At 38.1% G+C, this 72,089-nt stretch overlaps 3 protein-coding genes across 3 annotated transcripts; 1 reads left to right on the top strand and 2 right to left on the bottom strand.

The window, feature by feature from the left end:
* Positions 1 to 36,849: 36,849 nt before the first annotated feature.
* On the top strand, positions 36,850 to 39,571 carry LOC145012088 (glycosyltransferase (DUF604)). Its single transcript, XM_078970866.1, has 4 exons — positions 36,850 to 37,787; positions 38,291 to 38,821; positions 38,963 to 39,138; positions 39,247 to 39,571. Exons 1-3 carry the CDS (start codon positions 37,041 to 37,043, stop codon positions 39,071 to 39,073), a joined length of 1,389 nt encoding a protein of 462 aa, XP_078826992.1. The 5' UTR covers positions 36,850 to 37,040; the 3' UTR covers positions 39,074 to 39,138; positions 39,247 to 39,571.
* A 3,597-nt stretch (positions 39,572 to 43,168) lies between these two features.
* Positions 43,169 to 46,893, bottom strand: LOC145012674 (uncharacterized). Its single transcript, XM_078971475.1, has 10 exons — positions 46,463 to 46,893; positions 46,214 to 46,341; positions 45,490 to 45,537; positions 45,346 to 45,405; positions 44,932 to 45,015; positions 44,558 to 44,662; positions 44,184 to 44,297; positions 43,991 to 44,091; positions 43,738 to 43,849; positions 43,169 to 43,490 (listed from the first exon to the last, which is right to left on the bottom strand). The coding sequence occupies exons 1-10, from the start codon at positions 46,854 to 46,856 to the stop codon at positions 43,362 to 43,364; spliced, it is 1,275 nt and encodes a 424-aa protein (XP_078827601.1). The 5' UTR covers positions 46,857 to 46,893; the 3' UTR covers positions 43,169 to 43,361.
* Positions 46,894 to 47,675: 782 nt separating this feature from the next.
* LOC145012860 (peroxisome biogenesis protein 22-like) lies at positions 47,676 to 50,097 on the bottom strand. The gene is made up of 8 exons (XM_078971658.1): positions 49,768 to 50,097; positions 49,113 to 49,349; positions 48,972 to 49,019; positions 48,725 to 48,781; positions 48,489 to 48,590; positions 48,244 to 48,309; positions 48,038 to 48,139; positions 47,676 to 47,909 (listed from the first exon to the last, which is right to left on the bottom strand). The coding sequence occupies exons 1-8, from the start codon at positions 49,858 to 49,860 to the stop codon at positions 47,808 to 47,810; spliced, it is 807 nt and encodes a 268-aa protein (XP_078827784.1). The 5' UTR covers positions 49,861 to 50,097; the 3' UTR covers positions 47,676 to 47,807.
* Positions 50,098 to 72,089: the final 21,992 nt, after the last annotated feature.

The raw sequence follows: 72,089 nt of genomic DNA, 5'->3' as shown, positions 1-72,089 counted from the left end.
GAGTTTGTAGGTCGGGTGGTGCATACTACAAGTGCGGGAGGGAGCGGAATTACGCAAGGGATTGCCGTCAGACAGCCCCAATCCAGGATATGCGGATTTGTTATCAATGTCATCAGGTTGGTCACATGAGGGCCAACTATCCACAGTTTACTACTGGACCGGTGCAGGCTCCAGCACCAGCCACTTTGAGGATTACGGGTGGAGGTCAGGGTGGAGCAGAGCCCCTAAGGGCTCATGGGCGTGTTTTTCATCTTACAGCAGAGGAGGTCACGGCAGAGCCAGATACAACTTCGGGTATGTTTCCTTCTTGATATCTTGTTATCTTATGGTTGTTATGGAGTATTTTATATTTGCTAGTCTCGTTTGCATGATTCAAGGTATGGTATTCGTTCATCTTTTCGTCGGGTTTATCGTATGATCGAGGGTTTTGGTATTGGGAGTCTTAGTTGGTTATCATCCTTGGGGATTGATGGTGGGGAGTTAGGCTTTTTGGGTCTGAATGTCGTGTTTAGCATTTGCAATTTGAGGGAATACTCAGCTGGGGGTCGAACTCCCTTAGGGTACGAGATGTGCGCGGTCAGAACGTGTTCTATGGAAGTTGCTTGTTTCAGGATCAGTTCATGGGTAAGAGGAGTATGTTGAGTAGAAATGATTGATTATGCCGGTTCAGTCACCGGTGGTTGGTAGTCAGTGCTCTAAGTGGGGAGAATTGGAAAATTTTCAGGAGGATCGATAGCATGAGGGGTCAATTAGTTGTTTGGGTTTCAGCAGTGTTTCAGTCAGCCAAGAGCATGGGCTGGTATGAGTAGATCAGACGAGTGGGGCGGGATACAGACCAAGGTTAGGCCTAGGGTTAGGTTGGGGTTTGAGTATATAGAATGGAGTTCGAGTTTGGAACCCTGTGAGGGCTAGAACAGTATGTACGGGAGAGGTTCCCTGAATAAACGGTTCAGGGTAACATTAGACAGGCTTGATCGGTCCGGAAAGACTGAAGGCCGGAAGGCGTACCAGTCAGACCGAAGGCTCGGGGAACGATCCAGACAGGCTGAAGGCCCAGGAGGGCGGTCCAGATATGTTGAAGGTTCCGAGAGAGATCCAGATAGGCTGAAGGCCTGGTAACGTGGTCCAGTCATGATGAAGACTCTCTATGTGTTCGTGGATCGGTACAAGGAGAATAAGGAAAAAGCATCACCAGGTGATGATAAGTGATATGGTCTAGCCCCAAGCATTGATCATGTTAGTGGAAAGCGATGCATGGACCCGAGAGTCCTTGCGAGTAGACTCAGAGTATTATGGAAGTTCGAGAATAGCAGTTGCTCTACATGGATAATGTGGAGTGAAGTGTAGCTCAACGACACGTGCAGGTGCGGTAAGGGTTGTTGAGTGGATTTCCTGGAAACGAAAGGCATGTAGCTCCGGAAGGAGCGTGGGTACTCCAAAAGAGGAGGAAGTGGAGTAAGTGGATTATCGACAGTGCTTCATCTATTGGTAGTAAGTACTGGGATTATACCAGTGGTATGGAAACACATCCAGGTTGGGTGTCTGTTGAGGTTGCGGAAGGATTTCTGGTAGTGTAGAACCAGAAGAGTTCGGAGGGGATGCAAGGAGGGAGCCTTGGATCTTCCAGTATGGTTGTGATAAGGAAGTTGTATGTAGCGGTAATTCATCCTGGGGATGGTTGAAAGTATTGTCAGTGTGTCAGGTTTTCCAGCCTGAGGATGTTAGAGCAGATTCAGCATGCGTATGTGACTGCAAGGGGGAGCTCATGAGAGTTGCTCAGGAGCTGAAGGATGTGCCATCCTGTCAGTTCGGAAGGAAATGAGTTGGTATCGGAAAGGAAAGCGAGATGAGTCCCAGAAGTGAATTTGATAAAGGATATGCCAGTCGAGGAGAGGGGTAGCAGCTGTTGGACTAATGTCTAAGTCCATAACTATAATTGGCAAGACTTGACCCGATCTGGCATGGTCCATTTGGGTTGCATGGCACCATGCACTTGGATAGATTATAATGAGAGAAATAACACTTAAGGTTGATTAATATATTATAAGTTCTAATATATTAATAAGATTATTTAATTAGTATTGATCAAGAATTAATATATAATTAATTAAGTGATCAAAAGAAGACTAATTAAATATATGGGTTGATTGTGTAAATCATCCATACTTGTACAGTGGGCTAATGCTCCATGGATAATCAAGTTGGGATAAAACCCATAGGATGGTCCATGGATGCTCCATGGTGTATTTGAACCCATGCATCCAAGGAAATGGAAGGCCATGACAATTAGGGTTTACCCTAATTGTAACAACTATATAAGATCATATTCTTTGGGAAAAATCGGCCACTATGAATAATAAGAAAGGGCTAGCCGATATTAGGAGTGTTCAAGTTTCTCTCAAGTTATTCCAAGTGTATTTGGTGTTGTGTGAACCATTTGAGGTGTCACACTTGAGGCACTAGGCACTCAAGCTTCGTGAAGACATTTTACATCAAAGAGGTATGTATTCTATCTTGTTATTTTCATTATTTTGTATGCTAGATTAGGATAATACCTTGGATGTTCATAATTGCATGTATAATAGAGAAAGCATAGATCCAAGGTATTTAGGGTTGCATGTACACTTAGGAGTGTTAAAATGCTCAAAACCCAACAGTGGTATCAGAGCCTAGGCTTGTTTTCTTGTTATATTTGCAAAAGTAGCTGAAAAATCGAGTTTTGATGCTCTATGCACAGCAGACTCGCTGAGTCCAAGGCAAAATGCATCCAACTCGCCGAGTTGGTTCGTGCACTCAACGAGTTGGACCCCCTGACAGCATACATTCGTTTGTTTTGGCTGGAATTGGACTAGGAACATTACCCTAAGATGTTTTTGGACTTATAAACTTGTTTTTGATGTGGTAATGTTCATGCTAATCCAATTTCTAACATAATTGTCGTAATTTCAAGATTTGTATTAGTTTGTATGTTCATACTAATTTCTTGAAGATTGATGATTTGAATTTTCTTATTCTTAGATTAATAGAAAAGTTGTGTGAAATAGTTGATTCAATCCATTTTAATCTAAGAGTTGATTCCAAAGTGTGTTTTTGTAACTTGTCCTCAAGTTATATGAAAAGTTACATTTAAAAATCATAAAACTCATAAAAGTTGGCAAAGGTTACAAAATGAAGAGTCTAGTTCTAATTAAATGGTTTTATGACTTCATAACTTGTCCTCAAGTTATGAAGGTTCAAGAGTCTCTTCATTAAATAATAAATAAATAAAAAGTGTAACCTTGTTTAGTTCCATAAGTTACAATAAAAAAAAAAGGTATTTTTTTTAATTAGTATAAAGTCTTCCATAACTTGTTCTCAAGTTATGGAACTTGAAGAGTTTTTAATTAAAACTACTTTAAACTCATAAGTTATGGAATTAATTAGTTTTGAATAGTTTCAAAACTTACCCTCAAGTTTTGGAATTTGAAAAAGTTTTCTCTTATAAATACTTTAATTCCAAGTTAAGCCCTTAGAATTTTAAAGAGTTAAAATTTTAACCCTTATACTTTATAATATTATAAGTTAATAATATTTATATATATGTATAAGAGTAAAGTCAGTCTTACCGTTAGTAGGCCTCATTCACGAAGTTGGTATATAAGAGGGGTATAAGGTGATTGCGTATAAAATGGCAGTTTAATGGGTGTCCACTCTCACCCAACGTTTCCTTGACTGGTGGAGGGTCGTTAGCCGAACGGGTAGGACAAGGACTAGAATTATCCCTTCATTAAAAGTATTAATGATAAATACTAAGTAACTAAACCATTTATAAATACCTAATCTTAGTTACTTATGAAAATGTGAATAGGGTGCTAATCCATGAAATTACACTTTGCACTTGGTTTAAGTTGGTCAGTGGAGCGTGTGTGGTTAACCGGCACACTAAGTCGTATTTAACAAGGTAGGCAAAGGGTAACTTAATGTTTATCATAGTATCGATGGAGCGTGTGTAGTTAACCGGCACATCGATTAAGGGGTAAATACTTAGGGAACCAAGTATATTTGCATGGTTATTCACACCTTGCTTTGTGATCCTCGGCATCCCAGTCACAAAACCTGAAGGGCACACTCGAGATTGAAACATGCCATTGAACAGTTCAATGAATCTCAAAAGATCTAGGAGTTTCAAATCCATTTAAAACCTAATAATACATTTTGTTTATCTTGGTGGAAATTGGTGAATCGTCATTTACCTACCTTCAAATATTTTATAGCTTGGATTACAGCATCCCTCTTCTAAGTTATAAAATAGCTTGGATTACAGCATCCCTCTTCTAAGTTATAAAATAGTTTGTTGGGTTCTAGCCTTAATATTTCATATTGGGTGTCATATTAAGGACTTTAGATCAACTATCTTGAATATCTCCCAAAAGATGTCTGGTTTATACATTTATGATCTTCCCAGATCTCTTGAAACAAGCTTTCCTAAATGAAGATGATGTCCCATGGAAAACATACTTCTTTCACCTCCTCCAGTTATTCTCCCTAAGCCACAAGTTCTTGAAAAGTTTAAGGTCACTCTGTAACGACGAATATTTTAAAACCAATTTTTCATTTTTACAAACATCAAAAACACCGAGTAATAATTTAGGTTCCAATGTAAACAATATTGTCACGACCGGTTACATAACAAAGATCACAAAAATAGTTTTCCCCGAGTGTGTGTACGATCACGTCGGCGCCTTCCCACGGTCCTCGCTAGTACCTGAAACACATAACACAACAACTGTAAGCATAAATGCTTAGTGAGTTCCCCAAAATACAACCTACGCACATACACCTTCCAAGCCCTGATCTTCTGGTCCATGTGTCTCAGGGGACTTCTGTCCCGACTGGGTAAACCTTCCGGTCCTACCCACATCAACCTTACGGTCCGGCCCATAATATAATGCCTTCCGGCCCATATCAATCTTATCATACATGGCACATATAACGAATAATTTATCACACATAACGCATACATCTCATAGCATATCCGACCTTCCAGTCACACAGTCAAACCCTTCCGGGTACAGTATAGTGAGAAAACTCACCTCGTGGGAAGTCTAAGATCTCGTGTCCTCGCTATCACCGAATCCAACGACGGCTCAACCTCGCCTAAGCATAAAAATATCATTTAATACACGAAGACTTCCACTACTAAAACTTTACCCCTTATCATCCTTCCTGAAAGGGTAAAAGACCATTTTTACCCTTCCCTGACCTAAAGTCCTTATGTTGACCAAAACCCTAAAAGTCAACAAAAGTCAACCATGAGAGTACGCGGGGCGTACATCGCTAACTCCCCCCAGATCGGGGTCTCTACCCAGTTCGCAGTGCGTACTGGAAGTTACGCCCTGCGTAACCACCAGAATCAGCCACCCTCCATTTCTGGTCTTAATCAGTTAAGTCATTATTCCAACTTCCAGATCCGACTCCTTTAGCATGTCTAAACCCATAAAGTCGAGACCTTTAAGCCTTGGCATGACTGTAAAGGCTCCAACACCACCTAACAACCTTTTATTCAAACTCAAGGTTCTAGATCTCATGCATGGTGCAATACCCACATCCAAGATGCCATTTTTATGAGTCTACAACTCCAATAGATCAGAAACATGAAGCATCTAAGCTTATGGAGGCCATTTGCACAAAAGTCTCCACCTTTGGGACTTAAACCCTAGAAGATGACATCTAAAGCATACAACAAGAACCAAGTGTCAAGATCCGAACTTTTTACCTGAAATTGAAGCTTTAACCCTTGCAAAGCTCAGATCTGCACTTGAGCACCAATTCTAGCCTCTCCAACAAGCTCTTCTTCTCCTTTGCAACCTTAAAATGGCACTACCAAGCTTAGAATGCACACACAAAGGCTTAAGGATGATGGCACACACTATTTAGGGTTTCACTCTGAGGGGTGGTGGTTGAGAAGTCCAGCCACACATTCCTTTTATAGCCTCAACAAAGGAAATTAGGGTTTGGGTCTGAATGAGTTACGCTGGGCGTAACCTTGGGTACGCCCCGCGTACCTGAGGGGGAACGCGTCCAAATGAGGCGCGCGAGTACGCCCAGCGTACTCGCCTACCATGAAAACCCTAAATCATTAACTTAATCAAAATGAAATGTCCAACAGAAGAATACCTGGATTTCGGGCTGTTACACACTCAAGCCCTATTGGCAAGTAAAGTTCTATGTGTGGTCACATCTTGGAGATGTAGTCACATATTGACAAGCCAGGAGAGTTGGGTGTCAAATTCTTGAGAAAGTTGGTGGCTCAATCACTTTCTAAGTCACATAGTGAGTTCCTTTAGGATACCTATGAAATAGACTATGACAAGACCCTTAATGATCTTATCTATTCGCTAAGATCAACTTCCTAAAACTTTATGGACATTGACAATGATAACATTGGATATCCAGTAAAGCTCTCTCTTCCCAATGGAAAGGGTCCGGCCATAGTCAACTCGGTTGACCAAATGGTAAAGAGAGAGGCTAAGTCTGAGATAGTCCCATTATCAAGGGTCCATTGCCAAAGGAAGGGGCATTGGTTGCGAAGCTGCCAAATTTACCTGAAAGATCATAAAGCTGGTAAAGTCAATAAGTTTGACTCGACTTCAGGTAAAATCCACTATCTAACTCTGTTAAGTTTCTATTCTGAGATTCTTGATACATGATGTGACTGGGTTACATGTTGATGTTTTAATAATCAAAGAAAAGTGAAGAAACTTAAAGAAAGAATATGTTGAATCTGATCGCGTAGATGGATTTCTATCACATAGTTTGAAGATCGGATTCTTAAGCTACTTCTTAGGAGTTATGATATATTGCTTAGGAACAGATAACAACATAGTTTTCTTGCTCTTTTGCATTGTAAGGGTAGTTTTTCCGCAAAGTTTTAAAATAAAAGAAAAAAAATTAATTTTATTTATTTTAAAATATCCTTATAATGGCATTTGTGGAAAAGAAGTGTTGTTTATATGATTCCATTGATAGCAATATTGGAAATATGAATTTGATTCTTTCATTTGTGGTAGTGTCTGAATTTACCAAATAAGGAAAGATACTCATCACCCAAGTTTGAGTTGGATAGAAACTTGGAATCATGCAAGTTGTATAGCATGATGAATGAGAACTTTCAATCATTTGAAAATTAAGACTAACTACTTGTTCACATGGATGTGTGAGTCAAGTGAAGGACTAAAGGGTCAAGTACACATTCTTGTGAACTGGTCAGAGTCCACCACAAAAGATTGATAAGACTATTCATCATAATTTGCTATAGCTCAGTAAATATGGTTATACTTACAAGCTTAAGTGTAATTCTGAGACATTAGAAAAGGTTTCAATGTATGGCAGAACGAATAAGAAGAATCAATTTAGGCAGAAAGATAAACGTTTCTCAAATCTGAAAAGATGGGAGAGTACTTTAGTATCATGTTTTAAGACCATCTTAATGATTTTGAGACCTTATCACAATTCATTCTCTAAGTGCATTCTGATAGTTAAGAAGAGGAGTTATGAATTGTTGAAGTGGTTAAATCAAGAAGATGATTCATACTTCATTCCAAAAACAATTCTTAGAGTTATACTCTAAGATTGTAACTTGAGTGACATGTCTTAAAGAAGGTTTAAAACACTTATCAAATGTAAGAGTAAAAGTTTTCTCCTCTTGTACATTTGAAATTGGTAAGTTGTGATGTTTTGGATAAAACAAAGACCAACTAAGGCCAATTGTGTGAAGTGTTTGTCTTGATTAGAATCCATACTATCTCTTGAATATCTGACAAGAAAATCTTATATGTCAAGAGGACAGTGGGAGTCTTAAAGGTCTTGGAAGTCTCAAGAACTAATCAAGAATAAAACCTGAAGTTCTTCACTAGCACACGAATTGAGGTTTATAACCTATCGTGTTGACATATTCTGTGCCCATTCCAATTAAAGTTGGCTTTGCATATGAGTTCTTAGAGTTCTCAATTGGTTCCACAACAACTTGGAAGCAATGATAGGCCCTTGAGCTACCAGGTGGCAAGAGATTAAGATTGAGTTCAGTCCATATGAGTTTGGATTTGTCATTATCCTTGTCTTGTGAATATGGTTTTGACAATTCACATGGATAAGAACACATACACCATTAAATCTAAGGGTCATAAGGTTTCTCTCCGATTCATGAAAATGATGGTGAGGAAACACTTCCACCAAGTAGATTTGAAGTAGATAGCAATTGTGAGATTTGCATTCTCAAAGTCGTTAGTGGAGCTGTGTGGTTAACCGACACACTAACATGGACCTGTGAGAAGTGGCAAATGGCTAAACAATTGAGACTATGATTACGGCATCCTTTTTCATAGTTCTGAAATTGTTTAGACAAACCTGTGAGCTATCTAAGATAAGGTGTATGATATTGATAAAGTTTTATCAAAGCAATCTAGTATCAGAAATCTGAACTTTGGTAAGAAAGTCAATAAAGTATTGTTTTTTTCTAGAAGTTCAGTTGATTTCTGAGTACATGTCAAAGCTAGTGGGAGCATAAGTGTTATGCTAATAATCATCATGTTAGTAGGAGCATGATAATTGTGATAAAGGTTGCAAGTTAGCAATGTTAATTATAGAAAACAAAAGCTTTCAATTGGGAAAAAGTTGTTTTGCTATAATTAAGGGAGAGTAAATTATACTTCATCTCAAATCTAAAAGCTTAGATTGAGGTTTTAATCGTATTTAGTCAAGTATATATATGAATGTTATGTTGGAAGGGCTCAACATAAGAAAATTCTAATATATGGGTCCATTATTTGCGTTCTAAAATTCGATTATAATTACGGCATCCCTTTTCATAATCTGAATTATGAGAACTTGGCAAATTGAAATGGAAATATTATAGCAAAAGATTGGTTTAGTCTTTATGTGAGACATCATGAATCGTGTCCCATATGCTTCGGATATAAGATCAATTACATGTGTTGTATTCATCCTGTCTAAAATTTTCCAGATGCCTGGGGCATTAAGAAGGGAAAAGGTCTAGAACTAGATATGACTAAAATAATTAAGAAATTGTCGAGGACAATCTAAGGTTTACCAAATATTGGTTGCTCAGGGACAGTTGGAAGTATAGTGTTAATTGTTGGAAGGACAATATTGACATATTCTGAAAAGAGGCAACTCTTGTTCAGAAGTGATAGTCAAAAAGGGAATGTGGAAATGATCCCATTGGTGGAAGTTGTTCAATAAGTCTGTATAAGATTAGGAAACTTAATACAAGAAGGATGTTTCCAAGGAGTTGATCTCCTTTGGAATGCTCTGTAATGTTTGTTGTCAAGTCTTTGTGACTTTGTGCATAATCATTACAAGAGAATCATTGCATATAAGTTTAGAATCTAACAGATTTCGGTAAAATGGCATGAATTTGGAATTCCTGCATTTGCCATAAGAATTCAGGAGTGTGAAATTAGAATCATTGAAAGTTTGGTCAATTGGTTTATTTCACAAAGTAAGGATCATAGACAAACATAGAGTGCATACTTGGTGTATGGCAAAGCTGTTGTTTAGAAAAAACATAGTGTACATGCTTGGAGCATGGGACAACTAGTGTTTTTAATTCAAGTATAAAGTTGATAAAACCGAAACAATGAATAATGAGTAATCATTATGGTGATAAATAAAAGGTGTTTTGTTTATATTCATAAGTTCTGAGACCATATTAGATTCATTTATTCTTGTGTTTCACTTTGCATGTTTTGACTTCCATAATAACTAGGTTATTCTTCCGGAATGACTAAATTATTCAAATCATCCACAGTCAGTCATATGTTGGAAGTAGATATGAATCAAGACTGTCATGGGTTGGCTTGTAGAGGTCCAAGTTGGTGGACAAAGTTGTGCTACAACACTCATGAGTGCTCATAAGTTCTGAGTATTGGATTCAACCTGCTCTCATTTGAATCACTTCATGGATTTTATCACGAGTGATCATGAGACGATAATATCTTATATTCTTCAAACCTAGAAATGTGAGTTGTTACCATGAGTTGATAGTACATTGATTACACGAAAACACATTGGTAACTCGATGTTATAAAACATGCCTTTGTGTATGATTCAACAAGTAGTGGAACAAGCCATATGAGTCGAAGTTTATCCATTCCTTTTACCTTCGAGATAAAAGCGATATCTGTGGGTCCCTCGATGACATAATGACGATACATGTGAGTGATTGGCTAAGCCAGGAATGATTTGATTTGTTCAATCAGTCAGTCATCATGAATCAGAAATCGGGAAACAACAAATGGACAGAGAGAATGATTTACAATCCATGTCTCAGTCCATATGATATCTAGAATGGAGTAATGTATGATCACTTATCTAATGGACAAGTCATTGACAAAGGTCAGAGATCATCGGCAAAGCTTTTGAGAGCTACGATTATCGGTCGGTTCTTGAAGTCATTCGCAATAATAGTTTTAGACTTATCCAAGTGGGAGACTATTGGATTAATGTCTAAGTCCATAACTATAATTGGTAAGACTTGACCCGACCCAGCATGGTCCATTTGGGTTGCATGGCATCATGCACTTGGATAGACTATAATGAGAGAAATAACACTTAAGGTTGATTAATATATTATAAGTTCTAATATATTAATAGGATTATTTAATTAGTATTGATCAAGAATTAATATAGAATTAATTAAGTGATCAAAAGAAGACTAATTAAATATATGGGTTGATTGTGTAAATCATCCATACTTGTATAGTGGGCTAATGCTCCATGGATAATCAAGTTGATCTAAAACCCATAGGATGGTCCATGGATGCTCCATGGTGTATTTGAACCCATGGATCCAAGGAAATGGAAGGCCATGACAATTAGGGTTTACCCTAATTGTAACAACTATATAAGATCATATTCTTTCGGAAAAAACGGCCACTATGAATAATAAGAAAGGGCTAGCCGATTTTAGGAGTGTTCAAGTTTCTCTCAAGTTATTCCAAGTGTATTTGGTGTTGTATGAACCATTTGAGGTGTCACACTTGAGGCACTAGGCACTCAAGCTTCATGAAGACATTTTACATCAAATAGGTGTGTATTCTATCTTGTTATATTCATTATTTTGTATGCTAGATTAGGATAATACCTTGGATGTTCATAATTGCATGTATAATAGAGAAAACATAGATCCAAGGTATTTAGGGTTGCATGTACACTTAGGAGTGTTAGAATGCTCAAAACCCAACAGCAGCTTGGTACTGGGTCAGGGCTCGGTGGTTCAGGGTGATATCTAGCTTGGTAAGGGTCAAGTGATTGTTGTGAATTGGAGGGATGAAAGTTTCATCGGGTGATCATTGATTATAAAGGGTTGTTATCAAAGAAAGAAGTCGGTGGCCGACTTGAATCAGTTGTCGCAGCTCTGGGAGGGAGGATTTGGACTTTATAGAGGTCCGATATTAGTGTTCGGAGGAACCTGGGTCGGTTGAGACCAGGAACTGTATTGAGGGAGTGTCATCTGGGATGTGTTGTTGCAGGCTTCGAGGACGAAGCCTAATTTAAGTGGGGGAGAATTGTAACACCCCATGTTCAGAAGTGCAAGTTCAAAGTGCTTGGTGTAATTAAGGAGGATCGACTCGGCGAGTCGAGTCGCTATCCGGGTCACGTATAAAGTGACCAACTCGACGACTCACATGGGTGGACTCGGCGAGTTGGTTCTGGGATGAGAACAACCCTAATCAGGGGGTTGTGCCCTATATAAAGAACATACCATCCCTTCTTCAGCCTCCTTACCACCCTTGAGAGCCTACAAACCCTAGAAATCGAGTGGAACTCCATTGATAGAGAAATTGGAGCTTTGGAAAGGAAATCTTGAAGATGGAACTTGAAGACCAAGGGATTATAGCAAGGGAGTGGTACAGATCTGAGGTCTATTTAAGTGGGAGCTTTCATTTGAGGTAATAATCTATTGCTTAAGCTCCTTTGCATTTAGATCCTTTGTTGCTTGAGTTTTGTGGCATTTCTAGAGTTATTTCGGGTTGGAGGTTGGATCTGAGGTTGCTACCTTAGATCTAGACTTGAGATGGTCCACAAGATCATAAAGTCCATGTCTTTGAGTTGTTGGTGAAGCCCTTTGTCCTAAAAGCCTAGCCCTAGAGCATTTTGGGCTCATAGCACCTTGAGTTCACGTAAAGTTTGCCACTTTACGTGAGGAATAGCTTGTAGAAGTGTAGATCTATGGATTGGAGCCCCTGTATGGCTTGGAAAGCCTCTGTATGGAATGAGAAATGAAGAGACTCGGCGAGTTCCATGGGTGAACTCGGCAAGTTGGATGAAGGTTGGTGTAACAGCCCGGATCCCCAGGTATCTTCATTTCTTTTATATTTTGACATTCTGTGAGGGGACTCGGCGAGTCGGTGGTTGAACTCGCCGAGTCGGGTCGCGGTTTTTAGCGGGGGTTCGCGTCCGGACTCGGCGAGTCCAAGGGATGGACTCGACGAGTCTGCACTGTTTAATGAAACCCTAATTTCCCGGTCCTAAGCTCTATTTAAAGGACCTTATGGCCCTCATATGCGGCCACCTTGAACCCTAAGAGCCTCCATACGTCTGTAAGCCCTTGTGTGTGTGTTTGAAGGCCTTTTGTTCTTCATTTTGTGTGTTAGTGCAAGGAAAGGAGGGAGAGGAGCAAGCTTGAAGTGTTGGGGAGCTTAGATCTGTTGCTATTTCATCAAGGGGGTCTTCTTGAGGTAACTTTCTGATCCAATCTTCGTGTTTTGTGTTAATGGGCCAAATCTAGGGTTTCTTCTTGCATTTCTTGGCTTGAATAAGAAGTATGAGAGGTCCCATGGGGATATGGGACCTAGATCTGGACTTTAGCAGGTCCAGGAGACCCCTTATGACAAGCTTTATGCCCATCCTTTTGAGTTAGAAGTTAAACTTGCCATATTTAAGGTTGTTTCTTCAAAATAAGCCTTGTATGCATTGCATGGCAACCAAGACTGAGACTTTACGTGACAAATAAGCTTGGGAAGGCCAGATCTATGTATTTATGGAACGGATCTGACCGCAAAAGCCAGTTTTAGCTGGTGCATGGCATGGACTCGCCGAGTCTGAAGAACAGACTCGACGAGTCACTTGAAGATTGTCCTTCAGACCATCTTGTGTGTAGACTGGACCGAGTTGTGGGCGACTCAGTGAGTCGCAGAGAGTTGGAAAGGTTTTGACAGGTGGACCGAGTCAGGATGGGACTCGCCGAGTTGGCCTTTGACTCGGCGAGTTGAGTCGTGGTGGCCCTGTGATTCAGGCCCAGGTGGAACTCGTCGAGTCGGGGGAGTACTCGACGAGTCAAAGGGAAAATTCTTGAGAGTTGGTAAAAACGCGTAGACTCGCCGAGTCACTATTGTGCACTCGCCGAGTCTAGTCCAAATTGACTAAAGACTGTTGACCAGGTCAACCTGTGTTGACTTGATTTGGATGGTCCACCTTAGTGGTGCAAGTAATATTTATAGATTTATAATATCATAGGAGGATTGCAGCTCGAGGGTTCGAGCCCGAGTGATTCCAGGATTTACGATTAGCAACTTAGCGAGGCATACAAGGTGAGTCTTCTCACTATACTGTACCCAGAAGGGTTTTGACTATGTGACCGGAAGGTCGAATATGATATGGAATATGTGCTTTATGTGTGTTAAGTTATTTGCTATATGTGTCATATATGATATGTTTGATATGGGCCGGAAGGCGTGGTCATATGGACTGTAAAGGTTGATGTGGGTAGGACCGGAAGGTTTACCCAGACGGGACGGAAGTCCCCTGAGACACATGGACCGGAAGGTCAAGGCCTGGAAAGGCGTATGTGCGTATGTTGTATTTTGGGAACTCACTAAGCTTTATGCTTACAGTGGTTGCTTTATGTGTTTCAGGTACGAGTGAGGACCGTGGGAAGGCGCCAGCGTGACCGTACACACACTCGGGGAAATTGTTTTATCTTTTGTTATGTAATCGTTTGAGACTACGACGTTATTTTGGGAATCTAAACTAATTACTCATGTCTTGATGGTTGTAAAAATGAAAATTTTTGGTTGGAAATTTTATGACGTTACAGTTGGCTTGGACTCGATGAGTTGGAAGAACAACTCGGCGAGTCCGTTGAATATTGCCTTGGACTCGGCGAGTCTGTTCTTGGACTCGGCGAGTCTGGTTGTGGAGTCCTGATCTTTTCTGGTTGAGCTGTGAATCAGTGAGTCGAAGGATGACTCGGTGAGTTGAGCATGAAGGGACTCAGAGTTTGTTGGACTCGGCGAGTCTTGGGGCGACTCGGCGAGTTGAGTCGTGGATTGGGAGTTTTTGAGTATAGGGACTTGGCGAGTCAACGGGGTGACTCGGCGAGTAGAGTCACACAGGGAGGTAGACTTTGACTGAGGACTTTGACTTTGACCAAGAGTTGACCAGTTGACTTCCAAGGGTATTTGGTAATTATTGGTATTTATTGAGTTCAGTCTTTTGGTACTGATCAGTGGTGGAGTTCGTGTCGGAAGTTGGAGCAGCGTGATCTTATTTCTGCAGATCGGCTTTGCGAGGTGAGTTATCCTCACTATATCAATAGGGTCTAAGGCACCAAGGTCGGCCCTTTATCGGATGGAAATTCGGGTAGTTGTTGTGTTATGGCTTTGATATATGTTTGCATCCTGGTAGTAGGAAGGTATATGTTAGAGACCTGGTTAAGGTCGGAATCTTGGTATATAGGATGAAGCTATGTTAGTGACCAGTTAGGTCGGTATCCTGGTTAGGATGTTGCTATGTCTTGTGATCTACTATATCGGTTGATTAGTTGTGAATTGCTATATGATTATATGTTTATGTGCACATGGTTGTTTGACTGGGGGTTGGGTTGAGGCGGTCCTACTTTGTGTTGTAGGCCAACATACCCGGGGCGGATCGGATATCCCGAAGGCCCAGTGAGCGGTCCGGATAGGTTGTAGGCCCCATGAGGGCGGACCAGAAGTGTCGAGGCTCGGAGAGTGGACCAGGTCTACTGAAGGCCCGGTGCGGGCGAACCAGTCATATTGTAGACTCAGAGAGTGGACCAGGTGGGTTTTAGGTACTTCAGGAGAACGTGGCAAGGCAAAGGTGTGATCGTACCGCTCCTCGTGTTTTATGTATTTATGATGTGGTTCTGGGAAATACTCTGATAATAAATGAATTGAAAACCTTTTGTAATGAATTAATGAAATTGGGTTGTTTTTGAAAAGTTTAAATTGGTTGAAAATTTTTGGATGTTACACAAGTCTTGACTCCGTCTTCACAAAACCTGGTCATCGTACCTGTCTATTGGTGACCTGAGAATACAAGTTATTTTGAAAGTGAGTATCAGCATAAAGCTGGTGAATTCATAAGTATTTAATGTCATTATTTTTAAATAAAACTTGTAATAAAAGACTTGTAATTCTTTTGAGGAAAAGTTTATATAAGTATGAAAACCCTAGAAAATCCCATATTTCCTATTCCTACTAGTATAAAAAGTAGTCTTCTACCAAGACCCAAATGAATGTAAGTAAATAGTCTTCTAACGAGACTCGCTGAAAGTAAGTAAGTAGTCTTCTCACAAGACCTGCTGTAAGTAAGTAGTCTTCTCACGAGACCCGCTGTAAGTAAGTAAGTAGTCTTCTCACGAGACCCGCTGAAAGTAAGTAATAATGTGATTGATATTCCCCATACTAAAAGTTCTCCTTAGAAGAGATTTGGGAAACTAAAGGTGACTTCCGCAATGAATAGCTAGGTCAAATCCACATTTATGTTACGTAAGCCTATATATGAACGTATACCTTTGCTACCCAAAGGTACTAAACTAACTTATTAGAACCTTCATATCTACATACGTATACATAATATATAAGTAAGATTTAGACGACCTTCGGACAACTAACCAATACCTTAAGTACACATCCCAACGAGGAAATGGAAGCAAGGCGAGTTAGCAGTTCTAAGTCCTTCAAACATTATTTATATAACTATACATATATAGACATGCTTTTAACAATTGTACTAGGAATACTAAATCGTATCTTCTAACTATAACTATTATAGTTACTAGTAATGTATGTGAATAACCGAAAGTATGCATTTGCTACCCAAAGGTACTGATTTGACTGATAGAATTTTTATGTCTATATAGGTATACATGATATATAACTAACATTTAGATGACATTCGGAAGAATAACCGATACCCTAAGGCCACATCCCAACGAGGAAAAGGAAATAAAGCGAGCTAGCCATCCTAAGTCCTTTAAACATTACTTATATAATTATACATATATAGGCATGAAATTGACAATATAAACATATAAAAGAAGTTTTGGTAAAACCTTTAAGAAGTTTAATAAATAAGAGTTCATGACGTGATGTCAGATTATAAAACAATTTGAAAGTAGTTGGTTTGATAAGATAGTTTTAAGTATAAGAAAAACCTTTGTTTGAAACACAATTGTAACAAAGTTTGAAAGGAAACATACAGTATGTAAGACAGTTTGATAAAGATTTTTAACATGTCAAAATGTTTAACAAGATCATTTGAAGTAACATATTTGGTAAAACAGCTAAAAGTGTAGTAAATCCATTTGTATGCTAGTTATTACTCACATGTGGTTGACATAATAACTAGCATGATTCAACTTGTATCCCCCCCCCCCCCCATAAAAGCATTTATAAACATTTAAAACATTTAAAAGGTTAATTAAGGGGTATGAACTCACCTGTTGTGAGTGGATTGAACGGAAGTGTTGGACAAGGTGCTAGGTGCCAAGTGAAGACTTGAACACACACAATGATCCTAGTTATCATATAATAAACATATATGTATCTAATTAGTCATTTAACAACTATTTAATCAAGTTAAGACACCCTAGGACAAGGAAACACTTTGATTCAAGTGCTATAGGTACCAAAGGGTTGCATCTGAGGGTTGTATGGCATGGCATTGGAGTTTATGGCCCAAGAACCACTCCTTATGGAGTTTACGGCCCATAGTCATTTCCCCATGAGTTTATGGCCGTAAACTCATGGTACTAAGTGCCATATTGTGTTTTGAGGTCTTACAAGTCATGATTGGGCATCAAATGATCAAGTCCAAGCCTTAGGGAAGCATTAGGCGCACAATAAGACTACTTTGTGCAGTTTACGGCCAAAGGACCATATCCTTATGTTTTTACAGCCGTAAACTCTTATGGGGACTTGTTTTGATTGTTGTTTAAGGTCTTAAACACTTCTATAAATGATCAAGGTTGGCATCTAAGGCTTAGGAAGGGACTAGGGTCCATTTAACCACCTTAAGAGGGGTTTACGGCCCAAGAACATCCTTGGCCGTAAACTCCTTTGTTATTATGATTCTTGATGATTTTCAAGTGTTATCAAGTTCATATTAAGCACACAAGAAGCTAGGGTAAGTGTACTTACAAGATAGAAGCTTGATTGGGTGTTTAAGGTCCAAGAACACTAGTGTGTGTTCTTGGTGTTTTGAAGAACACTTGAAGATCTAGTTAAAAAGCAATAATGAATGGATGAAATGATGTATAACTACTAGATGTAGGTTATAACAACAAATCAAATTGAGAAACACTTACGTTTTCAGGAGATCGGGTGAAGAACGGGATGCTAGTTGAGAGAGAATGGGGAGTAAACTTGAGGGTGGAAGTGAGAAATGAGGGGTTTGAGGAGTAAAATCATGTCTAAGGCATGAGTTCTCGGCCACACAAGAGTTTACGGCCCAAACTCTAAACGTTTGGACGTGAACTCTTTATTAGGGTGCATTTGGTAGGTTCGCTACTTCAAGACTCGAGACGGTACTTCCTTTCCTTCGTTCGTTTGAAGAATAAACACTAAAAACACTCAAATGGACTTTAAACTGGCTAACAATTATCAGAAATGTAATTAACTTTTAATTTAAGTGTTTGACTTTAGGGTTTGTACGTATGGAAATTTCGGGTTGTCACATCAAGGATCATTTTGAATCCTCCAAGTCACTTCTAGTCCACACAAATAATCCTCCACAAGACAGGGCTCCCAGAACTAAATCTCTTCCTAGGTTTTTCCTAGGGCAATCATCGCGCCACTCTCTACCATCAGCTGCAGAAGGAACTCTCGCTAACGCCCTCTAACTAGCTCACAAATACAATTACATATCACCAAAACCATATAATTCTTCGAATGAGAGGTCTCACATTACAACGGTTGGACTCAAACAAGAGTTGCGCAGTAGAGTTAAAACCTAACCTTCTAAAATTATTTAGTCTCAATAATATGTAACTTAGCATATTTGCTTACTAGTTAGCTGAAGTTAATAAGAATTCTTATAAAGCACAAAACAAGCAACATTCGAGCATTGAGTAATCGGAATTAGAAATAACCCTAACATGCCATCCTATCACTGATCAGTACTAGCATGCAAGTCTACAAGCTCATACAGTAGACACACAAACGCATCTCTCCTATCATTCTATCATGCAAATACTGAGCAGATCCTTAGTCCTAACTAGCATGCGATTCACAAATTTACAAATCAAAACATATCATATAATATGTATAGGTATTTTGGGAAAAATTACTTGAACCCGGTCGATTGCATGCAACACACCTTTTTCTTGTATTAGAAAATTCTTTTTATAAAACATTTCTTTTTTGAAAAAATTTACCAAATCCTTAGTTTGAATTCAGGCACACCCGAGAGTATGTCTAAATCCCTCAAATTAAGGCTTTGATACCAACTTGACACGTCCCAAAAATAAGACCAAAAAATTTCATTTTTAAATAAATAAAATTGTAATCCAAACACCATCATGAAGCCTCTATGGAAAAAAGTGTATCAATACATCATAAAATACCAAAGTAAACTACAATATGTAGAATAAGGTGGTGTGTGTTCTACAATCATCCTAGTCTCTTCCCTTTTGAACCAGAAGTACCTAAAACATAAACTGAAAACCATAAGCACAAAGCTTAGTGAGTTCCCCAAAATACCACATACCATACATAATAAACACATAATGGGCCCCGCCCGTCATCGGGCCCCACCCGGCATCGGGCCCCATTCGGTATACATATCTATCAGTCATTGGGCCCTACCTAGCATCGGGCCCTGCCTGGTATACATATAAACATATAATCATAAAGATAATAGCATACAATATACTCATCGGGCCCCGTTCGACATTGGGTCTTGCCATGTAAACACATATACATAACACATACAATGATCTCAAATATAAATAACATACAAGATGGTCATCGGGCCCCCGCCCAGCATCGGGCTTTTCCTGGTAAACATGCAAACATATAACCTATGCAAGAGTCACCCAGACATCTAGCATCCTAAGCATAATAACCATGGACCAGCATTGGTGCCTTCGACCAGCTAAACACAATGAGGAAACTCACCTCAAGCTACTGAATCACTCGAATAAATCTTTGGCTGCTGGTTCGGTAAATCCCCGCTCTATCAATATCAATAACATGCAATTATTAATTGGATCTCAATCCATAATCACAAGTCTAATCAATTGGGCCCATAACCAGGGCAAAAGACCAGTTGACCTCCTTATCTAAGTTGGACTAAGGTCAAGGCCCAATTCAACTACTAAGAAGGCCCAAATTCCACTTAGCAACCCAAGGCTCATTTATGGCCCAATCTTCCAAATTGGGCCTAAAACCCATCATGGGCGTAAAATCCAAAGGAATCCTAACATGCTAGTCCAAGACCAACATAGAAGTTTGATGATCCGAAAAAGCCCAAACATTGGCCTAATATCAAAAACGTCAAGTCCAAGGCCCATTCGCTGAGTATGTAGGGCGTACTCAACTCGTACGTTTAGTGTACTCCTTCCGGGGCTAGTATGCATAGCGTACCAACAGGGTACACCCATCATACTCCCTAGTGTGCCTTCCAACTCCTTTAAGCACTTAAATCATTAAGTCCTTTATCTAAACTCTCAGATCTGGTACCTAAAGGTAACTTATCACGTAAAGTTGGCAACTTTACGTGCATGCATGGCTTAATGGGGCTCAAGAGCTTAACAAAGGTCTTAATACATGCATGGATCACAAGACTCCATAAACTTTGCATTTTTATGCATAAGGGACCCCTAAAACGTCCAAATCTAAGGGTTAAACTTCTGAAACAATCTTTACTCACAAGAACCAACCAAAATGGACCAAAATAAGCCATAAACAAACCCAAAATTGGATATACATAATGAGTTGACAAGTTTAGGACTTTATACCTCAAATGGCTCGAAATGATAATGCTAACTCTGGATCTCTAAGCTCTACTCCAAGGAATGAGTCTTCAATCTCCTTCTACCACTTCAAAATGCACAAGAACACACCAAAATTCTTCACAAGGGCTCAAAAGCACCAAAACACATGCTTGGGGAGAAGTTAGGGTTTAGAAAATATGGAGGTTGGTCTAAAACTCCCATGAGGTGAGTTTAAGATGCTTAAATAGGGCACAAACCATAAAAATTAGGGTTTGTCCCAGGCCAGTGTATGACATGCATACTCCACGTATGCCCCGCATAGGTGGATAGAATCCGCGATCATGCACCGGGCTAGTATGCCAAGCGTGCCACTTAGTATGCCTCACCTACTAGATAAAGGACCAAAATGAAAGGAATTTTGCATAAAGGACTAAAAGATGAACTTACCAAACATGAATGTTACAAAAAAAACAACCCTATTTTCATGGTTTTTAGCCCTATTTAAGGACTCTAACCCCATGAGGTCCTTCATAACATCATCCTCCACCATCTTGAGCCTCCAATATGTAACCCTATCCCCTAGATCAAATCTTGAGCCTTTCTATGTGTTTTGAGTGCATTTTGGATGAAAGAGAAGTTCAAGCTTGTTGATTGTTGAAGCTCAAGCTCGTGGATCCAAAGCCTATATTGCTTTTCTCAACTCTAGAAGGTATAAAGCTTGAATCTTGATGATGTATTATTTAGATCTAGCTAGTTTTGGGTTTTATGAGCTCTTTGGTCACTTTAGTACATAAAGTATAGATCTTGAAAGTTTGTGACCTTGCTATGGATAAAATTGGAAACTTTATCCATTTAAACATCATTTTGATTCAGATCTAAAGGTTGGATACTTAGACTTAATGGATTAAGTTGAGAAAGATGCATTTTTGATCCCTTTGAGACTTAAAGAATATATCTTGGTTGTTTAGACCATCCTAATGGATAAAGTTGGAAACTTGATCCATTATGGAGTTATTAGAAGTCATTAAAATGTGATCTTGGTCCCTTCCCTTTCTTCATGCATGAGATATGAGGTTTTGGTTTGTGTAATAAGTTAGGGTTTAGTTGTTGGACTCTTTAGAGCCTTGGAAAGTCATAAAGTTGGAAACTTTATGACTTAGAACGTCATTTGGAACTAGATATTTGTTTTGTTCGAAGTGCCTTAATAGATTAAGCACTTAATATAAAGGAGAAATTGGCAGTCGGGTACGTTGGGCGTACCTGGTTGAGACCCTTTTTTCTGGCCGAGAGAAGTGCACTACATTGGGTGTATTAGCTGAGTATGTGAGCAAACTCTGCTTGAGTTTACTCATTTACTTTTTGACTTTTGACCAAGTTTGACCTAAGGGCATTTTGGGTAATTCAAATTATAGTTTGAGATTTGGGTCCCTGTTAATTGTATAGGTGACCGGTACAGATAGCTTTTGGAGCAATCAACGGTGCAACTATTCTTTCAGATTGTGAGGTGAGTCTTCTTACTGTATCTGTGGGTCGAAGGCACCAATGTCAGCCCATTATTTTGTTATATAGAATGCTTGTTGTTATGTGACTTTTATATGTTTGTATGATCGGGTTAAAATAAACCCCGGGGCGAGGCCCATTATTGTATGATCGGGTTGAAATAAACCACAGGGCGAGGCCCATTATTGTATGAACGGGTTGAAATAAACCCTAAGGCAATCCCCATAGCTAGGCCCAAATTTGTTTGATATGGTTGAGATAAACCCTAAGGATAAGCCCATATTTGTGTATTGGGATGGAATATACCCAAGGGCTAGGCCCAGTTGTATGTTTGGTATGTGGTACTTTGGGGAACTCACTAAGCTTTGTGCTTACAGTTTATGTTAATGGTTTCAGGTATTTTGTTTCCAAAAGGAATGGCATTAACTGATCACACTACATTCCCCTAGAGTTTTATTTTGCACTAAATGTTTACAAATTATTCTGATGTTTTGAAAATACTTTGACTCTGGTCGTCTTTTTGAATAATGAATGAATGGCTTTAACTATTTAAAATGAAATTTTTACTTGGTATTTTTGGGACGTTACATTGCAAGACTTAACACACTCTGAATACCACAGTGTAAGACATGCTTCTCCACCTTCAAACCAAGACTCTAAATAAGGATGTGCAACCATATCTCTTCCTTTATTCCTTTTGTCATAGACATGTATTCGGATTCAGTTGTAGACTACGCAAAGGTATCTTGCAACGTTGACTTCTAACTGATGCCACATCCGAATAAAGTAAATACGTAGCACATCCGTGACCTACGCTTTAACAAATCACCACCATGATCATAGTCAGTATATCCAACCAAGTCACCTTTTCGTATTAGCTCCATACACCAAGAAAACATCTTTTGTTCCCTTCAAGTATCGCATGATCTACTTAACAAATCCCAATTAGCCTTCCTTGGATTTCTCATAAAACTGCTTACCATACAAACTGAATAAGCCAAATCAATTATGGTATTGCATACATGATATTCCAACAGCACTAGAGTATGGAACCATGCTCATGTACTTCCTTTCTTCATTAGTTGTGGGTATAATATTTGGACCAAGTTTAAAGTGAGCCGCCAAAGGGTCTCCAACTGGTTTGGACTGATTACAATTGAAAGACAGCAAAATTTTTCAATGTACTTTTGTTGAAAAACACACAACCGTCCTGCTCGTCTATCCCTTTTAATCCTCATCCCAAGTATCTTCTTTGCTACTCCTAAATCCTTCATCTCAAACTCATTCTTTAGGAACGCATTCAAGTCATTTATTCCAGCCATGTCCTTGGTTGTGATGAGCATGTCATCAACATATAGCAACAGATATATGTAGGAATCCGGTGACAATTCATTTGAGTCGACATGGTTGTCAAATTGGTTCCGAGTGTAGCCATGTGAGATCATGAATGAATCAAATCTCTTGTACCATGATAGATTCTGTTTTATGCATCTTTTAGGATTGTTTTTATTATCATTTAGCATCATAATTTGAACATTTAAATGTCATTAGTTTAAATAATGTTCAAATCATGTCTTTTGTCAAATTCCCGTACTACTAGCGTTTTTTGTCGTTTTCAGATAATTCGAGTAGAGGGGTACTTTGGGAGCAGCTGGATGCATGTTTGGGGCCTGGAGTTAGAAATGAAGAAGGAAACTGAGGAATAACTTGGAATTCTTAACCTGCATAATCACATCCAAAACATGCCAAAAAACCAAAAATATTATCGCATTTTTGGACATTTTCGTTCGCATTTGTTGATCGAGGATTTGCAAGGTCGAAAAAGTCATCAGGTTGAAAAATCTCAAAAAAAATGTGATCGTATATCCTATTTCTGCGATCGCATTTCCTTGACGCAACTCAAAATATGCCAAAAATAGCATCGTACTTCATTAACCGACAATTCTTGAGAAAATCACCAAAAATGCGATAATATTTTTGGTATTTGTGATCGTAGTTTTGGTATCTGCGGTCGTATTTTCTACAATCACTGCCACCTACCATAACTAACACCACCTAAGGCCGCCATAACACAACTGCTACCATTCATCACCACAACCACCGCCAACATCATCCGCCACCACTACCACTGCCACCATCGCCCACCACCCCCCACTACATACAGGGTCGGCCTTATTTTTAATTGTGTAAACGTAGGGCTTATGGCCCCAAATTTTGAGGGTTCCCATTTAGTTTCAATCCATTATCCATCCATGTCCGATACTTAATAGCCCCATTGCCCAAAAAAATTACGTTGCAAACTGCCGATTCATTCACACAAACGTCGAACGATTGAACTTCCCTTCTTATCTCCAATTCCCCATAGTCGGACTCGATTATGCCATTCTTCAATTCTTCTCCGATCATTTCTTCCAAGTGCTCCACAGTCTCGCATTCTCGGCTTCTCATCTCTCGTTGTCTCGTGTTCTCGGCTTCTCATCCTATTGTCTTTGAGCCTGTGACTAATTAACAATTTGAAGGTACAACCCATCTCTAATCTCTTATTTGCTAATCTATTCTATCATTTATTTGGGTTTGCTGAAGGATGAAGAACTCCAAGACATGAAAGAACTTTCTTGATCTTTGTATAAATATTTGGTTTGGTTGAAATTGGTCAAACTTTTGTAGTAGTGATCATGTATGGTTGATTCTAGTCAAATATGGTCGGTTTATTTCAACTGATTTGGATTAAATTTTACTTTTGTAGTAGTGCTTAACTACTTGATTATATTAGAAAAAATTAATATGAACTCACCAACGAACGATTATGCCATATGTTACACTTCCAACTTGTGGTCCATTGACCAAATCAACAATAGATTGGCATACCTCATAAATATTTATTTTGTGTGTTTTATTTTATCTTTTATGAAATTGTTGGGTTGAAGCTATACGAGTAAACATAGTAACAGAGGGATTGAAATTGAAAGAAAAAAAAATGGATGTATTGGAAAAACATGTATTAGAATTCCAATGTATTTTATTCTAGAGGACAACAAAGAAGAGACAAAAGAGGTTTTTTTTTAGAAAAAGACAAATGATTAAATATTTCAGCCAAATCTAAAGGTCTCCAATTCATACATAACATTTAATATATAATAATTAAACACAATGTTTTATTATTAAGTTATGTAATTTGTATTATAATTATTGTTAATCTTTTCAATTTTTGATTTTTGATTTCAGATTGGCAGATTCTATTGTTCATTGATTCCAGATTTGCAGATTCCATTGTTTTTGAGCATTCCTTTATCTTAGGGTGGTATAATCCTTATCCAAAAAGGAAACGAAAAATACAAGAAGAAGCTTTTATAGATAAACAAAAAGGATCATTTTTTAAATATTTAACTACAAACAAAAAATGTTGATAATGAACAAGAACAAATTAATATTGATAATGAACCACAACAAGCAAATGTTGATAATAATAATATTGAACATACTAATATTGAAATTGATAATGAACAAACGAATAGTGAAAATGATAACGAATAAACTAATATTGAAATTGATAATGAACAAACTAATATTGAAAATGATAATGAACAAATTAATATTGAAATTGATAATGAACATACTAATAGTGAAAATAATAACACGTCTTCAAACATATATGATCCAAGTAGATGGAATAATATTAGTACTAATTTAAAAGATTTAATTGTAGAAAAAGGTCCTATTAAAATTTATGATTTTAAATTTCCAAAAGATCAACATTTAAGAAGCTTTAGTACATCTCTTTATATGTAAAAAATACCAAATGGAGAAAAATATGAACGAACATGGTTGGTTTATTCCATAGACGTAGATAAAGTTTTTTTTTGTTTTTGTTGTAAATTATTTAATGTGAATACATCTACATGTTCATTAGCACATAAAGGTAACAATGATTGGAATAATATTTCTAGTATACTAAAAAGACATGAAGAAAACAACGGACACATTCTTAATATGAGGTCATGGATTGACTTATTACTAAGGTTTTTTTGTGTGTATTAGACCAATATTGTTGTTATTACCGTTTAGAAATAGTCCTTTTACCGGTTTTAACGAGTAAAAAGGACTATTTCTAAACGGTAATAACAACCATATTGGTCTAATACGCACAAAAAAACCTTAGTGACCTAATACGGACAAACTGAAAACCTTATCACCCTCCTAAGTCATTAACCCTAATTATTTAGAAAACATGCTTACTAATCAATGTGACTGATTTGTTTGACTGAAAATAGTTGATTCCATTTAAACTTATCTCACAAACCTTCCAGAACTTCTAAGTCCAGAAACTCATATGATTGATGATCTTCATTACATAAATATGCAACATTTTATCAATAACTTCTTTTTTGTCATTTAAATGTTTACATGAACACATCCATATGTACAAAAACAAAATTTCACTTTGATACCTCCCATCAATGTCTACATTTGATAACGAATGGAAATGTAAAAACAACAGGGACTTGTATAGGATATCCATTATCAATTATTTTATAAAAGCAAAACCACAACATGAACTAAAAAACTAAAGTTGCAAAATGAATAAAAAAATCAGCACATAAACAAATACATACATACTATATACAACACATAAACGGAAGTTTATAAAGCATGAAACTTAATGACAGTAAAAGTAAAAAACTTAAAGGACACTTTATAGAATGAAAGATCACCCTTACTTGCCACAAATGGTTGAAGACATCAAAAACAAGATCAATCTGACCATAGAATCCACATGTTGTCTCGATTTGCATGTGTCATCCTTGCACAGGGGCCATGCTAATCTTTATGAAGAAAATAATGGTAATTTTTTAACTATAATTGAAATGATTGCGGAATTTGATCTTATTATGCAAGAACATATTAGGAGAATTAAAGACAAAGAAATTCATAATCATTATCTTGGACATAATATGCAAAACGAACTTATTAGTTTATTAGGAGAAGAAGTTAAAACTAAAAGGGAGAATTTCATATATGTCACTCTTAAACTTCAAAATATCATATTTGCCCAGCTTAATTACTCAATATCATATTTACCCTTCATAAACCTTCAAAATATCATATTTGCCCAAATCTTTTTTATAATGTTTTTAATATTTTATAATTATTCTTTATACCTTAGAATTATTATAATAATTAAAAATATTAACCATATGATCCTTACGTCTATGATAATGGAATGTGAACTTCTAAATTGTTGGAATGTCGCCCTCTTGACAAACAAAAAAAATTCATCTTCAACCCTCTATATAGAATATATATTTTGATTGTCTAGTTTTTGATGTTGTTGATTATTATCATGTTGTAGATAGAGGTTATTTTAGATATTATCATTGATATTTTGATGTTTAAAATGTACATATACAATATTTTGATATTTAAGAAGGGTATATATGATATTTTGATGTTTAAAAATGATATATATGATATTTTGAAATTTTATGAAGGGTAAATATGATATTTAGAAATTTTATAAAGGGTAAATATGATATTTAGAAATTAAGTTGGATAAATATGATATTTTAATGTTTAGGAAGGGCATATATGAAATTCTCCCAAACTAGAATTATTAAAAAAGTAAAAGAAGCTAAATATTTTTCAATAATATTTGATTGTACTCCTGATACAAGTCATAAGGAACAAATGTCAATTATCTTACGATGTTTAGATCTTTCAACAACTCCAATAGAAGTTAAGGAGTACTTTCTAGGATTTTTAGTAAAGGCTTATATGATGCTATAGTTGATGAAATTAAAAATATAGGACTAGATATAAATGATGTTAGGGGTCAAGGTTACGACAATGGTTCAAATATGAAAGGAAAACATCAAGGTGTACAGAAACGATTGTTGGATATTAATCCTAGAGCATTCTACACTCCTTGTGGTTGTCATGGTTTAAATTTAGTAATTTGTGATATGGCTAATTTGTGTGATAAAGCTAGTGAATTTTTTGGAGTTATACAACGTATATATTCGATATTTGCTTCATTAACTTAAAGGTTGGAAAATATTACAAGATAATATATCAAGCCTTACACTTAACTCATTATCGCAAACTCGTTGGGAAAGTAGGGTAGAAAGTGTAAAAACAATTAGATTTCAAGCACCACAATTAAGAAAATCACTTTTACAATTATCCAAAAATTGTGGAGATCCAAAAATTAAAAGTGAGGCTAAATGTTTAGCTACATATGAACTTGAAAACTATGAATTTTTATTAGGAATAATTATTTGGTATGATGTTTTGTTTGCTATTAACACTGTTAGTAAAAGTTTGCAATCAAATGATATGTGTATCGATGATGATATAGATTAACTAAATGGACTTTTGTGTTTCTTTGAAGAATATAGAGAAAACGGATTTGAAAAGGCTTTGGATTATGCAAAAGAATTGGCTTTAGAAATGAACGTAAAACCTGAATTTCATGAAAAACGTATTATTCAAAGAAATAGACGATATGATGAAAATGTTGCTAATGAAACTATTAAAACTCCTCCTCAGTTATTTAAAACCGATTACTTTTTATATATAGTAGATAAAGTCATTACTTCACTTAAACGTATATTTGAGCAATTTAATAAGTTCAAAAATATTTTTGGTTTTCTATTTAGTATAAAAAAAATTAAAATCATTTGATGAAAAAACTTTAAAAAAACATTGTTTAAATCTTAAAAATTCTTTAAAGCATGATAATAGCTTAGATATTGATGGTTTATATTTATTTCATGAACTAAAACTTTTAAGATATAATGTACATTTAGAACGTAATATAATTATTAATTTACTTAATTACATTAAAAAATTTAGTTCTTTTCCAGATGCATATGATGCTTATAGGATTATGTTAACTATTCATGTAACCGTTGCCTCTGTAGAAAGGAGTTTTTCTAAATTAAAATTGTTAAAAAATTATTTAAGATCTACAATATCATAAGAAAGATTAAATGGATTAGTTATTTTATCAATTGAAAAACACTTAGTAAAAGAAATTGATTATGAAATTTTTATTAAAGAATTTGCATCTAAAAAGGCTAGAAAAATTAACTTTATGTCATAAAATATATTCACAACAAACATATACATGAAAAAAAAAAATATTTAACTCCGCCATTTATAAACTTTTAAATTAATTATTGCCGGTCTCAAGCCCGGATAAAGGAGGAGGGTTTATAACATTAAGTATAGTTAATGTCAAAGGGCCCCAAATTTTTAGTTCGCTTAGAGCCCCCAAACTCGTTGAGCCGGCTCTGACCACATATAACATATAAAACAATGTTAAAACGAAGTAAAAAATAAGTAAAATTATGTCATTTTATATCATTCCAACCAAACATAATATGGAATTAGATTCCACTTTCATTTTCCTGCCAACCAAACAAACTATGTAATTAGATTATAATGTCTGAAGGATTTCAATTCCTTCGTAAACATTTTGCGAACCAAACGTCACCTAAAACTATTCATCTCCACCTTTCGATTGAGTTTGTTCGTAGTGGAAGTTTACATAGTCTAACTTGCATCATGTTGCTTGACAGCATTAGCAAATTCACATAGGCGCACAGGGTATCTCACGTGACCCCTCAAATTTCGTCTAGAAGCATAAAAGTATTCGTAATTTTTTTTTTCAATATTGCGGTACTACCCCGCTTAAAAATATGGGCTACACTATATTATAAAACCAAAATATTTAAGATCCAAATTTCTTTTATAACGGTCCAAAATGTTTAAGCTCAATCTTTTTATGAAATAAGAAATATCCCATTGTCCAAATCTTATACCATTTGATATTTAAAAAAAATGAACGTGCAATAGAAACAAAATGGTGATCGATCAACAACTTCTCAAGCTGTTGCTCCACGAATTCGTTGGTGCTTTAACTTCCGTCATTCACTATTGTCTCTTGTCGCCGGCGACCATCTTCGGCTGACAAGTTTGTGTTACCCCTTTATTTTAACTTTAACTCCGCCACTGTTTGAAAGACTGCAATATTTCCAAAGGAGAATTTGTACAAAAAGTAATGGATTTTTTTATCGTCGAGTTAATGTCTAAAGATTAAACTCATGATCTCCTTTGTTATAAAAACATGTTAGCTAGGTGTTAGCCAAGTAGGTTAAGTCCAACTTATAAAAAAAATTAACCGGCATTTTTTATGTGTGTCTAATCGATATATTAACACCTACATTAGTTACTTTGGTATAACATTCAACTACAACAAAATAAATACTGAAAATACGTTTTTTAATTCATCTATGTAATTTTAAATCAAATAACTAAAGCAAAAAAGCAAGGTTGCAAATATGCCTTCGGTCAGGGAAATGACCGAAGAAAGTAGTTTTGTTAGCTTTAAATCAAACAAATAAAAAAATAAAATAAATAAATAAATAAAAAGTTTAATAAGTGTTAGGAGAACGGAGAACCACTCAACTTTAATGGGCCTTTACGACACTAAAATAATAATAAAAGGTCAACTTTAGTTAGTGAAGCAGCCCAACTTTAATGGGTTTTGCGACACGTGGTTACATGTGCCGGAAGGCGTTGACCAGTTAGACTATCATGGTTTTGGACTTTTGTAAATTGGACGGCAAAAAAACGAAAAAAAAAAAATGGTAAGTTAATGGAGTCGTGTTTCTTCATCTTAACAAAAAATTTATTTAGAATATTTATTCATCCAGTATAAAATCCATTTTTGTATAATAGCTGCGAAAATAAAAAAAATCATATCTAGAAATAATAAATTAATTAAATATAGACTACATAAATGTTGTATGTGGTGTGGCAATCGGGCAATTTGAATTCAAGTTTTTTAGCAATGTTAAAGAATGTCATTCTATATACACCAACAAATTTTCAGGTCTGTTCTTTAAATCTATTCTCGAGACTTCTTGATAAATGTTGAAACTTGAAAGGGTATGTATTCAGCATAAGCACCCACCCGGTGTATTGGGAAATCCATAAATAATAGTATTTTCTTAGTTTGGTAACAAGATACATATTCTAAAAACCGCAACAAAAACGATATTACATTAGCCACTAATTGTGAGACTCATATATTATATGAGTTAATATATATATATATATATATATATATATATATATATATATATATATATATATATATATATATATATAATGTTTTAAATGATGTATATTCATTCCAAGTGTTCCAAGGTATTTTAGATAATCCATTCTAGCAATCCCTATGTCCATTTGAGCCCTTAAACCATCAAAACCACACCCACATGAGTTTACGGCCGTAAACTCATGTATGTGTGTGTTCCATAGTTGTAAACTCTTTAAAATGTTTACTCTTGGGGAGTAAACTCAAGTCCCAAGTCCCTAGTGCCATTACACGTCCGAAGATGTCACCCGGGTCACTCCAAACGCTCTGATACCAATCTGTCACACCCCGAAAACCGAAGGCGGAAACATTTCCGGGGTTGACTCCACGTTGAGTATCAAATCCAATGCACATAGTAAGTAAAGTAAAACAACCAATACATTACATAATAAAGTTTTACAGTTGTTTCAAAAATGGTTTTCCACATTTTATCAGTTAAAAGCATGACATTAAAACATTTGAACATAATACCTATACACTGTTTTGTCCTCGGTAATACTCTACACACATACACGAGTGGAGGACTATTATATTATTACTAGTAAATTTGTTAATCATGTATGATTGGAGACACGTCCTCGGAGAACACTCCACCGAGATACGCGAGTGGAGGACTACACCCATAACCAGAATCTCCGGTATTTAGAGAGCGTGACTTGAGTGTATAGATCTATACGGGGCTGACTACCCCACACCTGGCTGCTAGCTACAGCCGAACCGATATGGTTCAAGGGTGACGAAAGTCATAAGTATGTGGACGACTTATTGCCACATGTGGACTACTTATTGCCACAAGTTTTAGTCTATTGTATGGTTATGGAACTCGCAATTAAGATAACAGAGATTTACTTATAGTAATAATGAATTTCTTTATACATCTTTTACATCTTTCACTTACTGTAACTAACATTCAGGAAAGTACGGGACTTTCCTGGGGAAAACATGGAAACCAATCACGATTACATCTTTTACATCTTTAACATCATTTACATTAGAAACCAACATGCAGGAAAGCATGGGGCTTTCCTGGGTAACACTTACATAACTAGAAAGAGTAACAAACTGGATAACATTACATCTTTTGCAATTTGTAACATACAATAAGGAAAGTATGGGACTTTCCTGGTAACACATGATAAGTAAACAAAACAGTTTAATCAGTCAGATAACCAACTATACATTTTCGCGTGAGTAGACATGTTTTCAGTGTACAAACTTACTATACTTTACTTACTATGTGCATTGGATTTGATACTCAACGTGGAGTCAACCCCGGAAATGTTTCCGCCTTCGGTTTTCGGGGTGTGACAGATTGGTATCAGAGCGTTTGGAGTGACCCGGGTGACATCTTCGGACGTGTAATGGCACTAGGGACTTGGGACTTGAGTTTACTCCCCAAGAGTAAACATTTTAAAGAGTTTACAACTATGGAACACACACATACATGAGTTTACGGCCGTAAACTCATGTGGGTGTGGTTTTGATGGTTTAAGGGCTCAAATGGACATAAGGATTGCTAGAATGGATTATCTAAAATGCCTTGGAACACTTGGAATGAATTTACATCATTTAAAACATGAGTTTACGGCCACACTCTTAGAGTTTACGGCCGTAAACTCACCCATGGCTAAGAATGGTTAATTTGAACTATAAAGGAAAATCACATGTGATTCTAATTAATTTTCTAAGCATTGTTATGAATTTAGATTACCATTTTACAAACTTTTAGGAGTTTACGGCCTAGAAGGGGTTCTTTGGCCGTAAACTCACATATGTAGGGCATATGTTGTGTTTAAGGTCTCCAAAACATTTTTAGATGAATCTAGGATTCACCACAAAGCCATTGGTTGAGTTTGAAAGCATTTTGACATGTTTTAAGGCACTAAATCACCATTTAAGAGGAGTTTACGGCCCAAGAGTATGTCTTGGCCGTAAACTCACTTTTATTACCCAAAAATCATGTTTAAAGTGTTCCAAGTCTAGATTAGCAAGCCCAAAGGTCATATCTAAGTCCCAACTATGATTTAAAGGGGTTAATTTGCTCAAAAACCCTTTGAATATGAGTTTACGGCCCAAGAATGTGTCTTGGACGTAAACTCACTTTTGTCCCTTAAAATGAATGTTTTAATTGTTGTAAGTCCCTTCCATTAAGTCATTAAGCCATTACTAATGTCTAACATTGCTTAGGAGGGGTTTTAGGGCTTAAAAACCCTTGATATATGAGTTTACGGCCCATGAAGGTTCCATGGCCGTAAACTCATGAATGTAGTCCTAAATCATGCTTTGAACTCGAATTTGAAGGCTAAGAAGGTTACAATACAAGCTAGGGGAAGTACCTTAGAGATTTGAAGCCTTAAATTTGAGTTTTGATCCCTTAAACTTGGATGAGGAGAGAGGTTGGTAGTGTTTAATGGTAAATTGACCAAAGGCTTCAAATGGAGTCTTAAACACATTTATATAGCGTTTAAGTTTTGGACACGGTGGAATTCTACCCGATACCGGTGTTAGACGAGGTTTTTGGTCGTACCCGATTGAGTTGCCGTAACCCGATACGGTAATTTTCTAGAAATATTCTGATCACTAAAGTTGGGTGTTAAAATGATTTCTAAATGTATTAAGACACCCATTAAGTCGTTTTAAATGTGTACTAGATAATGACTTAATTAACGGAAGATCGGAAATCGAAATCGGAAACGACGATTGGTTGCGCGAATTGTACTACGAAAGAGTTACAATAAATGATACGGAAATTTCGGGTTGTTACATTACCCCCCCCCCCCCCCCCCCCCCCCGTTAAAGGGAATTTCGTCCCGAAATTCAAGTTTAGAACATAAGACAAGATACATATCATGGATAAGAAAAGAGATGTGGATACTTCTGTTTCATTGAATCTTCCCGTTCCCAAGTGAATTCCGGTCCCCACTTGGCATTCCAGCGAACCTTCACTAACGGGATGCGACTTTGTTTTGTACGTTTGACTTCTCGATCCATGATTTCAATCGGTTCCTCCACAAAGTGAGGAACCAGGCGATGACCATCCATTCCAACTTACCCATGCAAATCCGAGAAGCTCAGTTAACAGCCCTCAAACCCGAGAACATGTCGAATGAAGTCTTGAGAGGAATGGAAAAGAAACTTGAGATCAGAGGTGACGGGGTTCACTGTTTTATGAATCGAGTCTGGATTCCCAAATCCGGTGGATTCAGGGAAATAGTCATGGAGGAAGCACACAGAACCAAATACTCTGTTCACCCGGGTTCGGACAAGATGTACCTGGATCTCAAGAAACAATACTGGTGGCCAAACATGAAAGCTGAGATAGCTACATTTGTGGGCAAGTGTTTGACTTGCGCCAAAGTCAAAGTCGAACATCAGAAGCCTTTAGGTCTGCTCCAACAACCCGAGATTTCCGAGTGGAAATGGGAGATGATTACCATGGACTTCATCACCAAACTACCCAAGTGTTCTAGTGGGTACGATACCATTTGGGTAATTGTCGATCGTTTGACAAAATCTGCTCATTTCATTCCAATTAAAGAATCATACAAGATGGAAAGACTCGCGCGAATCTACATCCAGGAGGTAGTACGTCTTCACGGTGTACCTGTATCCATTATCTCTGATCGAGATAGTAGGTTTACCTCCACATTCTGGCAATCCCTTCAGAAAGCCCTTGGAACCAAACTAGATATGAGCACGGCGTATCATCCTCAGACCGATGGACAGAGTGAGAGAACAATCCAAACCCTGGAGGACATGCTTAAGGCATGTGTCATTGACTTTGGAAAGTCGTGGGATACACATCTATCCTTGATCGAATTCTCGTACAACAACAGTTACCACACCAGCATTAGGGCTGCTCCGTTCGAAGCCCTATACGGTCGTAAGTGCAGATCCCCTCTGTGATGGGCCGAGGTGGGGGATACACAGTTAGCCAGGAGTCGAGTCCCCGACAGTGCTCTCACTGGTCCTGAAATCATCCGCGAAACCACCAAAAAGATCATTCAAATCCGTAACCGACTGAAAGCCTCACGTGATCGTCAAAAGAGTTACGCTGATAACCGTCGGAAACCATTAGAATTCCAGGTTGGAGACCGTGTCCTGCTAAAAGTCTCGCCCTGGAAAGGCACTGTACGCTTTGGTAAGCGTGGGAAACTTAATCCAAGGTACATTGGACCCTTTGAGATCCTCTCCAGGATCGATCCAGTTGCCTATAAACTCCATTTACCTCACGAACTCAGTAACATTCATCCTGTCTTCCATGTTTCAAATCTCAAAAAGTGCCTATCCGATGAAACCCTAACAATTCCCTTAGACGAGATCGAGATCAATGAAAACCTCAACTATACATACATATATATATATATATATATATATATATATATATATATATATATATATATATATATATATATATATATATAAAGGTTAAAATATTTGAGAACTTTGAATTTATAAGAAAATATATAAGTTCATTAATAAAATTGAATTTAATTTTTAGAATTTTGAAATTAAAAAGTAAGTTCATTAATAAAATTGATATCCATTTATTGCAATTATTATATTAAAATATTATGTGGAATTTAATAAAATAAATAAATAAATAAAATTCGAACATGCGGAAAATAAATTAATTCAAAATAACCACAAAATGGCATTTGGCAAATTGAACGAGAATGTGATAGATGACAAAAAAAAACATTTATTTATTAGAGATGATGTTTGTAGATAGCATTCCAAATCTAAAGTTCTAAATATGACATTTTCTCAATGTCATATGCAAAAATAGATATTCTCAATAAGAAAAAAAAAAATACTAAATTTTTACATTTTTGCAAATGTCATCTGCAAAAATGTGTGTTCTCACTAATAAAATAACGGCAATACTCATTTTCACAGATGTGAAAATGTGTGCTATTCATTATTTTTTTTTTTATCGAGAATGTCTATTCTTGATCAAAACTTGCGTTTTGATTACTAAACATTCAATTAGTAACCTTAAAATAAATTCTCAAAACCTAAAAATATGATATTAAAACCAACTCATTTGAGAGATTTCAGATTTTAGATATTTAAGATTAGAGAATTTTTATAATTCATTTTTTGTAAACTGAAAGAAAATAAAAAAATAAGCATTTTATGACCTCAAATTCTGGAGGCTACATTTTTTCAGATGACATTTACAAAAACACCATATTAATCTGCAAAAATTATTAAAACGGAGTTATTTTAACCTAATTTGTATATTTTGGCATATGAAAGAGATAAGTAAAACAGGGATAGATTCCTTCGGCTGAGGAGTTACAAAAGCGAAACATCCAGGTTCCTTCCTCGATGTGCGGGTTATGCAGCAACATCGTGGAAACATCAAACCACATCCTCACATCATGTCCTTTTGCGGAAGACACAATTAACAGGGTGCTTTTCTGGTATGGCATTCCTGCCAAACAATTTTCTGGAGTTACAGACGTTTTAGATTTTGCCCGGAATTGGGGTCATTGCCCAAAAAAGAAAGAGATATTGCTTTATATTCTATATGGAACATTATGGAGTATCTGGAATGAACGAAATGACAGGATATTCAAAGGAATGAATTCGACACCGGTGAAGACTGTGGACTTTATTAAATCAATGGTTTTTAGCTGGCAGAAATATAGGAAGCGCAAAGGTGATGTTATCGTGTGGGAGAAGTGGTGTATGTCATTTATTAGTTGTATATAGTTGGTGGTCTGTTCTTTTTGTTATGCCCCTACGTAAGATGTTTGTTTTAATATAATTACCGGTTAAAAAAAAAAGTAAAATTAATCTGATTTATCTTTTTAAAATATGATATTGATAGTAATAAAAACCAACAAAATTAAAGTAACACCAGACTTATTAATTTCTTTTCTTGGCATTTAATGCACATTAAGTTACTTCTAAAAAGGATTTTGCAATGAACTTTTGACGCAAATAAGCAAAGTAGTAGTTGTACTATTTCCTATAAAGAAACATGTTTTATGCATTATTAAGTTGTACCTTGCACTCCACCGTTTACCCTGTTTCTTTATTCTTTGATTAAATCCGGGAAACCAAGAACCCATCCACCGCCGTCAACCACCGCCGGGAAATCAAGAACACCCACAACCACCAAAAATGTCAATTTTCAGAATCGTACCATCAAATATCAAAGACTTGTGCTTAATCATCTCAAGTTTGTCACTGTTCTACCTCCTCTCGCATCCGCTCACCACCCCAATCCCTACCACCCCCACCGCTATCTCCGTCGTAACACCTCCTCCCACCACCATCCGCCACATCCTCTTTTCCATCGCATCTTCTCACAAATCATACAATAATCGAAAACCCTACCTTCGTCTCTGGTACAAACCTAATTCCACAAACGCAATCGTCTTTCTGGACCGCCCGGTAACCGATTCCAACTCCGATTCCGATCTACCTCCTGTAATTATCTCCGGCGACACGTCACGGTTCCCCTACACCTTCCCGCGCGGACTCCGGTCGGCAATTCGTGTCGCGCGGATCGTAAAAGAAGCGGTGGAATCGAATGAATCGGAGGATATTCGGTGGTACGTTTTTGGGGACGACGATACGGTGTTTTTCACGGAGAATTTAATTAGGGTTCTGGCGAAATACGATCATGAACGTTGGTTTTACATCGGAAGTATGTCGGAAAGCTACGAACAGAACTTTCAGCATTCGTTTAATATGGCGTTCGGCGGCGGTGGATTTGCGATCAGCAGATCGTTGGGTAGGGTTTTGGCGAGGGTTTTGGATTCGTGTTTGATGAGGTATCCCCATTTGTACGGAAGCGATTCTAGGGTTTATTCATGCTTGGTGGAGCTTGGTGTTGAGTTAACCCATGAACCAGGGTTTCATCAGGTGAAAAATGCTTTACCCTTTGACCTTGTAAAATTCATAGATGAACAAAAAAAAACATTTAAATTTTAGATTTTTCATGATTTTTTTTTCTTGATGATCAATTTTGGAATTTGACTCGACATTTCTTCAAAATAAATTTAAGTTAGCTAGTTATTTTGATTTGAGAGTAAAGGGTATTTTAGACATTATTTTGGACATTTTTCACTTGTGTGAAAAATGTATTTTACGTATTTTGGCACTTAAGATATTAAATTAGTATCTTTTGAGAGGGTTTGTTTTTGTCCTACCAAGATATATATATATATATATATATATATATATATATAAATAGTCTTTGAAAGCAAAATAATTATTAGCACTATTTCCGATGAAGACAACAAAAAGGGTAATCATATCTTTCAGTTAAATACATGTCAAACACAGTACAGAGAAAGAGAAACACAAACACAGTAAGAAGACCAGTTTGTAGAAAAATAACTAAAATCTCTCGAACCATATGCCAGGTGGACATTCGAGGCAACATGTTCGGGATCCTTGCGGCACATCCACTATCACCATTATTATCCCTCCACCACCTCGACCTCGTAGATCCCATCTTTCCCGGTTTGACCAAGCTCGAAGCGGTCAAACGTCTTTTCGAACCTGTAAAACACGATCCCGCTCGGATCCTTCAACAAACCGTGTGCTATGATCCTTCCAACTCAATCACGGTATCGGTTTCTTGGGGCTATGTGGTTCAAGTGTTTGAAGGGAATCAATTCCTTCCAGATTTGATTCAAATTCAAAAGACATTTGGATCATGGAGGAGAAAAGAAAATGCTTTTTCGAGACTTCATATGTTTAATACACGAGATTATAAAGATGTGTGTAAAGGTCCGGATACGTTTTTCTTGGAAGGTGTTGTTTATGATACGGATAAGTTTCATAGTTTGTATAAAAGAAATGTGTCGGTGAATTGCTCGAGAAGTAATGCGATACGGGATTTGATTGATATCAAGGTTTTCTCGAGAAAACTCGATGCAGAGAGCCAAGAGGTATGTGCATATTTATCCCTTTTGATTATGGTCTTGATATTTCAATCGATGTGTGTTTTTTGCGCTTTGTTATCATGACAAAGGGGTATTTTAGACATTTGACATGTAGTTTAATACTTGCACTTTTATATACTCTTCAAGGTGACCACACCCCGTCGTCAATGTTGTGAAATCTTACCGCCTTACAACGAAACCATGGTTATTGCTTTGCGGCGATGTGAAAAAGATGAATTAATTGCGATGTATAAATAAGGTTCTTTTATATCATGGGACTTAATGGCAAGGCATCCTCTCAATTGCCTACTTCAAAATACAAGGTAATTTGGTTTAGCTTTTTTTTTTTTGTGAAATCCATTCAAAGAAATTAAGAAATTAAGACATGGTATAAAATATTGTTCACACGGGCCATGTTTGTCTATTTTCAGTGGGACAAAAAGACGTGAATGTCCTTCTTATTCAGGATCACTATGAATGCGCTTTTAGAGGCCTTGGTTACGAAAAATGAGCATTCGAGCTCTTGTTGTAATACAAAAGCAGAGTGGATTACAGTATAGGTTAGTTATCAAAATTTCATATATAATAATGTATACAAGGCTATTGGTAGATTTATTAGGATATTGTAACATTAGCTAATGTGAAACAAAAAGCTGTATTATGTAAAAGTTTTGGTCAAATACAGAATTACAGCAGATTAGCTTATTAGGTGTCTGTATTTTATTGTGATATACTCTTGTGTACGACTGATCTCTATCCAACAATAAACTTTAAAAGAACAATATAAGTGGCTTTTCTACAAAAACGAAAACAAGAAAGGCTGGTTCATTTAAATTTACAACAGCTTGAGGTTTTTATAAAAGTGATTATAAGCATATACGATATCTTTGATTAATTAATATGGTATCAATACATAATAATTGGAGACGTCTTTTAGTATTTGACAAATTATATTTGTACATATTAAATGATCAAAAAAGACATGAGAAAAAATGTAAATCGGTGTGAACGTCATTGGTTATGAAGAAGAAAAACAAGCCTACGGGTTCATTGGGATTATAGTAGGGGTGTCAATTGTTGACACGATACAATAAAAATACATGATACGAAACGAAATTTGGACGAAATTGAAATTTGAATTTGTGTTTTTGTCGTGTTCGTATCAAATGTAAAAAACACGATGTCGTATCGTGTCATGTTTGTGTTCAAAATTCGACACGAAATTGACACGATTTAGCATTTATTTGTCATGTTTTTCGTGTTTGTCGTGATTTCCGTGTTATGTGTGATTAAATATTATTAAATAAACTAATTATTATATTATGTTATCTTTGTCGTGTCGTGTCGTGTTTGTCGTTTTTTTAGTTGGTTCGTTTTCGTGTTAGTTAAAAAAAACACGACATCGTGTCATTTCATGTTCGTGTTACAAAAAACATTGTCGTGTCGTGTCATGTCGGACAGAAAACGACACGATGACCCGATTTGTCACCCTTAGATCATAGGATTAGAGTAGTCGTAGACGGAAAAATTTGTTTCCGTGTATAATAAACATTTTCAAACAAGCCTTTTCAAATATGTAAGAATGATATGTCTAATAAAAAAACGTTTTTTTTAAGTTACTAAGCATTTTTTTTATTGCATCAAAAAAAAAAAAAAAAAAAAACTTACTAATGTTATCAACTACTAAAAGACGTAAATGGATCGTTAACAAAATAGTTCAACATCTCGAAAGGCTTAAGTCAGTTGTGGGGAAAATTGTGGGGAGGCACAATCGGCATATGTCGCAGGAAGAAGTATGGTCCATTAATAGTTAATGAACTATGTGGGTGGGCAAAAAGTATCAAGAAAAACATTCTACTCTTCAAAGTGGACTTTGATAAAGCGTTTGATTCCATTAACTGGGAATACTTGGATTCGATCTTAAGTCAAATGGGATTCGGGACAAAATGGAGAAAATGGATTCGTGGATGCTTGTCATCCTCAAGAGCATCGGTGGTTGTAAACGGATCGTTAACAAAAGAGTTCAACATCTCGAAAGGCGTCAGGCAAGGTGATCCACTCTCCCCTTTTCTATTTATCATAGCAATGGAAGGGTTAAATGCAGCAATGAAATCGGCGGTGGAAAAAGAAATATTCAAAGGAATACAAGTACTTGGAGATGGTTCGATAATTTCACACATTTTTTATGCAGATGACGCATTGTTTATAGGGGAATGGTCAAGGAATAACCTGAAAAACCTTGCAGCTATACTCAAGTGTTTTCACGCATCCTCAGGATTGAAGGTAAACTACAACAAATCAAAAGTCGTGGGTGTTGGTGTGTCATCAGAAGAAAATGCTAGGTGGACACAAATTTTGGGATGTGTATCAGGATCTCTTCCCTTTACATATCTTGGAGTACCGGTTGGTGCAAACATGAAGCTGATAAAGAACTGGACACCAATAATTGATAAATTCCAAGCTAAGCTTTCTACATGGAAATCCAAAACGATATCATTCGGAGGAAGACTCACATTAACTAAGGTGGTCTTGGGTAATCTTCCAACTTACTACATGTCACTTTTTAAAGCCCCGATCGGGGTCATTAAATCATTTGAAAAGATACGTCGGAAATTCCTATGGGGTGGAAGTGAGGAAAAGAACAAAATTCATTGGGTTGCATGGGATAAAGTAATTGCTCCCAAGGAACTCGGTGGGTTAGGAGTGGGATCTATTAGAGCATTAAACGTGGCGTTGCTGGTGATATGGTGGTGGAGAATTAAACAAGAAACATCTTCTCTGTGGGCTAAAGTTATTGTAGGAATACACAATTTAAAAAACAAACCGATCGATTACTTAGCAAAAAGGAAATTCAAAGGTGGCTGGAACAATATTGTTGGTGTGAAAAAGGACATCGAAGCGATGGGTTTTAGATTCAATGAAAATTTTCAACAAATAATAAAGTCTGGAGATAATACACAATTCTGGCAAGATACATGGGCAGGCTCTGAAGCACCTGATGGCATTTATCAGGTAAATCTACTAAGGAGGAAAATTGATACACAACCTTCTATATCAGGTAATCACAACCAACTCACCTAGAGTAAACTCATTCCCATAAAAGTCATAACTTTCATTTGGAGAGTTGCATTGGAAAGGATCCCAACAACTATGGCACTTTCACAAAGGGGAGTCAAGATCGAAACAGACAAATGTAGTGCCTGCATAGGTGAATCGGAATGTGAAAATCATGTGTTGATTAAATGCCCTTTTGCAGCCACTGTTATACAGAAAATAATTAGGTGGTGTGGTGTTACTACATGTAATATTCAGAACATAGACGAGTTGATCCGGTTTGCAGTAAACTGGAGCAGATGTCCAAAAAAAGGGAAAGATTCGATGCAATTTGTTATGGGATGCTTTGGGGAATATGGAGAGCACGTAATGAACGTTTATTCCAAAAGAGATTTGCTAACCCTTGTGGAGTGGTGGACAACATCAAGGCAATGGTGTATACATGGATTAAATGTAGGGGAAAAAGGTTTAATTGTAATTGGGAAGACTTCTACACTTTCCTTTTCTTGTTTTAATTAGTTCCTGTAATTGTACTTTACTCTCAGATAGTTACTTACTATTCTGATTGAGTTTACAATATATGGTTGTTTCCAAAAAAAAAAAAAAAAAAAAAAAAACTAAAAGACGTAACTGTACGTCTCATTTACTGTTGGCAAGGTTTTCAAAATCTCGATTTTGATCATAAGATCTTACGTTTTTTAGATCCTATAAGTGAAAAATGATTTCAATCACATTACGATCTCGATCTCACCTCTTCAGTTTTATGATATATCCAAGTATCAAAATTTCATATTTTCAATTTGAAATCGAACATCAGAAATTGCAAAAAATCTTGTAAAGCATCATCATTTCATCAATTCATCTTGAATTAAACAAAACAAATTCATAATAATCCATTTGTGATCTTATGTCAATACTTGTACACCATCAAAATGATTTTTTTTATTATTAAGTTGTTTTCTTAATTTTTACGGTTTGGAACAACAAAAATTATGGCTCATGCTTAAAAACTTAAATTTGACTCATTGTCGACATTTTTAATGATCAAGTTATCATGTATACTTCACACTCATCATCTTGCTATAAAATTTGACTAAGAGTTCATTTTGGTAGAATCTTTCCAATCTCAATCCAAGATTTTTGCAAAACTTAAAACAATCTTATGTAAGATTTCGATATTGACAACCTTAATTGTTAGGGACCATCTTTTCTTCCAATCAATGAATTAGGCATAGAAAATAAATCGGTTGTCTGAGTTATTTATTTTTTTAATCTTTTTTAGATAAAATAAAACCGAAGTAAACTAAACAACATGTATTCTTTGGTAACTAAAAACAAATTTGACAATTATTCCAATCTAAAACCCACATGTTTGTGTTGTATGTTGTATCTTTTTTTTTCGTTTCTTTTTGTCAGGGATGTAAAAGTAGCAACAGAAATCAAATTCATTTGGATTAATAAAAAAAAGAAGGGTAATATCGGAAAGAAAATATTATTTCCTGCTTGAAAGGTAGATACCCGAAACAATAGCCACCCCAGCAACAGCTACACCAACTGTTGACAGGACCTTCGTCACCGAAATCGCTGGTTTTGTTGTAGGCAACTCCAGAAGCTCTCTCACCTGCATAATGACCATTTTACCCTTACATTCCAAAAAAAAAACAAAATTTCACAATGTAGTAATTTAACCATTATATTTTTTAACATTTAATAAGATGCATGTTTCATGGTTACCCAGTTTCAGATACAGAAAAGCACAATGTAGTTTACCATTTGTTGATTATTATTTTTTGTTATCAATTTAGCTATCAAAATATTATTATTATTATTATTGAAATAAGTAATAACCATGGAAAATAATTGGTGACCTCAACAGGATGCTGCCAATGTTTTTTGATTCCCTGAAGGTGGCCTTTTCCAACAACTGCAACCACTGAACTATGCTCACTTGCTATTTTCAACAGGCTGGATGACATATACCTACATCCAAAACCATATTTATTTTATTAAATTATATCTGACAAAAAAAAAAAAAAAAAACTCATGAAAAATGTATTATCAAGTAAAGAGTTTATATATATATTATAAAAACAATGATATTCAAGTAAAGAAGATACTAACCTGTCACGTTCATGTACAAGGGTTTCCATTAGAGTGGGATACTCCTTGCTCATTTCTTGAATAACAAGTGTCAACATGTCCACATCATCCAATTCCTTCAACTGATAACAACAAATATATAAACACATAAACATAAGATGGAACATTTTACAAATATGCCCTCGTTTAGTTTGTATGAGAATGAGGCACATACCATTTCATTAAGACGCGAGGAGCTTGGCAAAAATATTGACTGAAACATCAAGGAATACATCAGCTTTGTTTTATGCCATAGGGGCATTTTTGACCATGTTCGGCGTAATGTTATCTGTTCATCAATCACATAAACATTAAATATTTATATATTTTGTTAAATTACAGCAGTGTACTTTCATTTTTTTTTCTTATTGATACATTGAAAAATCTATCCAATGATAACTTGCTTTGTAATTGGATGATATTGCTATAAGTGGATAAGTTTTCTGAAAGTGCAATTTTATGATATGAAAAAATAAAAATAGGTTGTTTTTTTTTTTTTTTTTAAAAAAAGAAAAAGGAAATATATAAAAGTAGATTGTTATTTCTTACATTTACAGGACGATCACCAAGAATAACCTTGCCACCATACTTCATGGCTTCTTCATATGCAACACGAAACTCACTACCAGGGAAAACCTCAAGCTTACTTGCTACCTGAAAAGAAACAAATAAGTGTAAATTGCTGAAATCGTCCCTATGGTTTGGTTAAAATTGCATGTTTGGTCCCTAACTTTTTTTTTTTTTGCTGTGGTTTGATTTTGTTATGTTTTTTTACAGCATCATACTTTCAGTTATTTTATTATTAAGGCATTGTAATTTTTATAGAAAATAATGGAAGTAGGATGATATTAATATTATAAAACAAATCAATGAAAGTACATTGCTATTTCTTGAAGTTAAACATTTGAAGAGTGAAATCATGCCTTAGCTAGAAACCAGCTGTAAAGTATTCCAAACATGTTGTGATTTTTCTTCCACAAATCCACCATTTCTCCCATTGTAGGTATCTGCACACCCTAAGAATCAGTACATTTGCAAGTGGAATAGTCTAATGTGAGATTTTTCCATATATTATAATTTTTCAGATGAATATATATTATATAAATTAGATCCTAGATTTTTTTTTATTAGGTTAATCACTAAAATGATCATAATGGGTGGTGTCCTATCACAAAATAACAACCCCGTTTTGCAAAATGGACTTCACGAAACTGTGATGTCATATTGTGAAAGGATATTTACTTGTTTTGGTCATTTTGATGATTTAATCCTCTTCAGATTGGGTTTTTAACAAATAAAAAAAGAGAAAATAGTAGATGATAAGTATACAGAATGACCTTCAGATTCTGTGGAGTGAGAACAGCCATACGATTTGAGCATAACTCCAGAAAGACAACCTGCATTTGATTATTGTGTAGTGAAATTTATATGGTAAAAGGTGCATCCATCAGTAAAGTGTCATGAGTTATAAAGAGAATCACCTGTGGTTTTAAGAAACTGACTACAGCTTGAACTTCTTGGCAAGACTCCTACAGAAAAGATGATTATTAAAGTAGCAATATATCATTCATGGGATCTATACAAACCTGAAAATGTTACCTATGTCATTATATTTGTATATCTGTAGAAAAGAATATAATAGATTCTACTTATTATCCTACAGGTAGATATTCTTGAACAAAAAGTTCCTCATGAACTTCCTTAAACTCACTAGATTGATGATGAAACACAGACATATTGAGCACCAAAGTTGCCATGAATCAACGTCTCAAAAGTCAATGTTATTGATTAAAATCTTGTAAAGCTTCTAGTCATTTAGCCTGAGGCAACAGAACTGTTCTTCAACTCAATCATCAACATATCACTTTCCTACAGACTAGCTTTTGAGCAGGAAAAAGAGTTGGAACATGAAGTGAAGATTAAGCAATGTTCTTTACAATTGAAGTAATTCATTGTGATCAACATTAACCTGTTTTATCTTTTGCTTCTCAATTAAGCAAACAGTACTAGCAACTTAAACATTCTTGGACTTTATAGGAAGCTAAAGAAACTAGAAATCCAGAAAAACAACTAAGATATCCTTCATGAAATAAGAAGATAAGTGAGCAAATCGATTGAAGAAATGGACAATTGATTCAATTCATTTAACTAAACAGATTAAGAACGTGATAAATAAATTGAGTTAATCTAAAACAAGTTGATTACCGCAGAAACATGCGCCGTTCCAACCAAATAAACCTCGCAAATTCCTCCTTCAGCAGAGGATTCACACGAAAGCGTCACAACACTCCGTGATAGCTCCTCAGGAAGCACTTTCTTTTGCCCACCTTCAACTGTTCAACATTTTCAATTCATTTTTCCTCAGTAAAACATTTAATTGTAATTTGTTGTACAAATTACCAAAAATCTGTAAATGATGCGATATCAACACGACATAATTCAATAAATTCGCACCTTCCACTTCATTGTCGTTCGCATCGCGACTTTCTCCATTAGCAACAACAACATTCTGATCATCCAAGCTCGAAGAGGTGGCTCCGTCATCGGAGGTTGTAATTGTTCTTGCATCCATTTCCGGCGCGTGCGGATGCGAATCTGAATCCATCGCCGTCAAATTACGGTTGCGGAGAGTAGCGGTGGATCGTCGGTGGAGTTTTGAAGGTGCAGCGAATTGTTGTAGTGTGTGTTCGAGTGTGAAAATGCGTGTTCTTGTCGATACTCCGTTGGGGGTTTTCCGGGGTAACAATCCGACGAGCGATGAAGAGGCGATTTTGTAGTTACGTTGGGGTTTCGATAGTTGCAACTCGACCGAGTTGACCAGGACGCGTGACTGAGTTAGTCCACTCATATGAGGTGTTCTTCAAGAGAATCGATGACGCTGGGATTTATACATGTACTGGTAAATAAATACCGATTTACAAATCAAGTCCTTATAGATAAAAGAAAGTTACATATCTTTCTACAAATTGTATACATAAGCATACAACATAATAGATTAAATACAACAAATACAAAATGTACTTTGATTTGTTTATAGTAATATTCTACTTTTGTTTTTCCTATTGCCATATTGTAGTTTTAAATTCTTTTCACTATAGCATTTTATCGAAATACAAAACAACTTTTGTTGTTACACTTGTTATATAATTCAAAGAATAACATCCTAATAACATAAAGAATTAGATGTACAATGCAATAGTTGGATTTTTTAAAATATAATGCATTAATAAGGAAAAAAATCTAAAAACTACAATGTTATAATAGAAACAAATGAAAATATAATACTATAACATACAAAAAAATATATATTGTTATCTATTACTTACATCATCCTAGTTTCATTCCATTAGGATGTAGCATTGTACTTAAATTTTTTTACATATTAAGGCATTAAGTTTGAAATTTTTATCAAAGCATAACATTGCACTCTCAATTTTTTCTTACTAGAGAGCATCATCCATTAGTATTGCTATAATTGCATAGATTTTTCAAGCTTCAACAGAATATAAAAATTATACATGAATAAAAATATGTTGCCATTTCTTACATTAAACCCTATTCATTTATTCTCGCACCATAAATTTCCAACAACTAATTTATAAAGATCTACAAGTTCTTTTATCATTTAAACCATAACATAAATAAACTACACATACCACAATAATAATTGGAATATTCGAGATATTTGACCAAATCTATTGCACAAAATCAAGCCTCATGTGAACATTTAATGCGCATACAACATCATACAAGGCACAAATTCCCAAAAAAATTAAAGACGTTGACCAATTCTCAAAAGTCAACCACTGAAAAACTGTTCCAACGACGAAGAACTGAAAACATTTGAAGCAATTCGTTCGGTTTTGTTTGTTGAGATGTGAAGCTGATACTTGATGAACCTCTGTTATCATATAACAAAAAATGTAACAAATTATGGAATTAGATTTCGTAACATAAATAACAATATTTTTTTTATATAATTTAGGTTAAATTGACATAATATTAATATTTAAAATTACGTATACATACTGCCAACTGAGTCGTAATTTCTTGACTCGAGTCTATATGCCAATCTGGCTCCAGCTGTCTAACAAATGACGTTCTTCCAATTTCTGTGCTACAAAAAAGTACCTGAAATTCCAATTATAGGAAAAGTCAAATTTTGACTTTTCAATGTCAAAATCCTAGAAGATATGATAATTAAAAAATCGTTACTAATTAGTTTTACTTTTTACCTTGTCTTTAACCAAACCACCGGATGTAAAAATCCCAGCATTTTCTAATGCAATTAAAACTTTTTTCTGCAACAAATAATAGTATCAATATCAATTAGCCAACAAGATAACAAAAAATTAATAATTACCAAATTTATGATTATTCTTGATTCGTATTTATTATTTAATTCAAATCATCCAAATTTAGTAAAAAACATTCAACAAAATGGGACCCACTATATACGTAAAGATATAAATTATAATACCTCACTTTCATCGTCTAAAACTGTTTCCATGAGATAAAGGTCACAGAATTTTGTTATCTCCAAAAGAACATCCAAAACAGATGATCTCACAGTTGCTTGATTCTGTTAAAAAAAAATTAGTGAACGCTTAAATGATTAAAGTATTGTTATAACTTATAACGTATAATAATCATAAAAAAAAAAATAATAGTTAAGTGGATAAATTAATAAAATGATGTGAATATTTTAACCAATACCTGAAGCTCCTGTGGATTACTTTCTTCAAGTATAACTCCAAGCAATCGACAAGTTACCTATTATAACAAAATCATTATATCATTATGATTTGATTTATAATATTTGGTTGAAAATTTATGTGTAAATTTATTTTTCTTAATATTATTATATATATGGTGTTTCTTGTTTCCAATATTATCATCAAACTATCAAAGCACTTTCATGTTATTCATTGTAATAATAATTAATAAACATCCATATGCATACCTTCCTTCCATCACTTAATTTTTGTCTGACTATTTGTCCTAAAGTAGGCTGTAACAACAATAAGAAATAAAGAATAAAGGGTTGTTAAATTTAAGGGTTTAAAATTATTCAAAATTAAGATTTTCAAGTTGTCGATTTTACCTTTACAGGCTGAAAAAACTCATCGATAACAGTTTGAGCTCTTGAATCGTCATAAGATGAAGTAACACCTGAAGGAAATAAATTTGCATCTGGATGACTATTAACTCCAGAATTGCTAGATGAAGGAGCTTGATGTTTAGGTTGTCTTCTTCGAGGTTCACTTGGTGTCCTCAACAATCGCCATGTGAATATTACTGCAACTGCGAGTCCTGCTATCGCCCAAACAGACCCTATATCCTGTAAAGATGTCGGGAACTTGTGAGAATAAAAGGGGTTTTGGTAGATATGGAGTAGAAGTCAATTTTACTGCAATGTCAGTAGCTTTGTTTCACGGGTTGTGTTATGTGCACGTGAATGTGAGAATCACGAGACTAGAAGACGATGGAAGTTACAAGTCGTCTCTAGAGTTGAAAACACAGACGACGATTATCATCGCTGAACCTAATTCAACTTTTCGAATTGAAATTTCCCAATTTGGTTGACTCGTGAAAGTTGTAAGGTTTTTTAGTGATCGGAAAATAAAACCTGAACCGAATTTGTACAGAAATTGGAAAGAACAAAACAGCTAAAGATCTTGAAACGAAACTTCATAGAATCATTTCATCAAACAGTTGGTAGACAAATGAAAATTGAAGATAAATGAAGAAATTAGGACCTGTGTATTGAGAAACTTGGAAACTTTGTCGGATAGATAAGCCCCGATTCTCTTAATGAGCTGTGTAAAATCTTCCTTTGAGTAGTCAGCCATGTCTGTACGAATTGTCGTCTTGTTTTGCACGCCCACTCAAGAGACGAATACTCAAGATCTTCAATCTGTCATCATTCTAGAGAGAGAGAGAGAGAAAATCGAAAGAGAGTGTGAGCGGAAGATTAGCTAGATCTTAACGAAGAGGGTGGTGGATTTGATTGATGAAGGAAAAGATTCTTGAAATCGGATGCTTGTTGATTATGGTAAAGCCAGAGGGTTATGCAGCCGCTGGTGATTGTGAGAAGAAAATACGATTTCCGCATTTCATATCAAATATACCGTCCAAAATCGAAATTAATAATATGCCCGTCTCAAAGTCAAATACAAAAACTAAAAGCCATAGTTAGTAGAATGTTTTTGGAAATAATGTAATTTGCAAAAAGAGTTTGAATTGAGAAAAATTGGAATCGTGTTTGATTGATTAACTTTTAATAAAGATATAAATTTTCATTTATCAAACTCTTAACCTTCCAAACCAATGAGTTTTATTGAATTTGTATGTAATATACATATCAAAAAGATAATTTTACACAACGAAAATATATAATTGCACTTGATAAAATCAATTAACAAATATCTTGTTTTGGAGCTAGGTCTATAGCCGATTAGTCAAGATTTGGTTACTAGTTTAAAGAGTTTAAGAAAGGAAAAGGAAAACATGTGTGCGAGCGCACGAGTGTACGTATGTGTATGTATGCATGCACGGGGTGTGGGCGTAGGTGTGGCATTATGTGTACGTATAGGTGTGGGTATGAGTGTTAGTGTAGGTGTTAGCATATGTGTGTGTACCTAAGTGTGGGTATACGTATGGAAGCGAGTGTGCGTATGTATGTGTGCATGTATGTATGTATATATATATATATATATATATGTGTGTGTGTGTGTAAGCATACACGTTTGCGTGTAGGTGTGTATATGAGTGTCAATGAAGGTAATTGGTATGTAGCTTTGAGTTCATGCATGGGGGGTTTGATCCTATTTCTACCATTTTGACCTAGATGAGAGAAAGAGACATGCATTTGACATGTATGTTCATAAAGTTTGGATTTTTATGAGCCTTTGGAGTCCCTAAAAGCTTTCTAAAAAGTTGGAGTTGAAGCTTTAATGGATTAAGGACTTGATCTATTAAGTTGTTCACAGCCAATAACCACGACGTGGCGTGAAGGGTGCCACGACATGGCAATGAGGGACTTATCGATTGTTTTGGACGGACTCTTCCACAATGTGGTGGCGTATTTGCCATGCATGGCAATGGAATTGTACGCGACTAACTTTGACCGTGACAAAGCTTCTAATCGGAATTGGGTTCATTAGACACGATGTAACATCCGCAGATTCGGGCTAGTCAATTAAGATTTTTTGATAAAATATTATTTAGGATAAAAAATTTTAACCAAAGTAATAGTATATGTCACAATGATTTCGTACATATAAAGAACGCTGAAATCCGACTTCGTATGAAAAAATTATGCTTCTTCGAAGTTTCACAATTAACCGGCACGACTCTGCGTATCATAAAAAGTGAGATTTTGATAAAAATACGTTTAGCCTTAGTGATATAAACGAAAGTCATAGTATTCATTAAACTGAGAGCATACATATATAAAACGTCTAAATCTGACTTCATTAGAGGAAGTTGTTACTTTTCTAAGATTCAGCGAAGTAGTATACAACTCAGAAATCAAATTTTATGTCGGTTGATTTTTAGCCAAAACAATATAAACGAGAGATGAAGATATCGTTAACAGGAGTTCGACAATATAAAGATAGTAAAAAAAACATACGTCGGATGACAAAGTTATAAATTTTTAACGGACTTTAACTATCTAAGTATGTTAATATATAACTGTAAAAATAAAGTCAAAATTAGTCAATGGAATCTAAATGAACGTTGTATATCTCTTCGATAGTTACGTGTAGATATAAAAACGTCAAAAAACGGAGCTCGTATGTGAAAGTTATGAATTTTACAAGATAATTAATTTTTGGATTAACAAGAGTGACATGTGTCGCAATCTGGTTGTAACACCCGGTTCCTGATACGTATTTAAATTCAAGTAATGTTGTAATTTGCTCTGGGACTCGACGAGTTGGGGGCCCAACTCGTCAAGTAGACTCGACTTTTGATCGGGGGTTTAAGTGACCTACTCGACGAGTCGGAAGACCGACTCGGCGAGTAGGACTGTCTGGATGAAACCCTAATATTTGGGTTTGCACCCTATTTAAATACCTTATAACACCCCAACCCAACCCCCGTCGTCCCTCCCAACCTAGAGAAAACCCTAACTCGAAACCCTTGCCATTTGTTGAGTGTTCTTGAGATTGGTGGTGCCATTTCTGTGTGATTGAAGTTTAAGAATGAGAAGGAAGCTTGTGAGATCAAGAGGAAGCAAGAAGATCCAGAGTTTTGGGCACATTTCCAGCTTATTTGAGGTATAAAGCTAAAACCTTGGCTATTCATTGCTTAGATCTTGATTTGCGGCTATTTTCTACATTTTTCTAAGCATTAGTGAAGTTATATTTGGGATTGGGTCTAGAAGTGAGTTTGTGCTTCAAATCTGGAACCATTGAGGGTTCCTATGGCACAAAGGTGTCAACTTTATGGCCATGGGAGACCCATGCATCTTGTAGACCTCTTTTTATGGCCTTTTGAGCCAAAGGCCCCATGTATGTACATCAAATTTAAAGCTTTACGTATAAAATGGACCCTATGATGCCAGATCTATGGTTTTGATGCATTAAGACCCATTATAATTGACTGTATGGTTTTGGGCAAAGAGGGACTCAGCGAGTCGTTCATGGAACTCAACAAGTCGGGTGTATTTCCATTATACCCTTTCTGTTTATGGACCAAATCTTAAGAAAACATGAAAATGTAGGGGTATGAACTCACCTTGAGTGATTTCAGTAGATGGATGATGGAGAAAAGAAGTGTTCAACTCAAGAACACTTGGGAGATGCTTGAAGATTTGAGGAGCTAACAACCAATGTGACGATATTTGGGTAAGCAATCTATGATTTGAGTAGAAGCCAGTGAAATAACCATATGGAGGATGTTAATACTTACCAAAAGTAGAAGGAAAGCTTGGAGTATAGCCTTGAATCTCGAATTTTAGAGAGAGAAGATGAGAGAAAGTGAAGTTTCTTCTTAATGGAAGAATGAGAGGAAATGAAAGAAATGTGAGGAGATGGGAGGGTTTTCTAACCCTTGACCAAGTGTGTGGCTGAAAAATGGTGGGAAAAGTACAATGAAATGACTAGGTATAGGCTGATGGGGAATAATGACATGGAGTGGGTGTGGGAGGTTGCTTGTGTCATAGATTAAAGCAAAGTCAACACTCCACCTCTTGTACTTCGCCTACTCTTCTTGGATAAGGTTTATCCCCAAAAACGTGGTTAATTAGTAAATATGGGGCCTTATATGTTAAAATAAAGTTTAGGGTGAAAATCCCGCGTTAAAACGATGAAAAACGAAGCTAAAATGAAGTCGTAGTCGAAAACCGGAAAGAAACGAACTTCCAGCGAGACTTCTCGTAAGGGGGCTGAAGGTTCGGTCCCTTCTAGTGCTGGATCCGAAGTGAGACGAGGCGAAACAGAAAGAAGCAAGAAGGAGGCTCGGTCCGAAGCATCAGGAGCGAAATAGACCGAAATGAACAGTAGCTTCCGGTATGGGCTTGTGCGAGGTTCGGGCCCGAGAACAGCCTTCGGGTTCGGTTCAGCAGCCTTCGGGTTCGGTCCAGGAGGGTTCGGTTCTGACTAGTTCGCTTCTGACCTTCGCTTCTGATAGGTTCGCTTCTCATGCTTTCGCTTCTGATAGGTTCGCTTCTCATGCTTTCGCTTCTGATGCCTTCGCTTCTGATGAGTTCGGTTCCTAAGAGGGGTTTCGGGTCCTTAAGAGGGTTCGACTCCTTAAGAGGGGTTTCGGGTCCTTAAGCTTATTTTACTTGTTTTTACCCCGTTTTAAGCCGTTTTTGACCCAGTTAAGGGTCGGGATGGCCCGAAATACTATAAAAAGTTTAAGGAACTTTTGAGAGAAATTTCACATTCTTGGAGAGATTTCACATTCTTGGAGAGATTTCTCATACAAAGAGAGATTTGGGAGAGATTTGACATGCTTTGAGGGGTTTCTCATACAAAGAGAGATTTGGGAGAGATTTCACATTCTTGGAGAGATTTCTCATAAAAGAGAGTTTTAGGAGAGATTTGACATGCTTGGAGAGATTTGGGAGAGATTCTAGATAAAGAGAGATAGAGTGAAAAACGATTGAGAGAGGTTTCGTGTGTGACATTTGTAAGTGTCCGACTTTGCAACGCAAGGTCCGTAAACCATGTTAAGCCTTGTTTAAGGATCTTACACACTCCCGATGAGTATGCAACATTGTTTTATCGGTTTGGCTCGCCACGTACCACAGTTTTAGGTTAAGGAGATCTAGATGTACGCACTTTTAGATTTATGATCTCTCATTAGAATAGCAAGTTGTTTAGAAATTACATAACGTAAACTCTAGTACCCACGGGCAAATTGAGTCGAACGGTTTGTGTAACGACCCAAAATTTAAGACCAAAAACTTCTTTTAATAAATCATTACTTAAAGTAAAGTCATCACTCCAAAACATAATATGAGTATAAGTTTTCAAAACACATATTCATTATCAGAGTAAACATTCCCAGGCTGTCTAATCTATGGTGTGCGCCATGCGATCACCCCAAGCTCTTCCCTCCGCTACCGGAAGTACCTGAAACCAAAACTGAAAACGTAAGCACGAAGCTTAGTGAGTTCCCCACCCTACCACATACCATGCATAACCACATACTGCACATACTACGCCACGCCTGCTATCTTGGGCCTCGCCCCCTACCTTGGGCCTCGCCCGCTTCAACGGCCCCGCCGCTCCAGGCCCCGCCTGGCTTCGAGCCCCGCTCGGATACAGATCTGTTTTACTTAAGCCTCGCCTGTCACAGGGCCTCGTCCACCAACAAATAATAACACATAAACATTTCACAACACATAACTAAACACATGCAACTGGTTCTGTCCTAAGGCCTCACCTATCCTGGGCCTCGCCCATGTCCTGCTATTGATGAGTCATGGAACACCGTCCACGCTCCTAATGGTAGTGAGGTACGGGCCTAGCCCACTCTCATTCCTGTTCTAGTTTGGGCCTCACCCATATTCTGCTACTAATGAGATATGGAACCCCATCCACACTCTGCTATTGGTGAGATACGGGACCTCGCCCACACTCACCTCCCTATTAGGCACATACATGTATCACACATACAACAAGTATAATCTAGCATACAAACGAATCCTTGGGCACCCGCCCGTTATTACTGGACCTCGTCCTGAAAATCATACTAGCATACTGTGCCTAGGGCTAACCCCCGGGTCTTCTACTTATAACTACATGGGCCGGTATTGTGGCCTTAGACCCATTCACACAGAGGGAAACTCACCTGCACTGACTGAACTTGCTGATGATCTCACTAGCTGCTGCCCGACAACTCACGGAACTCCTGCTCCCCGAACTACCAATATCAATGCAACACTGAGTCTAACTGACCCCCGAAAGACAACCAAGTCAACCCTGGTCCAAGGTCAAAGTCCTGGTCAAAGTCAACCTTCCAGGTCAACCCTACTCGCCGAGTCACCCTACTGACTCGCCGAGTTCAAAATGGTCCGATTCCCTCCATTCGCGACTCGACTCGCCGAGTCAGTCCATGACTCGCCGAGTCTACCGATTTCTGAGTCATGACCTGTCCAACTCACTGAGTCTCCACCCGACTCACTGATTCGAGTCTCAACTCGAAGGGTTTGGGGTTTCGCGACCTGACTCGCCGAGTCCAAGAACAGACTCGTCGAGTACAAGGCATTCTTCATACGACTCGACGAGTCGTTCATCCCACTCGCCGAGTTTCTCCACAACTTCATGCTACTGCCGAGTCCACTCAAAGGACTCGCCGAGTCCCTTCAGTTCTCCTTTCATGCAGAGGACTTTTGAGTGATGCATGGACTCCAAACTATAGATTTATTCTTCCCAAGCCTATTCCTTATGTGAAGTTGCAATCTTTACGTGTAGAGAAGGAGATCTAGGCAAAACATGCCAAAAACTAGGGTTTAAGGCCAAGGGGCTTCAAAATCAATTCAAGGGCTGATACTTTACGGGGTTTTAGATCAAATTAAGCATGGATCTGAGGTAACAACCTCAGATCTGAACCCCTAGCTCGAAAGGTCACTCTAATGCCATGAATGCCCAAATACACACATAGATCTAGGTGCAAAGAAGGGAAAAATAGCAACTTGTTACCTCCAATATGAACACCCCTGAAGTAGATCTCGGATCTACACCTCTTCCTTTGAAGCAACCTACTTGATCTTCAAATTCCTTTCCCAAAGTTCCTTCCTCCAAGCTTTATCTCTCAATTAATGGAAGCTCTTACGAAATCAAGGGTGCACTGGTTCTCTAGGGTGATATGGGGGCTGAGGGAGGGACATAACACCCTTTAAAAAGGGTACAACTCCTGGGATTAGGGGTTTCCCCGTTCAGACCAGACTCGCCGAGTCACTTTGGCCGACTCGCCGAGTCGGTCGCTTACTCCTCGACCCGGATCCCACTCGGACTCGCCGAGTCCCTCCTTGGACTCGCCGAGTCTACCCTTAAAATTAGGGCTTTTGTTTCCTTTCTTGGCCTTCAAAACTTTGGGTGTTACAACTCTCCCCCACTTAAACTAAACTTCTTCGTTCAAGTTTACTATACTCTACTGCCTGCGATCTGCCTCCAATACCCCACCATCCATTCTAACACCAGGTACCTAACTTTGTTGGCCTTTCGCTCGGTCATTCAGACTAACGTCAATCCTTACCGATAATAATCTCGGGTGCATCTTGACCCTGAACATCCTGGAAACACAACTTACTCAACCGAAAATCTTCTTGGTATTCTCCGAGTACTGCAACATAGGGGTTCACCCCTTCTTTCCTTACGCGATTTCCTTGCCTTCCCGAGGCAACGCTCCATAACCCTTTATCTCCTCAGCCACTGTGAAGACCCTATCTTCACCCAATCTATTACTACCGCTACTCTATACGGGTCATCATTATCAGTATCCACTTGACATTCTTTCTACTATCATTCGGTGTTGAGCAACCCACGATCGATTAACTGAATCCTACCATACGCTGCATACTCGCACTGCTACTGACTGAAAATTCTGCTATTCCATATCTGGCTTCCGGATGAACTGGGACCACCCTGGTCCCTACCAACCTATCAATATCTGCATTACCGGCTCTCACCGATCGTTGACTCAACACTACCACTAGTCGCTCCCAGCGACGTTCGAAAAGAACTTCCGCCACATATGCTGCTCAATCTATTCTGCTATGCTGACACCACAGTTTCCTGGGATCCCCAACCCCCTTATCTAGACACTAAGGTCCTTACCAGGTCCCACCTGTGCTGCTAAAACTCACGGGCCTTGCCCACGGGTCTCACCCAACCATACTACCGAGCAACCCTGCTCTCAGGTCTCACCTATACTACTATTCTCATACGGGCGTCGCCCACGGGTCTCACCCAACTATATCCTAGAGCGGCCTCTCCCAAGGTCTCACCTCTCACGGGCTATACAGACAACTCATTACCATCCTCATCCATTACCCATTCCCGATCCGTATCTGAATGCTAGGAGATAAGGGCCTCGCCCCGACTCCGCCAACGAAGCTACTACGGAATGCTACGGCTGCTCCGTAGTCTGACAACACTTCAACCACTGACTGCTGCTTAAGAAAGCCGAGGCTCTCCCGCCACTCTTCCATGCTCTACATGCTGCTTCTGCCACTGACTGCTAACACGAAAACATCTCCTGCTATTTGACCTCAAGATCTCCATTCCGACTCACACGAGTCCTACAGGCGAACCCTTCAACCTGAATCCGAACCACATACTCATAATTACCCTTTACACGCACGGACTGATGGGAAGTTTCTCAAACTCCCAACCCTGAACTACTCAATCCGTCAACGCTGAACTACCTCTATTCCTTCTCAGAAATCATATACTCGATCTGGATTTGCGTGCTCTTAGCCTTATACACTCGGAGGATTATCCCCCAATTCGATCCTGCTTACGCTTCGATACTCAATGAAGAGAAATCCCAATCCTTGCTACCATAATCAATCCGCTGAGGAATCCCAAGCTTACCATAACTAAGGATCTAACCTGTCCATTCTAAAACTTATACGACTCCGAAATAGCGAGACATACCGAGTCCCTACAAGGCATGCTATAGATACTGCACCCTAAGTAACCTTCTTCGATACAACCCATCCCTTAGCTACTAACCAATAACCAAGGTATGAAAATGACATATAACTCGATCACAATCAAACCGCTCAAATGAAATGCTCATACAGATAATGATGCAGAACCATAACAATATAACATCATGCACAAACAGAAAAACTGAGAACGGAAATCGCATACCTGCAACGTCCGGCGCTGCTCGCGTCTCCAAGGTAGCCATCTAAAAAGCCCTGCCTCCTACCGCAGGCGCCTCCGCACGGCCCTGACGGCCATATGTGATTCTCAAAGATGCAGGGGCAGGTGCCATCACCCGTCCTGCTGAAAACAAACTGGGGCAATGGGCCTTCTTGTGGCCCCGCTGATTGCAGTGAAAACATATGAAGTCTGATCCCTGGGTGATGGTAACAGTACAATCTCTACTAAAATGACCAATCCGACCGCACCTGAAGCAGCCAGACTTACCACCACTACCACTCCTGCACGCACCCCCATGCGTCCTACCACACCTTCCGCATCGATTGCGGTCCTGATGATCCCTCGATCTTGAATCCAATCCCTTGGGCCTTTTGCCCGAACTCGCGGCTACCTGAACCTCATCCGGCTTCCTCTTCCGGATCTGCTCCAAATCAATTTCCCTCTCCCTGGCCCGAGAAATCATATCTTCCAGCGTCTTGCTACCGGACCTGCTCATGAACTACCTGATGTCATCCCTCAGCATCTCGTGATATCGTGCCTTCTTCATCTCCGCATCCGCAACATACTGCGAAACAAGACGTGCTCTCTCCCTGAACTTGGCGGTGATCTCCGCCACAGTCTCAGTAGTTTGCATAAAATCTTGAAACTCCCGGGCTAACTGTTGCACCTCAATAATCGACGAAAACTCAGCTCTGAACCTAGCTGAGAAATCGTTCCAAGTCATCGTGTCCAACGCGACATCATCACCCAAAGCATGACCAATCTCTTCCCACCAATCCCTCGCTTTTTCCTTCAGAAGACAGGAAGCGAGTCTGACCTTGTCCTCCTCAGGACACCGGCTCGTACGGAATGCGTTGGCAACATCAACCAACCATCTGCTGTTAGCGATGAGGTCCCTAGCCCCATGATAATATGGTGCCCCGCAAGCCCTGAACTCCCGAAATGTCAAGGTACGCGCTCCCAACAAAGCCATCATCTCAGTACGCAGGGATCCCAACCTCTCATCCAAAATCTCCAATATACCCTCCTTGACCGTGCCAAAGATCACAGGAGTCTGAGCTAGAATACTGCGCGTAACCTCGGCTGATATCAACTCTCTCATCCGCTCCTCGAGCTGCTCGGCCCCTAAACCCGAGCCCAATCCCTCTCCGGCGCCTGATCCGCCCGCTGGTCCCTCTTGCAGTGTCACCATACTGAAACATATAACATAACCATTATCAGAATACTCCTCACTGCTGCGAGACCAAACATACTCACTACCAGGTTCCCGGTCTTGTCTTAGCCTTTCCCGAATCGAGTACGGATCCTCTGCTTTTAGTAGTACGGGCCCATACTACCTTCCACATCTATCCGTACTTTCCTCAAGAACTGCTTTGACTCCACCAGGTCCCTTTTCTACTACTACTGCTCCCAGCACTACCTCATCCTAGGCTTACCCTAGGGAAACCTTTGACTCAACTCAAACCAGTCCTCAGCTGCTGAAGGCCTCCTCGCAATGCCAGTTAGCCATTACCTAGATACCATCACATGTGACGAGGCTCAGATAATCCTTCAAGTAAAAGACTCGTTCCTACAACGGTTGGACTCAAACAAGAGTTGCGCAATAGGACCAAATCCAACACTCTGAGATTATTCAACCCTGATCACATGTGACGTGACGTATCCACCTAATGGCTAACTCCCATCACTTAGAATCCCACAATGCACAAAGCAATAAGCATTTAGACAAGCGAAAATCTAACCATAACGTACTTAAATCATATTCACATAGCAAGAAGCTGAACTAGCATGCAACACAACTCATAAACTCAGGCATAACCTAATCAGGCTATCCTACTACTAACTATTTCAGCGCTATCATGCAGATCAAAAGCACATATAACAGGCACATAAGGCATCCTCCCTAGATCCTTAGTCCTAATCTAGCATGCTGTTCTATTAACTGATAACCAAATCATAAACTCGTATGGGTATTTTGGGGTACTTACTTGAGCTCGGTTGATTGCATGCACCACAACTCTTTTCTCTTTTCAAAGTTCTTTTCTTTTTGAATTCTTTTACTTTTCTAAAACCATTTTCTTTCTCAAAACTCTTTTTACAAAACTGTCTTTCCATTTTGAAAACTTCTTTACCAATTCCTCAGTTTGAGTTCAAACACACCCGAGAGCATGTCCGTATCCCTCAAACCAAGGCTCTGATACCAACTTGTAACGACCCAAAATTGAAAGACCAAAAACTTCTTTTAATAAATCATTACTTAAAGTAAAGTCATCACTCCAAAACATAATATGAGTATAAGTTTTCAAAACACATATTCATTATCAGAGTAAACATTCCCAGGCTGTCTAATCTATGGTGTGCGCCATGCGATCACCCCGAGCTTTTCCTTCCGCTACCGGAAGTACCTGAAACCAAAACTGAAAACGTAAGCACGAAGCTTAGTGAGTTCCCCACCCTACCACATACCATGCATAACCACATACTGCACATATTGGGCCACGCCCGCTATATTGGGCCTCGCCCGCTTCAACGGCCCCGCCGCTCCAGACCCCGCCTGGCTTCGAGCCCCGCTCGGATACAGATTTGTTTTACTTAGGTCTCGCCTGTCACAGGGCCTCGCCCACCAACAAATAATAACACATAAACATTTCACAACACATAACTAAACACATGCAACTGGTTCTGTCCTAAGGCCTCACCTATCCTGGGCCTCGCCCATGTCCTGCTATTGATGAGTCATGGAATCCCGTCCACGCTCCTAATGGTAGTGAGGTACGGGCCTAGCCCACTCTTATTCCTGTTCTAGTTTGGGCCTCGCCCATATTCTGCTACTAATGAGATATGGAACCCCATCCACACTCTGCTATTGGTGAGATACGGGACCTCGCCCACACTCACCTCGCTACTAGGCACATACATGTATCACACAGACAACAAGTATAATCTAGCATACAAACAAATCCTTGGGCACCCGCCCGCTATTACTGGACCACGTCCTGAATATCATACTAGCATACTGTGCCAAGGGCTAACCCCCGGGTCTTTTACTCATAACTACATGGGCCGATATTGTGGCCTTAGACCCATTCACACAGAGGGAAACTCACCTGCACTGACCGAACTTGCTGATGATCTCACTAGCTGCTGCCCGCCAACTCACGGAACTCCTGCTCCCCTTGCTCCCCGAACTACCAATATCAATGCAACACTGAGTCTAACTGACCCCCAAAAGACAACCAAGTCAACCCTGGTCCAAGGTCAAAGTCCTGGTCAAAGTTAACCTTCCAGGTCAACCCTACTCGCCGAGTCACCCTACTGACTCGCCGAGTTCAAAATGGTCCGATTCCCTCCATTCGCGACTCGACTCGCCGAGTTAGTCCATGACTCGCCGAGTCTACCGATTTCTGAGTCCTGACCTGTCTAACTCATTGAGTCTCCACCCGACTCATTGATTCGAGACTCAACTCGAAGGGTTTGGGGTTTCGCGACCTGACTCGTCGAGTCCAAGAACAAACTCGTCGAGTACAAGGCATTCTTCATACGACTCGACGAGTCATTCATCCCACTCGCCGAGTTTCTCCACAACTTCATGCTACTGCCGAGTCCACCCAAAGGACTCGTCGAGTCCCTTCAGTTCTCCTTTCATGCAGAGGACTTTTGAGTCATGCATGGACTCCAAACTATAGATTTATTCTTCCCAAGCCTATTCCTTACGTGAAGTTGCAATCTTTACGTGTAGAGAAGGAGATCTAGGCAAAACATGCTAAAAACTAGGGTTTAAGGCCAAGGGGCTTCAAAATCAATTCAAGGGCTGATACTTTACGGGTTTTAGATCAAATTAAGCATGGATCTAAGGTAACAACCTCAGATCTGAACCCCTAGCTCGAAAGGTCACTCTAATGCCATGAATGCCCAAATACACACATAGATCTAGGTGCAAAGAAGGAAAAAATAGCAGCTTGTTACCTCCAAGATGAACACCCCTGAAGTAGATCTCGGATCTACACCTCCTCCTTTGAAGCAACCTACTTGATCTTCAAATTCCTTTCCCAAAGTTCCTTCCTCCAAGCTTTATCTCTCAATTAATGGAAGCTCTTACGAAATCAAGGGTGCACTGGTTCTCTAGGGTGATATGGGGGCTGAGGGAGGGACATAACACCCTTTAAATAGGGTACAACTCCCGGGATTAGGGTTTTCCCCGTTCAGACCAGACTCGCCGAGTCGATCGCTTACTCCTCGACCCGGATCCCGCTCGGACTCGCCGAGTCCGTCCTTGGGCTCGCCGAGTCTACCCTTAAAATTAGGGCTTTTCTTTCCTTTCTTGGCCTTCAAAACTTTGGGTGTTACAGTTTGACTTTTTGACTTCAGTTGACTTTGACTTGACCGGAAATTGACGGTTGTCACTGTTGGATAAGGTGTCTAAGTCCATAACTATTTCTGGTATGTACTTGACCCGACCCGGCATGGTCCATTTGGGTTGCATGGCACCATGCAATTGGATAGACTAAATGAGAGAAATAACACTTGGAGATTATTAATATATTATAAGTTCTAATATATTAATAATATTATTTGATTAGTTTGATCAAGAATTAATTTAGAATTAATTAAGTGATCAAAAGATAACTAATTAAATATATGGGTTGATTATGTAAATCATCCATATCTTGTATAGTGGGCTAAAAGGCTCCATGGACTATCAAGTTGGGTTCCACCCATAGGATGCTCCATGGGAGTTACAAACCCATGGGTCATGGAAATGAAGAGTCATGACACATTAGGGTTTAACCCTAGGTGTGTCAACACTATATAAGTAACATGATCTCCTCCCAAATCGGCTACACTTAGAATCAAGAGGGCTTGGCCGATTTTGAAGAAGTGAGTATTCTCTCATAAGTTCTTCCAAGAGCATTTGGTGTTGTGTGAAGCATTTGAGGCATCACACTTGGGGTGCTAGGCTCACAAGGTTTCAAGGAACACAAGCAACAACAAGGTAAGTTATTCTATCTATACTTTATGTTAAAATTGTTCCCCATGTATGCTAGATAGGAATATAACCTTGGAATTCAACTTTGCATGACAAATTAGACAAACATAGATCCAAGGTTATTAGGGTTGCATGTACACTTAGGAAGTGTTAGAATGCTCAAAACCCTTCAGTGGTATCAGAGCCTAGGCTTGTTTGTTCTTATTTGTGCTTAAAAGTTGAAAACAGAATCGGAAATTTGCTGTCTGCGAATGGACTCGTCGAGTCTATAGGGGGGACTCGTCGAGTCCATGAGTATCTTCAACCAACTCGGCGAGTCATGTTCATGCACTCGGCGAGTAGGGTCGACTGAGTGCAGAATTTCGATTCAGTTGCTGGAAAATGAATTAAAAACATTACCCTAAACTGTTTTGGTAATTGTAAACTTGTTTTTGGTGGTGTAATGTCTTTGCTAATTCATTTACAACAACTAGTTATCAAAATTACAAAGTTTTATGTAATTTTTGATTGTGTTCATATTCATGTTCTTGTTCTTATGATGTTTTAGATGATCATAGGAATTATTTGTAACCTATTTGGTAGTTTAATTCTTGATCATAATGTGTTTAATGGAGTCCATAACTTATCCTTAAGTTATGGAAAACCAAGAGTCACACTTGAGTTAAAACCATTAAGAAAACACAAGAGTTATAAAAATGAAGAGTCTTCATTTTATTACTCTATTAAACTCATAAGTTACAAGAAATGAAAAGTTTTGAAAGTTACAAAACTTGCCCTCAAGTTTTGGAACAAGTAAAGTTAAGTTAAAACTTTAGTTCCAACCCCTAGAATTTTAATAGTTAAAATTCAACCCTTATACTTATATTATGATAATTTAATAATTATATGTATATGTATAAGAATAAAGTCGTCTTACCACTAGTACGCCTCATTCACGAAGCCGGTCTATAAGGTGAGTATAAGGTTGTTGCCTATAAAATGGTGACTTAATGGGTGAATATTCTCACCCACCGCTTGCTTGACTGGTGGAGGGTCGTTAGCCGAACGGGTAAGACAAGGACTTATAAATTCTCATTCAAAGTATGATGAATATAATAAAGTAACTAAACGTTTTATTAAATTCCCAATCTTAGTTACTTTAGGAAAATGTGAATAAGGTGCTAATCCATGAAATTACACTTTACACTTTGTTTAAGTCGTTGGTGGAGCGTGTGTGGTTAACCGGCACACTAACTTGGACTTAACAAGGTAGGTAAAGGGTGACTTAAGGTTTATTATAGTATCGGTGGAGCGTGTGTGGTTTACCGGCACATCGATTGAGTGATAAACTTTAAGGGTACCAAGTGATTTGCATGGTTACTTCACACCTCGTTTTGTGATCCTCGGCATCCCAGTCACAAAACCTGGAGGGCACTCCCGAGATTGAAACATGCCTTTGAAAAGTTCATTGGATCTCAACGAATCTAGGAATTTCTAAAACCAATAAAAACTAAATATCTAATATTTCGGTTTTCGTGGTGGAAATTGGTGAATCGTCATTCACCTACCTTTCAAATATGGTATAGCTTAGATTACGGCATACCTCTTCTAAGTTATATTATATTGTGATTGGATCCTAGCCTTAATATTACATTTGGGTGTTTTATTAAGGACTCTCTTAAATCTAAACTAAACTTGTTCTTCTTTTTCAGATGTCTTCAAATAATGCTTCTGGCTCGAATCCGAATGGCTCCTTTACTCTTATGAGTCTGTGTGGGAAAGTCACCTTTGATGGATCCAACTTCAATAAGTGGATCAGAAACATCAGGATGATTACCCGCTACGAGGACAAAGAATATGTCCTTGACAAGGAGCTTAATGAAATTGACGAGTCCACTGCAACTCCCCAGGAGATCGCTGACTTTCATACTCATGAAAGAGATGCAACCAAGGTGGCTTGCATCATGTTAGCCACCATGACAGCTGAACTCCAAAAGTCTTATGAAGATTTCTACCCTTATGAAATGCACCAAGATTTGATGGAAAGATACCATCAAAGTGCACGACAAGAGAGGTAGGAAGTCATCTGCTCCATGATAACAACCATGATGAAGGACGGAGAGTCCGTCACGAGCCACATGCAGAAAATGCAAAGGTATGTGGATCGATTGCTGAAGCTCAATGTAAACTTACCTGAGGAGCTTGCAATAGATATCATTTTGCACTCCTTACCATCGTGTTATGATCAATTCCGCATGACATATCACATGAACAAGGAAGAGGTCACCCTCAGCAAACTTCAGGGACTTCTCAAGACCGCAGAAACAGGTCTTAAGGGGAAGTCGGTTGCTATCACTCCTACTCCAGACTCAACTCCGGTCTTGGCAATCGGGCAAAGTCGAGGGAGGAAGAGAAAGAGATCTTCAAAGGGTACCAAGGCTCGGACCCTTGATGGCTCTTCTTCAAGTGGAACCAAGAAAAGTTTCATTACTCCTTCTGACCCAAAAGAGGCTGAATGCTTCTATTGCCATGAAAAAGCTCATTGGAAGCGGAACTGCCCAAAGTACCAGCAAGATGTGAAGGATGGGAAAGTCAAACCCAACCATGCAGGTATTTACACTATCATTTCTAATAACTCACCCCATTCGAAATCTTGGGTCCTTGATACAGGTTGCGGTATTCATATTTGTTGTGACTTGCAGGGACTAGGAAGAAGTGAGAATGTGGAGCAAGGAAGAATAAACTTAATCATGGGGAATAGGAAAGTTACACCTGTCACCAAGATTGGAGTTTATACTTTATCGCTAAGTAGTGGGTTAAATTTAGATTTGAATAAATGTTGTTATTCGCCAGAAATGGCAAGAAATATTATTTCCTTTCATGCATTGTACAAACAAGGTTTCACCTTTTCGTTTGATAATGAAGTTGGTTCGATTAATGCTTTCTTTAATAATGTTCTTTATTTTAAAGCATTACCTTGTGATGGTGTGTATGAAGCTGTATCTATTGTAGATAACTTAGGAAATAATGTTTTGTGTATTGATTCTACTAATAATAATAACTTGGATAAAGCGTCATTATGGCATTGTCGTCTTGGACATATAAGCAAGAAACGCATAGGCCAAGTCCAAAAAGATGGAGTCTTGGAGTCGTTTGACCTAAAGTCAAATGATAGTTGCGAATCATGCTTACTTGGAAAAATGACAAAGTCACCCTTCACAGGCTCGTGTGAAAGGGGTGAAGGTTTGTTGGACCTTATACACACGGATGTGTGTGGACCATTCAAACATGCCACAAGGGATGCTAATCGTTATTATTTGACTTTTACCGATGATTACAGTAGATATGGATATGTCTACTTAGTCAAGCATAAGTCAGAGACTTTCGAGAAGTTTAAGGAATTTAAACAGGAAGTCGAGAATCAATTGGGCAGGAACATTAAGATGCTTCGATCCGATCGGGGTGGTGAGTATCTTAGTTCAGAGTTCCTCGACTATCTAAAGGAATGTGGGATTGTCTCACAATTGACACCTCCCTGGACACCGCAGTTGAATGGTGTGGCTGAGAGGCGTAATCGAACCTTGTTGGACATGGTTCGTTCCATGATGAGTCGAGCTTCGCTACCAATCTCATTCTGGGGGTATGCCTTAGAGACTGCCACCCATATCCTTAATCTAGTCCCTACAAAGAAAGTTGCCAAAACTCCTCACGAGATGTGGACTGGTAAAGTACCTAAACTAGACCACATCAAGATTTGGGGATGCGAGGCTTTCGTGAGACGCGAGACTCATGATAAGCTCGAACCCCGAAGCGAGAGGTGTATTTTCATCGGCTACCCACAACAATCCTTTGGTTACCTCTTCTACAGACCTAGTGACAACGTGGTCTTTGTAGCAAGAAGAGGAGTCTTTCGAGAAAGAGAGTTTATAAGCCAAGGAGACAGTGGGAGGCAAGTTGATCTTGAAGAAATTCAAGAGTCAAGTGGTGAAGGAACTTCAAACTCTAGCCCTCAACTTGAGGAGGAAATTCCTGTTGAGCCAATTGACGAATCTGTACCTCTGAGGCGTTCCACGAGAGTTAGGAGTGCACCTGAGCATTACTATGGATTCCATATTACTGCAGAAGGTGAGACACTTATTAGTGATGAGACACTAGTAAGTCAAGATGACCCTAACAGCTACGAGGAAGCCATGGCGGGCCCCGAGTCTGCCAAATGGAAAGAGGCTATGGATAGCGAGATACAATCCATGTATGACAATCAAGTTTGGAACTTGGTTGAGAATGTACTAGGTCGAAAGACTGTAGGGTGCAAATGGGTCTTCAAGAAGAAGACCGACATGGATGGTAAAGTACACACTTATAAGGCTAGACTGGTTGCAAAGGGCTTCTCTCAAATTCCTGGAGTGGACTATGATGAGACCTTTTCTCCGGTAGCCAAGATTAAGTCTATTCGGGTTCTGTTAGCCATAGCCGCATTTCATGACTATGAAATTTGGCAAATGGATGTCAAAACCGCTTTCCTTAATGGAAAGTTGGCTGAAGATGTTTACATGAGTCAGCCAGAGGGTTTTGTCAGTAACGAGTACCCTAATAGAGTGTGTAAGCTTGAGAAATCCATTTATGGATTAAAGCAAGCACCTCGCAGATGGAATCTTTGCTTTGATGAAAAGGTCAAGGAATTTGGATTTTTTAGGAGTGAAGATGAATCTTGTGTATATGTCAAGGCTAGTGGGAGTATAGTTAGCTTTTTGGTATTGTATGTGGATGACATACTACTCATAGGAAACGACATTCCAACCCTGCAGGAAGTAAAGTTCTGGCTTGGAAAGTGTTTCGCTATGAAGGACCTTGGTGAAGCTGCCTATATTTTGGGGATAAGAATCTTGAGAGATCGGAGTAAAAGACTAATTGGACTTAGTCAAAGTACATACTTGGAGAAGATTCTGAAGAGATTCAGAATGCAAGACTCTAAGAAAGGAGAGTTACCCATCCAGAGTAGCGCCAAGTTGAGTAAGACACAAAGCCCTAGCACTGAGGCTAAGATAGCAGAAATGAGTCGAATACCTTATGCTTCGGCTGTAGGTTCGATCATGTATGCTATGATATGTACTCGACCTGATGTAGCCTTTGCCTTGAGCATGGTTAGCAGGTTTCAGGGGAACCCTGGCAAGGCACACTGGATTGCGATAAAGAATATTCTCAAGTACCTACGAAGGACTAAGGACTGGGTCCTTACCCTCAGTGGGAGTGATGACTTGAGAGTTGTAGGGTATAGTGATGCTAGCTTCCAGACTGATAGGGATAACTTCCGCTCTCAGTCGGGCTGGGTCTTTACCCTAAATGGAGGAGCAATTTCTTGGAAGAGTTCCAAGCAAGAGACAGTGGCAAATTCTACTTGTGAATCAGAGTATATTGCAGCTAGCGAAGCAGCAAAGGAGGCGTTATGGCTGAGGAACTTCATTGGAGACCTTGGAGTTGTACCAGCTATTAAAGAGCCAATGGAAATTTTCTGTGATAGTGAAAGTGTTGTTGCCTTAGCCAAGGAACCAAGGGATCACGGGAGATCCAGACACATCGACAGAAAATACCATTTCATCAAACATCGGATCGAAGAAGGACTCCTCGTGGCAAAGAGGGTATCATTGGATGAGAACCCGGCAGATCCCCTCACGAAGGGATTGACTCGGGTTAAGCATCTCCAGCATGCTCGGAGCATAGGGCTGAAGGATGATATTAGATTTAGTAGTTAGATAACCTCGAAATTTGTAAAGTGTAATTGACATTTGATGATGAATAAAAGTGTTTTATTTATGAGTAAAGTGTTGCTATCTCTTGTCGATCGTTTACTATATTTCTTTTGCATGTTTTGACTTCCAGAATAATTTTGTTTGGTATAACATATTATTCAAACCTCCACAGTCGGTCATATGTCGGAAGTAGGTATGAATCAAGACTGTCATGTTTGGTTGTAGAGGTCTGGGACAAGGCTACAACAATCATGAGTGCTCATAAGTTCTGAGCATTGGACTCAACCCACGCTCACTGGAATCACTTCATGGAATTCTATCTCGAGTGATCGTGAGACGGTAATATCATATAAATCTTTAAACCTAGAGATATGATTTGTTACTTACAAGTTGGTTATGCATTGATTGTACGAAAAACGCATTGGTAACTCGATGTTATAAAATCGTGCTCTTGTGTGTAATTCAATGAGTAGTAGAACAAACATATGAGTCGAAGTTTATCTGTTCCTTCTTGGATTAGAAGCTGATATCTGGGCCCCTCGATGATTTTGTTTTGACCTATGTACCGGGCCTGGTCAGAACTAAATTGATGTGTTCAATAAAGTTCTTTGTCAAACAAATCGGAAATCGGGAAACAAATGTTGGACAATAAGTAAGACATTGTTCCATGTATTTGTCCGACTGATATCTAGAACAGAGGATTATATGATCACTTATCTTAAATGGCGTACCATCATCTTCTCAAGTTTCGAGAAACCTTGTAAAGAGCTACGATTGCCGATCGGTTCCTGAAGTCATACTTGCAGTAATAGTTACTAGACTTATCCAAGTGGGAGACTGTTGGATAAGGTGTCTAAGTCCATAACTATTTCTGGTATGTACTTGACCCGACCCGGCATGGTCCATTTGGGTTGCATGGCACCATGCAATTGGATAGACTAAATGAGAGAAATAACACTTGGAGATTATTAATATATTATAAGTTCTAATATATTAATAATATTATTTGATTAGTTTGATCAAGAATTAATTTAGAATTAATTAAGTGATCAAAAGATAACTAATTAAATATATGGGTTGATTATGTAAATCATCCATATCTTGTATAGTGGGCTAAAAGGCTCCATGGACTATCAAGTTGGGTTCCACCCATAGGATGCTCCATGGGAGTTACAAACCCATGGGTCATGGAAATGAAGAGTCATGACACATTAGGGTTTAACCCTAGGTGTGTCAACACTATATAAGTAACATGATCTCCTCCCAAATCGGCTACACTTAGAATCAAGAGGGCTTGGCCGATTTTGAAGAAGTGAGTATTCTCTCATAAGTTCTTCCAAGAGCATTTGGTGTTGTGTGAAGCATTTGAGGCATCACACTTGGGGTGCTAGGCTCACAAGGTTTCAAGGAACACAAGCAACAACAAGGTAAGTTATTCTATCTATACTTTATGTTAAAATTGTTTCCCATGTATGCTAGATAGGAATATAACCTTGGAATTCAACTTTGCATGAAAAATTAGACAAACATAGATCCAAGGTTATTAGGGTTGCATGTACACTTAGGAAGTGTTAGAATGCTCAAAACCCTTCAGTCACATCATCCCCCCGTTAGATGGAATTTCGTCCCAAAATTTGAATTTAGGCAAGGAGTAGGCATGAAAAATCGAGCCAAGAAGTGGGGATACTTCCTAATCGACTGATTCTCACGCTCCCAAGTGACTCCAGGTCCTTGGTTAGTATTCCAGTGAACTTTCACTAATGGGAAGCGGCGTTGTTTCGTCCGCTTGACCTCTCGGTCCATGGTCACTACGGTTCTTCCACGAAGGTGAGGCTCTTGTGGAACTCGATCTCGTTGAGGGGGATTACATGAGTCTCGTCGGATAGATACTTCTGTAAGTTTGGGACGTGTAGGGTAGAATGTACTTTACCAAGCTCGCGGGAGTAGATTGAAGTAGCGAGTTACAGGGCTGATTCTGACAAGAATCTCGAAAGGCATAATTATCTGGGGTATTGGCTTTCCACGCTTTCCGAAGCATACTAAGCCTTCCCAGAGTGAGGCTTCCATAGGAATTTGGTTTCTTATTCTGGAGTTCTAAAGGTTTCTCCCTCTTACTTCTCTTCCCAGTCAAGGGTTGCTCCGTTCAGGGTCAAATTCGTAAGGGGGTTCCGTAGTTTACGAGAATTTCTAAAGGAACTAAGACGGTAGGTCAGCGAGACCTAGAATTTTGGCGTATTCCTACTGACGCCTTTGGTGCTGACTATTTCTCAACGGTTTTGATCAATTGAAATGGGTCCTTAAGAATTTCCACATTGATAATGATGTGTCTTAGGAATTGGACTCCTCAATTCTAAAACTCGTATCTAGAGAACTTCGGGTAAGGCTCTTATCGTATTGCTTTTGCGGTTTGTTGTAGCTGCTCTCCTTTGTTTCCTTCTTACTATGAGGGTAGATAAGCAAGTCATTTATAATGATAATGACGAACTGATCCTAGTAAGGATGGCATATCCTATCTATTACGTTCATGAATACTGCGAGTGGGTTGGTCCTATCCGAGGGGTATCACTATGGACTTGCAGCGTCCGCATCGAATTTGGGGATTGTCCTCGGACATCCTTCTCAAATACTCGCGATTGGTGATATTCATATCTCAGGTCCAATTCCTGAAGGGTACCTCGTTCCTTGCGGTTGGTCGACCTATTCGTCTATGCGAGGTAGAGAGTAAAGGTTTCTACTGGAGATATCGTTGGGGCCTCTGAGGTCGATGGAACTACGAGAAATTTGCCTTTTTATTTGAAGAATAAGACTGGAGCTCTCCAGGGTGAGAAGCTTGGTTCTTCAATTTCATTGTTGAGTAGTTCGACAGGTTTGACCTGACAGTTCTTGTAGCTCGGTAGGAAGCATGTGGGTTTGGTTTACGCGACTAGGCCTTTTTGGATGGTAGGACATTCACTCGTCCTCCTGGGCAACGTTGGCCCGAAGTTCATGGCAGGACTTGTACCTGGTCCATCTAT

This window comes from Lactuca saligna, chromosome 8 (assembly GCF_052625555.1).
Source record: "Lactuca saligna cultivar CGN05327 chromosome 8, ASM5262555v1, whole genome shotgun sequence".
Classification (NCBI taxonomy): domain Eukaryota; kingdom Viridiplantae; phylum Streptophyta; class Magnoliopsida; order Asterales; family Asteraceae; genus Lactuca; species Lactuca saligna.
This window is presented reverse-complemented; position numbering and strand designations above follow the sequence as displayed.

Excerpts from the sequence above, each read along its gene's own strand:
- LOC145012088 (XM_078970866.1), top strand. The coding sequence starts at position 37,041 with ATGTCAATTTTCAGAATCGTACCATCAAATATCAAAGACTTGTGCTTA. Across the intron at positions 37,788-38,290 it reads ATGAACCAGGGTTTCATCAG|GTGGACATTCGAGGCAACAT; the intron begins GTGAAAAATGCT and ends ACCATATGCCAG. Across the intron at positions 38,822-38,962 it reads TCGATGCAGAGAGCCAAGAG|GTGACCACACCCCGTCGTCA; the intron begins GTATGTGCATAT and ends ATACTCTTCAAG.
- LOC145012860 (XM_078971658.1), bottom strand. The coding sequence starts at position 49,860 with ATGGCTGACTACTCAAAGGAAGATTTTACACAGCTCATTAAGAGAATC. Across the intron at positions 49,350-49,767 it reads CCAAGTTTCTCAATACACAG|GATATAGGGTCTGTTTGGGC; the intron begins GTCCTAATTTCT and ends ACATCTTTACAG. Across the intron at positions 48,310-48,488 it reads TTTTAGACGATGAAAGTGAG|AAAAAAGTTTTAATTGCATT; the intron begins GTATTATAATTT and ends TATTTGTTGCAG.
- LOC145012674 (XM_078971475.1), bottom strand. The coding sequence starts at position 46,856 with ATGAGTGGACTAACTCAGTCACGCGTCCTGGTCAACTCGGTCGAGTTG. Across the intron at positions 45,406-45,489 it reads TCAGTTTCTTAAAACCACAG|GTTGTCTTTCTGGAGTTATG; the intron begins GTGATTCTCTTT and ends AATCAAATGCAG. Across the intron at positions 44,298-44,557 it reads TTGGTGATCGTCCTGTAAAT|ATAACATTACGCCGAACATG; the intron begins GTAAGAAATAAC and ends ATTGATGAACAG.